At 41.1% G+C, this 72,089-nt stretch overlaps 2 protein-coding genes and 1 pseudogene across 3 annotated transcripts; 2 read left to right on the top strand and 1 right to left on the bottom strand.

Moving 5' to 3' along the window:
- Positions 1-23,137: 23,137 nt before the first annotated feature.
- LOC311287225 (putative C-type lectin domain family 20 member A) lies at positions 23,138-28,137 on the top strand. Its single transcript, XM_084403918.1, has 4 exons — positions 23,138-23,503; positions 24,945-25,286; positions 26,559-26,644; positions 27,652-28,137. Exons 1-4 carry the CDS (start codon positions 23,188-23,190, stop codon positions 27,772-27,774), a joined length of 867 nt encoding a protein of 288 aa, XP_084260044.1. The 5' UTR covers positions 23,138-23,187; the 3' UTR covers positions 27,775-28,137.
- Positions 28,138-33,147: 5,010 nt separating this feature from the next.
- LOC311288435 lies at positions 33,148-36,001 on the top strand (annotated as a pseudogene). The gene is made up of 3 exons: positions 33,148-33,161; positions 33,349-34,322; positions 35,402-36,001. The product of its transcript is annotated as an uncharacterized misc_RNA (transcript).
- A 20,527-nt stretch (positions 36,002-56,528) lies between these two features.
- On the bottom strand, positions 56,529-59,345 carry LOC311286917 (uncharacterized protein). Its single transcript, XM_084403363.1, has 3 exons — positions 59,236-59,345; positions 58,764-58,912; positions 56,529-58,440 (listed from the first exon to the last, which is right to left on the bottom strand). Exons 2-3 carry the CDS (start codon positions 58,820-58,822, stop codon positions 56,853-56,855), a joined length of 1,647 nt encoding a protein of 548 aa, XP_084259489.1. The 5' UTR covers positions 58,823-58,912; positions 59,236-59,345; the 3' UTR covers positions 56,529-56,852.
- Positions 59,346-72,089: the final 12,744 nt, after the last annotated feature.

Raw genomic sequence — 72,089 nt, 5'->3', positions numbered from 1 at the left:
GAGGCAGCTGCTGGAGAAGAGCTGAGAACACCACAAAGACCTTTACATAGCCTTCATGGATCTCAGCAAAGCTTTTGACACCATCAACCGTGCTCTGGAAACACCTCTCCAAAATTGGGGTACCACCCAAGTTTCTCAGCATCCTACAGCAGCTGCATGATGGGATGCAAGCCAGAGTGCTCACGGGAGAACTCCAGTCAGAGTCCTTCAAGGTAAATGTTGGGGTGAAGCAAGGCTGTGTCTTGGCTCCGATGCTCTTTAACATCTTCCTCTCTGCCATCACCTGCCTCTTCCATCGTGTCATGGGACATGAAGACGGTGTCCATGTGGAATACCGACTTGATGGAAGCCTTTTCAACATCTGTCGGCTCCAGGCCCGCACCAAGACAAAGACCCGCCAAATCTGTGAGCTTCAATATACAGCCCGGACTTTATGCAGCACGCCCTTAACACAATATCCAGTCTGTACCAATCTTTTGGCCTACAGGTTAACACTCAAAAAAACGAGGTCATGTCCTATCTCACTACCCCCCCCCCCCCCCCCCAGTTGTTATATAAATGGTGTTCGTCTTAAAACTGTGAACCACTTCAGCTACCTCGGCTCCACTTTGTCCTGTCATGGACACCATACCACCAGCACATCATCAACCTAGAGGCCTTCCATATCCGCTGCCTATAGAAGATCCTCAGCTTGTCCTAGAAAGATCGAACCCCCCATACAGTCATCCTCAGTAACACTGACTCAATCTGTATGGAAGCAGCTGTGGCCAAAAAACATCTGCGATGGATAGGGCACACCATACGCATGCCTGAACACCGCCTGCCACCGCCAAGTCCTCTACAGTCAACTAATGGGTGCAAAACGCTCCGCTGGAGGGCAAAAGCGGCGTTTTAAGGACTAAACCAGGGACCTCCTGAAGCGTGCGAACATCCCCCTCACTCAGCTCGAATCTCTGGCACTCGGCAGATCAGCCTGACAGGTCACCTGTGCCACTGCAGTCTCTCAAATACACCAAACCAACCAAGACCGACGATCCAAGAGGCGTATCAAGAGACACCAATGGACGGCTGGTACCCCCCTGGTCTCTGGTTTACCCTGCTCCATCTGCGGTTGAGTGTGCAGCTCCAGGATCGGACTTGACAGCCACGTGATGTGGCACCAGCGGCAAGGTTGCTGTGAGTGAGTGATTGAGTTAGTGAGTGACTTAGTGAGTGAGAGAGAGTGAGTTAGTGAGAGAGTGAGTGAGTGAGAGAGTGGGCCACAGCTGTTGGTCGATTGGTAGAGCGATGGCGGTTATGGTGGCCACGGAGAGAACTTGGTGAGCATCGGGGAGAAAGAGAATGCCTTTCTCCTCGATCCCCCAGTTTCACCTTCTGAACTTTTCGGGACCTCTGTTAAGGCCTTAAAAGTTCAGGGAGGTGAAGGCGTGCTCAGCCACCTACAAATCTTATATACCGCACCGGGTCGAGTCCACACACAGACCGCCCGAGTTGTGGTGTCCAGGCCTTTGAGCTGTCTCTGGGTCAAGTCCTTCGTGTGAATCACAAAGGTGTTTCCTCATTAAAGCATGAAGCTCGGGCAGTGGCCGTAGGGTGTAGTACCAGTAGGGGGATTTTACTCTGTGTTAAATATTGTTGTGCTTGTCACAGCCATTATTGGCAAACATCCCCTTAGCATGGCAGCGTGGGTATTTCGTTACTCAATGTGTCTCAGGGCGCACTGCGGTTTTAAATACAAGTAATCAAAGCAATACAAAAAATAAAAAATAATGACTTGTTTCAAGGTCCTGAAATAATCAGGCCTCTTAACATCACAGATCCCAATGGAAGAAAAGAGCAGGGAGATGCTGTTTTTACAAGCATGTAAAAATGATCCATTTCCATGAGGAAGATATCAGTTACTGGTTATTTTCATGCTCTGCGATGGCATTTAAATAAGGATCCTTATAATGCAGCAAAGTCAGAATGAAAATCAGTCTCGGCGTCTCCACACTGAAGTTCTGATCCGCAGGAGGTTTTCCATTAAAAGGTAATGAATAAATAAACATTTATATTAGGAATAAAGTGAGAATGCTGAAAATAAAAGCTTTGAAAGAAGACAGAGGCTTAAGAAATCTTCAGTCTGTTATTGCAGAAAAATACAAATCTGCTGTGATATTTATCATATTGTACTCGTTTGTCTCTTCTTTATTTGTCATTATTCAAGTCAAGATTTTTGATCGACCTTTAAGATTGAATTGGTTGCAGAATGTGGTTACAGATGCATTTTTTTTAGATAAATTGTCATGACATACTGCAAAGTTTGTTACATTATTACATTATGCTATATTAATCTTATAATTGCACAACTTTTTTAACATGGCACTGCATTCCTGATTTCTCTTTTATTATTAGGGCCCGAGCACTGATTGTGTGAGGTACATATTGAGGTACAGGTTACATATTATGAGTACAATATGTAAACTAATTAAAACGTTGCAGATGATACCAATATGTCACAGAGATTATTCTAATGCTGAAATGTGTAATTTATTTATAAACAAACTATATTATGCTCTGACACATTCGGTCTCTCTCGCGCACTGTTCAGCGCGCTCGCACCATTCACCTTGCTTTTTGTCCTGTCTGGCGCCACACAAACACACAGACACACACACACACACACACACCAGAGAAAAAACTTTGCAGGTCCTTTGGCTGAGAGAGACACACAGCCTCCCCATATAGGTGGTTTTGCTCAAGTTTTTTATTTATTTTTTCAACACATTTCAGTCCCGTCTTTTTTCGTCAACGATATTGCATGTGTTGATATAGTCACAGTTATCATTTAATGACGTAGGTGTCGTCTGTCATTGTCTTGTCTTAGTCAGGGAAATAAAGGTCATCAACGAACATTTTTCGTCATAGTTTTCGTTAACGAAATTAACACTGCCTGGCAGTAGGGTCCTGTTGATGTTTTCCAGACTGTTGGTGATGTCCTGCCTTACTTGCTGCACTTGGTCTTTGTCCCTGAGGCATGCGTTGTAACATCTGCCCAGGCTTTTGACAGGTTGCTCAGACACTGTTGGTATTGGGTTTTCACCAATGCAGAACAATGCAGTTCACGTTTTTTAGTTGTCCTTTGACAAGAACAAATTACATATGGCACGGTTTCTTCCGTCGTGTTTCATGGGACTTTCATTGTGACATTTCGGAGTTTACGCGCAATATACGGACATACATAATTACATTCTATGCCAAGGGTCCGAACTACCGCGACACTTAGGGAAATATTTGTGACGCAGATATTATAAAACCATTCAAATAAAACACTTAACACTGATATTTTATTGATATCAGTGAAATCAGTAGTTAAGGATTAAAGACTTGAGTCGTTTTAAAAATATTCACAAGTCCTTTGGTGGAGTCAGATTCAAGTCTGGAGTAATTTCAGGTCGAGTCCGAGTCAAGTCTGAAGTCTATTAAAATGCGACTCGAATGCGAGTCTCTAATTCGAGTGCCCATCTCTAAATGAACGATATATCCTGCATCCTTATTATTTTCCAGAGCATTATTTTTTTATTTTTTTAACCAGGAAAATCACTCTGAGATTAAAAATCTCTTTCACAGGAGAGTCCTGGCCAAGAATGGACAGCAGTTCTGCCGTGCAAAGGCAAAAGACCGTAACTTCGTTTTTGGTCGAAAATTAGTTATTTATATTTTTGGCACATTCAAGACCTCCTTTATCATATGGATAAGTATCTTGAATCAATTCCGTTGTTTTTTAGAGAAAATAATGAATTGTCTTAACAGTAACTTCCAAAAGCCCATGCATGAGAAACAAAGGCAGAACACCGTAACATCAGTTACCGCTCTTTGGCTTTGTTTTGGAACGGTCGAAATGGAGTTACGGTGCTCTGCCTTTGTTTAGCCGCGCGTCAATATGAAGTTACTGTGCCGGTGTTCTATCAAATAATGCTACCTACCAGATGGTACGCTTATCTGCCTTTGTTTTAATGTTAAAATTACGGTTTAGCCTGTGTACTGTGTACAGCTGCCATCAGTCCCTCTAACTTCTGATGTCCTCAGAGCTTTGTCCTGCACAGTTGCGGTCAGAACATTTAGTATGGTCTGAACCCGCCGTCGACAAACGTGCGATATCGATCGCGAAGGATTATGCAGAGTTGACAGAAAAACGTTACACATTGCCGTATCAGATGAATACAACCAAGAATTAAAGCCCCGCCTCATTCAGTTCGGGTACAGGACCTGGTTGAAACACTCATGCATCTGGCTGGCAGAGTGCCAAAACTTCGCTGACGCCTTCAGCCCCGCCCTAAACACAGTCGAGCCAATGCCGGACTAATATATCTATGGAGGTATTTTGTCATGTCAAATGTATTAATAATGCCATCAGAATGCAACCAAAGCCCAGGGTAGCAATAAGTAGATGGCTATAAATAATTGTAAATCATACAAAATAAATGCCATGATCACTAGATTTTATGTAGGTGTTACTATAATGATTTTGTTAATGGTGATCAGCAAACAAATATTAATAATGTGGAAGTTAGTGCCTTTTGCCTTTGCATGACTTCTCACTTTTTGCTGACAATACAAAGGCAGAGTACAGTAACTTTAAAATAGTGGTCAAAAGTCAAGTTTGAGCTCAAGATTTTTTTATGTATATAATTTCCATTACTAAAACATCTATTTGCCAGATTTCCAGTGTCCTACCTATAATTAATTTGACGGGACAACTAAAAATCTTTAAAGTCATTTTTCTCAGTTCCACACTCTAGCGACTTAAGGTCTTTTGCCTTTGTAGGGCAGAGTTACAGTCACAACTTACAGATTGAAACAACAAATATACAATTAAAACAATTGCAAATCAATGAGTCTTCTTCGAGTGACCGAATAATAGATTTAAAGGGCCCTATTTTAACGATCTAAAACGTTCAGCTAAGTGTCATAGTGCAAAGCGCAAGTAACTTTGTGAGCGGGTCTCGGCGCTGTTGCTATTTTCCCGGCGGGATAAATGACTCTTGCGCCCGGCGCAAATCTAAAAGGGGTTGGTCTGAAGTAGCTTCATTATTCATAGGTGTGGTTTGGGCTTAACGTGAAATAAACCAATCAGAGCGTCATCTCACATTCCCTTTAAGAGCAGGCGCGCTTGTTCTATAGCGGATTCCTATTATAACGGCGGATTTGCCAGACGCGCGCCAGGAGCGGTTTACACCCGAGGAGACCAACGTTCTCGCCAGGGATGTTGGGGATGGAGAAACACACCCAAATTAACTTCGGTTAAACAGGCGTATGATAATTAGGGTAAATGTGTAAGCTAGATGTATGCTTTTATAATAAACTATCTATCTATCTATCTATCTATCTATCTATCTATCTATCGTAATAATGTATGATTTGCAAAAAAGATAACTGCTGCGTCTGTGTGTAGATGAGAGAATCAAAGTGTATGCGCGTTGTGCACACGCTACATTGATTAAGGCCAAGCATGCGCCCTTAAAATAGCATATGAATAACATGAGCAACGCGCCACTGACTTTAAACTTTTTTTTCGGTCAGTGGCGCAATTGTTTTCTAAACCTGTAAAATAGCATGAGGGAACGTTTGTGCTGGAACGCGCCTCCTCTTTGCGCTGAACCGCCCCGGGGAGCGCAAGTGTATTTCTTAGTTAACCGACGTGCGTCTGTGGAGGGAAAAGTCCGCTTTGCGCGGGTGCAAAATAGGAATGATACATGCGTCGGTGTACAAATTCAAGTGCGCTGGGTGCAAGATAGGGCCCAAAATGTTCCATAGGCACCTGAGTTTGTAATTTCAATTTCATTTGGAGTAAATTCCATTCAAATGGAGCTGCGTACATAAAAGCCCTTTTTCCCAGTTCAGTTCTTACAAATGGAACAGAGAGAGTAAAACAATTATCAGACCGGAGGTAATATTTCCCAACACTTTTCTTTTGAATTAGACAACCTAGATACAAAGGCACCCAGAATAGTTTTATAAATAATTAGGTAATAATGAATTTTCCTTCTAATAGACAAAGATGGCCAGGCTACTCTATTATACAATATACAATGATGAGTTAAAGGTTTACAATCTGATATAAATCTTAAAGCACTGTGATAAACAGCATCCAAAGAAGAAAGAAGTTGAGGGGAAGCAAACTGATACACCACATCACCATAATCGAGTACAGGCAAGAAAGTAGCAGAAACTAACCTCTTTCTAACATTAAATGAAAATCAAAACTTGTTTCTAAAATAAAACCCTAGCTTTATTTTCAATTTTTTCTTAAGATTAGTTATGTGAGACCCAAAAGATAATTTATCATCAAGATATCTTGATATATCAAGATACCAAGATATTTATATTCTTTTACTAACTCAATCACATTACCTCATGAAGTCTGGAGAGGAATAAAATTGTCTACCACCTTTTTCGAGCTTGAGAATAACTTGAATTTAGTTTTATCTACATTCAGAACAAGTTTTAGTGTATGAAGCTGAGACTGAATAACATCAAAAGCCGCTTGAAGCTTGAGCAAGGCTTGCTGTTTCGAAGGTGCACCACAATACATGACAGTATCATCTGCGTAAAAGTGAAAATTAACATCTTGAATATCATAATCAATACTGTTTATGTAGATAGTGAATAAAAGAGGCCCCAACACAGATCCTTGAGGAACACCTTTAACAATCTCCAATAGTCCTGAATTTTTACCCTCAGTCTGAACACATTGAGTTCTACTTAAATAATTTTTAAACCAGAAAATAACATGATTTGATAAGCCAACACTCCTTAATCTATGCAGCAATATCTAATGATCCACTGTGTCGAAAGCCTTTGATAAATCGATAAAAAGGGAAGCGCAGTAATCACCTTTATCAACTGATCCCACAATGTCATCTAAAACTTTCAAAACGGCTGTTGTGGTACTATGTTTTTTTGTCTTAGTTTTTGCAATAAAATAATCAGCTTTAGCTTTCCTAATGGTGACTGTACATTTATTTCGAAGCTGTCTAAAACGAATCCAATCAGAATCTGAGTCAGATTGCCTAGCTTTTGCCCAAGCAGTATCCCGCTCACGTATAAGAACAGACAATGCTGTGGAAAACCAAGGGTTATCCCTGCCTTTAACTCAAAATTTCTTAAATGGTGCATGCCTATTAAGAACCGAAGTAAAACCATCATAAAAATATTGCCAGGCAAACTCAACATCGGGGATGAGGAAGATCCTTTCCCAATCATAAGAAGCAAGGTCTTGGAGAAAACATTGCTCATTAAAATATTTCAAACACCTTTTTGTAAATGATACGTGATTTCTATTTTTAATTTTGTAATTTTGTATCTCTAGCTGTGGCAACAACACAATGATCACTAAACATAATTTGCATATACAGAAGCCAATGAATATTTGTGTGGAACATTTGTAAAAATAATTTTGTTGTGTCTGTTACAAATGTCAAGGAGAAGCACCCAGCATGCACCTACTTGTATTTGCATAGGTAAATAACTGCAGAAGAGTCAAGAAAGACTTTTGCATGATCTGAAAATATACCCTGCTTCTAATCACAAACACATAATGCATTTACAAAAATACAGGTGACCTGAAAACTAACAAAGAGCAAATCTTTAATGCTTTGCATCTCCAAACTCAATGTCATACTAGTAAAAAACAACAATGCAATAACTGCAAGTTAATTTGAGAAGTAGAACTTTAAAGGAGAATGGATTTCAGAAACATCTGTAAATGATGAATAAAGCACTTTCTATCTTTCTGAGGCGACACTATTTGTTTTGCACTTTGTCCTTCATTTACAGACATAATAAGATTACACGCACCACAAAGCCACCCAAAACGATTAAAGTTTATCTGTTTATCTCTTCATATAAATTCTTTATGTCAAAATTATAGGAAATATTTACCCTGGTTGTTATTATAGTTATGGAATCATGGCTATTATTAACTGTTCAATGTTTAGATGCTAATTTATCTGCCACTGAAGATCGATCTAAAATCAATCTGAGATCAATCTGAGATTGATACTCTGCAGAGGTATCCCGCCCGCAGGGTGGAATATTTTAACCTCGAGATAGCAACAGAGGTCTTGCAGAGGGAAAGAGTGCTCGGAGGAGACTTACCATTTACTGTGAAAATACACACGTGGGGGTTGCCCAAGCGGGGAACCATGCCCATGGAGGCACCTAGCCAATCACGAGGGCTGACCAAACAGGCATGAACTCTGGTGACGGCATCGACTGTGCAGGAGGAACTCAGGGTCTATGGAGAACTCATTTGAGTAAAATAGCAAAACATATCCAGTCCGTGGAGTGGAATAGTGCAGCAAGCGATGACATCGAGCAGGTCCTACTCACTGGCCACTGGGAGCAAGTACATGAGAGGACACTGGCTCTACATAGAGATTGTAGAATCTCGCGAGGCACCATGCATTAGCACCCAGGAGGAAGCAACGCTCCGAGTGGAGTGTGCCTTCACCCCTAGGGGGCATGGCAGGCCCTGCGCTTGGTAAGACAAGACAATGGCGTCAACTATCCAGTGAGAAAACCTCTGCTTGGAGAGAGCCTTTCCCTTCAGCTTCCCACTGAAACAGACAAAGAGCTGGTCTGAGGTCCTGAAACACTGTGTTCTGTCTACGTAAGCACGGAGGGAGTTTATTGGACAGAGCAGTGCCAAGGCTGTGTCTGCCTCCTCCAAGGGCAGAGCTTGCAGGTTCACCACCTGATCCCTGAATGGAGTGATGGGAACCTTGGGCACGTATCCAGGCCGGGGTCTCAAGATCACGTGAGAGTTAGCTGGCCTGAATTCCAGACACGCTTCGTCAACTGAAAATGCCTGCAGGTCCCCTACTATGGACCGCCGCTATGGATGCCATATGCCCCAGGAGCCTCTGAAACAGTTTCAGTGGAACCGCATTCTTGCCCCTCGAATCGAATTGGCAATTCAGCAATGACTGTGCATGCTCGCTCGTAAGCTGTGCGTACATGGCAACCGAGTCGATTTCCATACCGAGAAAAGGGATCCTCTGCACGGAGGAGAGTTTGCTTTTCTCCCAGTTGACCCGAAGGCCTGGATGGGAGAGGTGGACTCAACTGAACTCGAGAGTGAGCTAGAATCAGCCAGTCATCAAGATAATACAGATTGTGAACCCCGTGTTGCCTGAGTAGCACAAGGGCTGCCTCGACAACCTTCCCTAAGACGCAAGGAGACAGGGCTAACCCGAATGAGAGTAATGTGTACTGATATGCCTGCCCCTCAAAAGCAAACTGTAGAAGCTATCTGTGTCGAGGAAGAATGGAGACATGAAAGTACGCGTCCTTCAGGTTGATCGCTGCAAACCAATCCGACAGACGAACGCATTCTAAAATGCGTTTAGCTGTCAACATCTTGAATAGAAGCTTGTGCAGGGTTCGGTTCAAGACACGCAGGTCCAGGATTGGTCGTAACCCACCGCTTTTCTTGGGCACAATGAAGAAAGGCCTGTAGAAGCCGGACTTCATCTCAGCTGGAGGGATGGGCTTGATCGCACCCTTCTCCAGTAGGGCGGCAACCTCCGCACGCATGACAGAGGCATTGCCAACCACCACGATAAAGCGGACTTCCCGAAATCAGGGAGAAGACCGTACAAACTGAATTGTATAGCCAAGGCTGATTGTTCGCACGAGCCAGGTTGGGAAGCTCTAGCCAGACTCCCAAGGCCTGAACCAGCGGGGTCATTGGAACTACAGGCGTACCCACGATGGGGCAGCGATGCGGAACGACCGGTCCAGACATGGTAGGGAATAGCGTCCCGGTGTGGGGGCATGGTCAAGTTAAGTGTCCTGACAGAGAAGGCCAGGGAGGGACGTTCCGCGGTGGCCTGCTCTGACAGGGGTCTGGTGACAGAGGGGGATGAGAGTGATGAGAGATAACATTGCACACTGTCATCCGCGGCCTCTTGGGGCTCAGAGGAAGGGGTGTCAGTTCTTTCTTTAACAGTTTTAGTGTGCCGTGGACCGTGAGGCCAGCAGGGGGAAAAGAGAGAACAAAAGATTCTCCCCCGGCCCTCCACCGGGGGAAGGAGTGGTCCTACCACCATCTCCTGAAAAGAACTGAGGCCTAACTCCGAGCTGCCCATCTAAGGAGTGCCGCTTAGCCTGGCGTTTGGCAGGCTTAGGGGTGGAGACGGGTTGTGTCGCCTCCTTCTTGCTTTGGCCCGGGTGAAGGCTGCTGCTTGGGCGGAGCAGGAGGGGCGGGAGCCGCAGGAGGCCGGCCTCGGCGGTAAGCAGATTGAGGGGGCTGCACCAATGACTGGATGGAGGCAGCAGCTGGCCGTCGGGGCAGGATATGTTTTATTGCCTCAGTCTGCTTCTGGGCTGCCAAGAACTGTTGGGCAAAGTCCTCAACAGCACCACCGAAGAGCCCAGCCTTGGATATGCGGGTATTGAAAAAACGTGTTCTCTCAGCCTCCTGCATATCGGCCAGGTTGAGCCACAGATGGCGTTTCTAGACCACACATGTGGAGATCACCTGGCCCAGGGATCGCGCAGTGACCTTCGTCGCCCATAGAGCGACGTCGGTGCATGTCCCTGAGCACTTTCGCCTGATGGACTTGAAAGGATGGCCATGGCATGCAGGGCAGAGGCGGCCTGCCCCGTAGCTCTGTAGGCCTTCGCCACGAAAGTGGCAGAGAACCTACAGGCCTTGGAGGGGTGCTTAGGGTCACCACGCCAGGTGGAGGCGCTCTGCGGGCAAAGCTGTGTCGCAACAGAGCACTCCACCGGAGGGACCGCAGTGTACCCTTTGGCCGCCACGCCATCAAGGGTAGAGAAGGCAGAGGAAGCTGCCGGGCTGCGAGAAGTCAACAGGGACTTCCACGACCTGGTGACTTCCTGATGGACTTCCGGGAAGAAAGGCACTGGGGGCGGGTGCTGTGGTGCTCTACCCCCACAGAGGTCATTGAGTCTTGAACTAAGCACCACGATACCCATATTTCCACAATGAGAACATGACTCATCCACGAGCGCTGCCTGAGAGTGATTAAAGCCCAAACACGCGAGGCAGCGCTCGTGACCGTCAGGCGAATGGACCATGCGCCCTCAACCAGAAACATGCATACGAGACATCTTTCAAAAGACATGCCCATAAAGCTCTTTTGGAAGAAAAGCTCTTTATTAGTGCTGAAGCGCCCAGGGGAGAAACACGAGCCGCGTGCAAGCCACTGCACAGACCAGTAGCAGGATCGTGAATCCGCTGAAATGCGCCATCACACCAAAACCGACTGAAGAACGCTCGTAGCTTGAAGAAGGCGAAGGAGAAGCACGTACACACTTCGGCTCCGAAACATCAAGCGTAGCGTTAGTTCTGGCAGGTCACGTTAGTCAAACTCGCATCAGCTGACTCTCAGCTGATCCACATCTACCTATAGAAATATGACGCCTATCACCGTATACATATATAAGCTCCTTCAGTATTATCAGCAGCTATTGCGTTTCTCAGGAGCTAATTACCCTCCTCCATCCCCAGCTCTTGCCCAGTCAGGATTTGGCATTCTGATTCCCCTTGAATCAGAATAAATTCTTGAATTATGTTGTACTTTAAAATCTTGAATTAAATATATTTGCAAACATTCATGTTGGTTCTGTTCTGTTTACCCCAAGGGGGGTTGTTGGTGCTCTCCCTGCTCTTATCCATTTCTCAGGAGCTAATTACCCTCCTCCATCCCCAGCTCTTGCCCAGTCAGGATTTGGCATTCTGATTCCCCTTGAATCAGAATAAATTCTTGAATTATGTTGTACTTTAAAATCTTGAATTAAATATATTTGCAAACATTCATGTTGGTTCTGTTCTGTTTACCCCAAGGGGGGTTGTTGGTGCTCTCCCTGCTCTTATCCATGCTAGGTTGCATGGATGCCCAGGGAGTTCTCGCCCAGAACGGAACCATACCGCCAATCCAAACTGTATGCTAATTGTCAATTGTATTTGACGGTAGTTGTCCTGACAGAAAAAAACATAATGTGAGATTGCACTCGTGGCTCCTTTTATACTCACGCAATGCAAACTCCGCAGACCCATGGTATTTTCATACCATTGTCTCGTTTGCTAATACTCAAAGGTGATAGGGCTCTCTAGCGAAACCCCCATTTTGTCAGTCACTGACGTTACTCATAGTGACTGAATGAAAGGGAACTTGCTATCACTATAGGACAGGTGGGCCAAAACTTCATCCGTTGAGACTTAATTCAGAAGAGAACTGGTAATTACACTGTACTTTTAAAAGATGCAAGTTTACACTTTCTCCTCTGATTAATAATGTTATGGATGTTTTGTTATTAATCTACTCTCTGAGCATCACCTCTTCTTGTTGTAGATAGACATGTCATTTTACTATTTATTTACTTATATTTTCATAATTTGGCTGCACAGCAAAGAACAAGTCGATAAAACATGAAATTATGCACTTTTCCTCATTCAAATACATTAAACCTGATATAAATCAAGTCAATTTGTCAACTTAAATGCAAGATATGTATATTAGTGAACTAATTAAATGTTTTGTATTTGTACTTTTTTCCAGTTACAAACCCTCTAGCAAGATGATGGACCAAATGTGTCTTCATCTGCTTTCTCTTTCAGGTAAAACATTATGTAAAACATTAAAATAACATTACAAAAACCAAATAAAAAACATATTTGTTCCATTTACATACAGTGATATTATGGCAAACTGTTCTGTGAAATATCCTACAAATCTTTGTAGAGGAGAGTGAGATTTGTCCACATGGAGAATTCATGTCTATGTAATCAATCAATCTACTATCAACGGACAGTTAAAGAAAGCATTTACGAAAGAGAGTCAAGGAAAAATTCCTTCTCAAAAATCAAAAAACCGTCCAGACAAGAACCATAACTAGAGGTTGATTATTCTGAAGGATAATCAAGTAATAAACATACTTAAATGAACAACAACAAAAAAGAAGCCTTAACTTAATATATATACAGTGAGGAAAATAAGTATTTGAACACCCTGCTATTTTGCAAGTTCTCCCACTTAGAAATCATGGAGGGGTCTGAAATTGTCATCGTAGGTGCATGTCCACTGTGAGAGACATAATCTAAAAAAAAAAAATCCAGAAATCACAATGTATGATTTTTTAACTATTTATTTGTATGATACAGCTGCAAATAAGTATTTGAACACCTGAGAAAATCAATGTTAATATTTGGTACAGTAGCCTTTGTTTGCAATTACAGAGGTCAAACGTTTCCTGTAGTTTTTCACAAGGTTTGCACACACTGCAGGAGGGATTTTGGCCCACTCCTCCACACAGATCTTCTCTAGATCAGTCAGGTTTCTGGGCTCTCGCTGAGAAACATGGAGTTTGAGCTCCCTCCAAAGATTCTCTATTGGGTTTAGGTCTGGAGACTGGCTTGGTCGAGCTCTGTGGATCTCGCCCCCTCTGCTCGCGAGTCTTCCGGAAAGAGAGCGAGCATCGAAGCAGAGCTGACGCGCCTGCTCACACAGGCCGTGGAGAGCCTCGGCCTCGAGTGGTCGACGCCCGCGGAGCCTGCGCACAACCGGTTGGATGGTTGTTTCCTGCAAGGAGACCGTGTTTCGCTGCCTTCAAGACCAGCGCCGTTTCTTCCTGAGCTTCATGAAGAACTCGCGAAGTCCTGGTGTGCCCCCTTCTCAGCCAGGGTGCGTACCTCTGCCTCAGCAGCATTCTCCGTGGTGGACGGTGCTAGAAGCAGAGGATACCATTCTCTTCCTCCGGTGGAAGAAGCTGTAGCTGCCCATCTTTGCCCGCCCTCTGCTGGACGGCGCGTTAAGACGGCGCTTCCATTAAAAGCCTGCCGCACTACTTGCACAGTCGCGCTTACACCGCCGCTGGACAGGCTGCATCTGCATTGCATACGATGGCCACCTTGCAGATCTTCCAGGCCAACCTTCTCCGAAAGCTGGATAATGAAGGACCGGAAGCTATCAGCGTGCCGGATTTAAATCCGCTGCACAGGCCATAGGGCGGAACATGGCCTCTCTCACCGTTGCTGAGAGACATCTATGGTTGACGCTCTCTGAGATGCCGGACTCGGCGCGCGCTGCGTTCCTCGACGCCCCCATCACTTCTGCCAGTCTCTTTGGATCGTCCGTCAAGGATTTCGCGGACAGATTCGCTGAGGTGCAGAAAACGTCACAGGCCATGAAGCATTTTCTGCCGAAGCGTGCTAGCTCTGCAACAGGCCGCTCTAAACAGCCGTCTGCTCGAAGCTCCCAGCCGCAGCCCACCGCCGCCACTTCTCAGCGTCGACAGGCCCGAGACTCGAGACCACGCTCTCGCTCTGCCGGCCGCCACCCCCCACGTGGGCCCCGGCAAAAGATGGAGATAAAGCCTGAGGCCTCAAAGTCTTCCTAGCCCGCCTAGGAAAACGACAGTGTTCAAGTCCCGCTGCACAGGGCTCACGCACATAAAATCGACTGATGTCGATTGTGCAATAAATGTAGTGAATGTGCCCACGATCCAGTGCCCACAAACACTACACACTGCATGTCTCTCGGTTTCTGTAAAAACGAAACCAACACACATACAGTCTGCTCAGGCTGACGGTGTTTTCAGTGTAGTAAATGTGCCCGCTGTTCTGCGCCCACATTCACTCACAGACATGACAAACCCCACGGGGTTCCCCCCGCTCGCTCTCTCTCAGCTATTCGCCCAAAGAGAGTCAAGCGGGGACAGGCTGCCCGCTGTGATCAGCGCGCCCCCCCCCGCCTCAAACGCTGCAAGCACGGCGTCTGTGTTACAGCATACCGAAGCTCTCCGGCCGCCACTATGTCACGGCCAGAGCCCAGATCTCATTCAACACCTAGCTATTCATGCGAATGCATGGGCAAAGCTTCCCTGGGTATCAGAATGGGTGCGGAACGTTATAGAGAGAGGCTATTCGCTACAGTTCGCTCGACGCCCCTGCAGTTGCGCGGCGCGAATCGAAACCACGGTGGAAAAGGAAGTAGCACATCTACTTCGAACCGAGATTGCGAAACTGTTGAGCAAAGGGGCCATAGAGCCTTTATCTCAAAGTCAGAGCGAAGGGGATCTGTACAGCAGATATTTTCTGGTACCGAAAAAAGACAGGGGTCTCAGACCCATTCTAGATCTAAGACAGCTGAACAAAGCGCTTGCAAATCGCCGGTTCAAAATGCTCACAACCAGGAAAATCCTCTCGCAAATTCGCCAAGGTGACTGGTTTGTGTCAATAGATCTGAAGGACGCTTATTTTCAAATACAAATAGCGCCACGTCACAGGCGATTTTTGAGATTCGCCTTCGAGGGCCAGGCATTTCAATACACAGTCCTACCGTTTGGCCTGTCCCTAGCACCCCGTACATTCACGATGTGCATGGACGCAGCCCTCGCTCTCCTGAAACTTCGGGGAATGCGAGTTTTGAACTACTTGGACGATTGGCTGGTTCTAGCTCAGTCTCACTCAGAGCTCATAGAACACAGGACCATGTTACTCGAACATCTCGAGAATCTGGGTCTCAAAGTCAATTGGGCGAAGAGTTCACTGTCTCCCAGTCAGAGAATATCTTTTCTGGGCACAGAACTGGACTCGCTGTCTATGACAGCTCAGCTATCGCCACAGCGCAGAATGGACATTCAGCGCATGACGGAAACCTTCCACTGCAGCGCTATAGTCCCGCTCAGAAAGTTTCAAAGGATGCTGGGTCTCATGGCCTCAGCATCATCTGTACTTCAGCTGGGTCTGCTTCGCATGCGCCCACTGCAGTTCTGGTTAAAAGCACGAGTGCCGCGCCGAGCGTGGACCTCCGGTCTTTTTCGCCTCAAGGTCGATCAGAAATGCGTCTCAGCTCTGAAACCTTGGAAAGCAATCGACTGGTACCAGTCAGGTGTAAGCCTGGGGACTTCCTCGAGTGTGAAGTTGGTGTCTATGGACGCCTCCACCTCGGGATGGGGAGCGCTGCTCGAGGGCAGACCGTTCTTTGGCCAGTGGTCAGAACGGGTAAAGCTTCTACACATAAACTGCTTGGAAATGATAGCAGTCGACAACGCGCTGAGGCGCTTTTGTCCCCAGATAGCAGGGCACCACATCTTGGTCCGTTTGGACAACATGTCAGTCGTGGCCTATATAAATCGCCAGGGAGGTATCAGGTCCCGAAACCTTTACAGGCTGATGGAACGCCTCCTGGTCTGGGCTCAGCACAATCTGTGCTCGCTGAAAGCAGCGCACGTGCCCGGCCACCTGAATGTGGGACCAGACAGACTGTCCAGGAACAATGTTCCAGCAGGAGAATGGTCTTTACACCCACAGACAGTCCAGCTGCTGGACAGCTGTTCACTGTCAGAAATTTTTCTCCAAGAGCAAGGATGCACTGGCCCACGTCTGGCCCCGCTGCCCGCTCTATGCTTTTCCCCCCGTCGTGCTCCTATCTCAGGTATTAGAGCGGATCAGGGAAAACGGATGCTCAGTGCTACTAGTAGCTCCGTTCTGGAAGAACCAGGCCTGGTTCCCAGTTCTGATGCAGCTGACAAGCACTGCCCCATTGCTGATACTAGTGAGGAGGGACCTCCTCTCTCAAGCCAGGGGCTCGATCTGGCATCCTCGCCCGGAGCTTTGGTCCCTACATGCGTGGGCCATCAACGGGTACCCGCTAACCTCCCGGAGGGAGTGTTAAACACGATCACGCAGGCTAGAGCCCCCTCTACAAGACGGCTCTATTCCTCAAAATGGTCTGTATTCTCTAGCTGGTGCACAGCCCGTGGCATATCACCCCCAGATTGTGGGGTGACGGAGGTTCTCTCCTTCATGCAAGAGCTACTGGATAAGGGCAGGACCCCATCCACGCTCAAGGTTTACGTGACGGCTATAGCAGCGTTTACTAAACCAACGCTTGGCCTGTCACTTGGAAGGAACAATCTGGTCATTCGCTTCCTTAGAGGAGCTAAGAGGTTAAATCCTCCCAGACCTCCCTCAGTTCCCATATGGGACCTCTCCACGGTCTTGGAGGCCATGAAAGGTGCCCCATTCGAGCCAATCCAATCAGTGGATATCAAACACTTGTCTTTCAAGACAGTGTTTCTTCTGGCTCTTGCTTCAGTGAAGCGTATTGGGGACTTACAAGCGCTCTCAGTGAGCGCGACATGTATGGAGTTTGGGCCAAATGACTCGAAAGCCATACTCAAACCATGGCACGGGTACGTTCCTAAATCCCTCAACACACCGTTCAGGTCTCAGGTGATTTCCCTGTCAGCCCTGCCGGTCTCTAACGAGGAGAAGGACGCCAGCTTCCTTTGCCCGATCAGGGCATTAAGGGCTTATGTGTCTCGCTCATCTGTCTTCAGACAGACTGAAAAGCTCTTTGTCTCGTTCAACGGACTAGAGATGCACCGATTACAATTTTCTAGGCGATTCCGATTTCCGATTTTTCATTGAGTTTGACCTGCCGATACCGATTTTAGCCGATTCCGATTAAATTTTTTTTCGAACCACTTTACAGCACACACAAATATTTATTTTCAATCTTTTCTTTAACCCTTTCATGCGTAAGTTTAAAATATTCTAACTGACACCCTCACCCCCAAAGTGAGTTTTTCCAAGGCGAACGTTCCCTTTATTGTTTCCATGGCGACACGTCACGCAATACACCGCATCCACAATAATTCTGTATGACAGATATGTCGCTTTTATTTCACTTTTCCTTTTTTATTTATTTTATTTTATTCAAAATATTCACAAACTTGCTTATCATGTCATCAACTAGCCTATCTGATATTCCGATTCTCAAATACGTGTAAGTGAGTGTGTTTGGTCGTTTAAAACCTTTATAAATAATCTTGATCTATGAGATGGGTGCCGCAATGTTGTCCTGTCAGTCGGATTTACAGCACGTGAATTCATCAGTTTCTCCCGAAATTAATGCAAGAAAGTGGCCGGTGAACTGAGAAGAATAGAGTAAACTTTATAGTTACTTCCGCTATGTTTGTCTGATATGAATAACACATGTCGGCAAATTATATTTGAATAGATTGCTGCTTCCACAGACATCAGTGTGTATTCTACAAACTCCAGATGTATTGTTTTACTCGTGCTTATGTGTATTTAAATATCTGAAACCTAAAATAAACATTATGAGGTTAAAAACACTGCTTAGTTGTGATATATGACAGCGCTGAACGCGTCCAACTCTGGCTCAGCGCCAGCCAACGCGCGAAAGCACAGTTTGAATCTGGTAGTGATGCGACGTCACTGAACATTCTAAATGTGGCACCGTACTCTCAGGGGCACAGAAACAAAGATCCCATATATGAGACCATACCGCTCAAAAGGTTAATCATGCGGCGCCCGAGTGCATTTGACCGGCATAAAATCGGCATATGTCAGACTGACTGGCCGGTCGCCGGTCATGGCCGATCACGTGAAAATCGTCCAATTCTGTTCACCAGTCGATCAATCGGTGCATCTCTACAACGGACATTCTAAGGGACTAGCCGTGTCGAAACAGAGCCTATCCAGATGGATAGTCGATGCTATAGCGCTGGTGCCCACAGTGCCCGTTAGGTGTTAGAGCGCACTCCACAAGAGGCATCGTCGTGGGCTTGGTCTAGTGGGATTGCCTTACAAGATATCTGTATGGCGGCAGGCTGGGCCTCCCCGTCTACATTTATAAGGTTTTATAACCTAGAGGTTCCCGCTTTGCAGGCTAAGCTGCTTTCGGTCTGATAAATCGGTATTGTCTGTCCCGATGTTTTCGGCCCAGAATACTGAAACTGCTTGAGCAACGCTCGCTGATCGATCATGCAGCTCTATGGGCAGTGTGTAAGACCCATAAAATTCACCAGACTAGGCTGAGTTTTTCACCCTGGCTGTGTGTGAAACACTATCTATATAATTGCTCCTTATAGGATGCTATTTATTACAGGAATGATGCTATTCTAGCCCCTCTTCCTGGACTCTCTGTGAGTCCCTGATGATCATGTACTATATGGGCCCCGGGAACCTGCCCTTGGGACTTTGGTACTGGATCTCAGCACGCACGGCGTTTTACACTGTGTTCCCCATAGTGTAAGATATTATGCAGTACGAGAGAACCTCTCGTAAGAGAACGTACTCGGTTACTAACGTAACCTGGGTTCTCTCTAGAAGAGGGAACGAGTACTGCGTATCTTGCCGTGCCTGCAACACGCTCTGGTTTACTCCGGCGATGAAAAACCAGCTAAACCAGCCTCTCGAAGCTATATTTATAGCCCAAGGCAACGCCCGTTTCGGCGGGGCCTTTCGATAGGCTGCTGCAGTTGCCGCAGGGCAGCCAATAGGCGCGCGAGCTGTTTCGCCTAGAATAATTTTTGGCTCCAGTATCTCGCGGAAAAGAGATTTCCCCATAGCGTAAGATATTACGCAGTACTCGTTCCCTCTTCTAGAGCAGTGGTTCCCAAACCTGTCCTGCCGGCACCCCAACACTGCACATTTTCTTTGTCTCCCTAATCAAACACACCTGATTCAACTCATCAGCTCATTAACCCATGTGATAATGAGCTGATGAGTTGAATCAGGTGTGTTTTATTAGGGAGACAAAGAAAATGTGCAGTGTTGGGGTGCCGGCAGGACAGGTTTGGGAACCACTGTTCTAGAGAGAACCAAGGTTACATTAGTAACCGAGTATGTGGGGGCTCGTCCGGGATAAGTGGAAATGCTTTGGCAGTGGCTCCCAGTTAATTTCAGGGTCCAGTTTAAAGTTTTACTGTTTGTTTTTAAGGCCTTGCCAGGCCTAGCTCTTGAATATATTTTAGATCTTCTCCAGGTCTATCAGATGACAAGGCTATTGAGGTCATCTCAAACATTACCTTTAAAGGGGTCATATAATGGTACATGCACTTTTTCAAGTTGATTGTACTGTAATGTGTGTTGGCAGTACCTGTACACAACCATCATAAAATGATAAAAATCCATCCAGTGTTTTTTTAATCTCCTTATGTTTTCCCCCATCTCAAATCAAGCCGTTTGACCGTGTGACGTCACACGGTCGGACGCCCCTCCCACGATTGTTTATTGACAGCAGCGTTACAACGCAGACCCGCCCTGAGCGAGCTGTCATCATAGTCCGCATTGTTGATACGCTGGAGCACTGTCTATGAGCAGAATGGCATCTAAGCGATTGTGGTGTTCTGTTCTTGGGTGTAATAAGGAACACAGCAGTCATTTTGATGTTCCTAAATCCGAACCGCTGAAGACGCAGTGGCTGAAGGGAATATTCCCCACGATCAACGTCAATACTTTCATGTTTGCGCGAATCATTTAACCAGACTGCTTTATAAACGAGAACATTGAAAAAGGTATTAGCTCCTGTCTGAGTATGTGTTGTTCATGTGCCTAATGACTGTCATAGTCTCACAGACTGGTTATTTTTTAAACAGATCAAGCCTACATTCACCAAAAAAAGTATTTCAGGACCATTAGCTGTAACATCAATCTGTCTGTCAATGAACTAACATATAACGTTACATCAGTAAACACATAGCGTTCTTATCTCACTACGCTACCCTGCCAGTACATTCAAAGATAGATCAAAGTGACATTACGTTAACCAACCATTCATAAACGTCCTGTTCGAGCCTTAATTGTCGAACTTCTTCTGGGCCGTCATCTTGTTCAAATTGATAAGGTTGCACAGATGTGTCCTCAGAGACTCCCGCTGCCATTCTTTCTCCAAAATATACCCTCAACTGTTGTCAAGGCAACACTTCATGTGTGTTGTGTCAAAACCAAGCGCGCCGCACAAGCCCTGAAAAGTGAAGCCAAAACGTCTCGATCGCCCCCCGGTGACTGGTCCTAGTATAGGTCATAAGCCCGCCTCCCTGTGTTACTCAATGGGACGTGAGACCAACTAAACAATTAAATACACTTCAAATATCTATTTTCCAAAGGTGGTTTCTTTCATTTGCTGTCGTTTTTATCACGCTGATGTAAGTTCAAGTGTCTGTTTCAAAAATAAGTTGGTTTTTAGTTAGTTACATGATGCGGTGGTGTAACGTCATGATTGACAGCTGTGATTGACAGGTTCTCTGAGCGAAGTAGTCACTGAAGCACCAACGGACATTTTTTTCGGGATCTTCGGAGGACTGAGGAGATTGTTTTTACTTTATTTTAACAAGCCTCTTGTCGTACTGCAATACATTTTTTAAAAAGTGTGCAAAATGCACTCTCCCTGCGAGAGTGAGGGCAGGGCGTTGATTTCGCGGCTTTACTTCCTGCTTACTACTGCGCAGGTCTGGTCCCGAGATCGCTACTGCGCAGACTCAAGTTCCAATATGTCAGCGCCATATCGGGACACTGGCGGCTTCAGTTCTCATCAATGGAAGAGAGCGAAGGGGCGTCGTCCATCTTTTTTTACAGTCTATGGTCAAAACGCCCCACAGAACAGAGGGGCGGGGTGAGCAAAGCTCATTATCATTTAAAGACACATGCACTTAAACGGCGCGCTGAAAACAGAGCTGTTTTTGATCAGGTAAAATGAGTGTTTTCTTACAATACTAATGATAATTTTTAATTAAAGTATATTACAAACTTTTCATTTAGACCCTAAAGAATCATATTAACTTCTAAAAAAATGGCATTATATGACCCCTTTAAAGATCCCTAAATCTCTTATATTAGATTTTGTACTACATTGGGTGTTTTTAAATCAAGGTTGAGGGCACATTTACTTGCCCAGGCTTATGGTTAAGCTAGCGGTTGAGTGTATCTTGTTTTACTGTTGTCTTGCATTTTAGTTGTATTTTGGTTTGATGTGGTGTTAAATTTTTTAATTTTTATTTTTATTTATAGCTATCTATGCTGTTGTAATATTGTTTTAAAGGAAAGCATTTTGGCCAACTCACATTGGTTTTAAATGTGCTATAAACTAAACTAAACTTGGCAGCAGAAAACAGTGTCTTCTCAACATGAACAACACAAACCAAACTCTTCCAGTCTCAGATAAACTACAGTGTTTGAGGGCGGGGCTAAGATACGCTGTTCAGCCAATCAAAACCACAGGCTGACATTATGCAAATTAGTTACAAACCTATGCAGGTTCAGCAAGAAGTGAGACTGGAATTACTGACGACTCGTTTCAGTTCAGAGTCGACTCTTTCGTTTAGTAGACAAAAACTCCATTTATCTTTGATCTTTGCAAAGCTTTTACATTCACAAACAGCTCTATTACACACAGTATGGAAGGGAATACCTGAAAAAGCTTAATAGGAGCACTTTAAAATCAAGATGTCCTATCAATCAATCTCCAATATTTTAGCACTGCTTTACAACAGAAATACTACATATACAACTAAAGGGCCCTACACACCGGGACGAATATCGGCGCGAGTTATTCGCCAGCGTTTTTCAATGCGTTTTTTGTGTTCACACCCAAGCGATTTTCGCTGACGATGAGCCGAGTGAACATGCAAATTCATTCCCTGACATTAGATGGTGCTTAATGTAAAACAGAAACCACTCCATAACAATTCTCTTTTATCAAGATTTTTGTAGTCGCTGTCACGTTTGTCATATAGTTCTTTATGTTCCGACACCAACGAGACCAGCAGCTCTACACTCATCTTGCCTTGCATCTTCCTCATCTCATTTCTTCCCGGCAGTGTAGACGCTACTTGGTGTACATCTTCTTCGCCGTTACGTACGTGTGCACGGCAAGTACGTTTGTGTTTGAGCACCCCCAAGTTGTGTTTTACTGTAACTTCAGAAGCTCCAGACACGTGAGCAAAAGCGGTAATCTCATTGGTCAGATAGTTTTTGATGCGGCGCGTCAAACCAAAAAAACGAACCCGAGGCGTTTTTTAAAAAATGACGCTTTTACGCGTGCCGTTTTTCGCGCCGGTGTGCACACTCACATTGGCGCCCTTTGTTTAGTCATGAGGCGTTAAACGTCGGTGTGAACAGGCCTTAATGCTGTAATTTTTTTAACGAAAATCAAAATCGAAGACAACAAGAACTTGTTCAACAATGATAATAAAATAAAATAAAAATCCAGCCAAATAGAAACAAATACATTGAGTGGAACCTTTAAGAAAGACACTGGGGAAAATAATATCTAAAAAGCTTGAAATGAGTGTATTCTGTCGACAGGATTCCTGTCACTGACTCTGTGTGATCCACACGAGTATGTTCTGATCCGAGAGTCGATGCCGTGGGGAAAAGCTCAAAATTACTGCAGGAAAAAACACATCGACCTGGCCACGGTTCAGAGCGATGAAGACTGGACCAATCTGCAAGAAGTCAAAGATGAAGAAAAGTTTGATTTTTTAGCCTGGACTGGACTCTACAATGACATCAACAGCTGGCGTTGGTCTTATCAAGATGAGAGTGTAGTGTTTCAGTCCTGGGAATCTGGCCAGCCGGATAACTACGGTGCGGGAGAGGAGTGTGTCGCAATGTATAACTCTGGATACTGGTATGATGACAGATGTGATCTCACTAAATATTTCGTGTGTGGTGATGGTGAGAAACACTCTTTATTGATGCTCATTATTTCAGTTTATGCATTTTTTACATATCCATCTATTTATTTATTTAGCAGACGCTTTTATCCAAAGCAACTTTCAAATGAGGAATATGGTATGCATGAAGACATTAATATAATGGCATTAGGGGTGGGGGATAGAAGTAAACATTTATATCACAATTGGGCAGGATCATGAATTTTGTGCAGATGAATAACGGTAAATAATTGTGATTAAAGTGCAACAACCCAATAGAAGGATGTGCACAATCATATTTAGACTGCAATTGTATTCACAAATCGAGTAAATATGATTTTTAATGTTGTGGCGCTGGAGATTCAGCATCGCAGTTTTACATATTTGAATGGTTTATTGTTTTATCCAGTATTTCAACCACCCCTAAATTACATTGTCTTAGGATTTAATTATAATAAATTTATATAATCAGTTAATAACACAATGACCTCAACTGGAACTCTAGTGGCTGCATTGGGATTTCACACCATTTAAGTCCATGTCACACAAAAAAATATTTTAATTTTATTAGGGATGCACGATATATCGGCCACCATATCGGTATCAGCTGATATATGTCCTTTTTTAATGTTATCGTTATCGGCCTGATTATAAAATTTTGCCGATATATTAAAGCAGATAAATAATGGATTACTTCCTTCAGCTGAGACACTTCAGATTCGCACTGTTTGAATTGCGTGAAATATGATTGGAATCACTTCAAAAAATGTAAATACAGTTAAGTGTCACGGTATAGTCTGTCATATCGGCGACATAAAATTATTATGAGAACATTATAATTGTGTGTTTGGGACATAGTGAGACTTCTGTTTTTGTAATCAGGCTCTCAAAAACTATATAAAAATTTGGATTTAGATTTATAAGCCAATATATCGGTTATCGGTTTTCAAATATAAAGAATTATCGGTTATCGTATCGGCCAAAATGTTCATATCGGTGCATCCCTACATGTTATACTTTAAATATTCTCAAATTATACATATAAACCTCAAAATGGGAGATTAAAGGGATAGTTCACCCAAAAATACAAGTGTTTGTCAATAACTGATCATCATGTCATTTCAATCTTGTATTAACGCTTTCATAGAACACAAAGGAAAACATTACACAGGTTTTAACACTGAAAATATTTGATTAACTTTCACTCAAAAATTGCTAATAAATTTCACAAATAATTACAAAGAAATGCCAAGTAAATTAAGCATGATATTTGGAAGTAGAATAACTGAAATGGAGTATAAAGAGTTTTTATCCATGCTGGGTCCATATAAACTATGGAAATATAATAAAAAATTGACTTCTGGAAACAAGTTTTGGCAGGTTTAAGAGGCTCACACTCGTTAAACTAGAGAAAATGATTTAGTCTTGTCATGCTTTTGATGTCTTGACTCTGTTTTTCACAGAAACGACCAATGCAATAAATAAAATGGTTTTAATCAAAACTGAAAAGACGTGGCTTGACGCTCAGAAGTATTGCAGAGAGCATTACACAGACCTGGCCACTGTTAGGAGTCTAGAGGACAACAAACAGATCGTCAGCTTGATAGATACTATGGATGAGCCCTGGATCGGACTGTACCGGGACTCGTGGAAGTGGTCAGATCAGGCCACCTTTACTTCCTCAACCCAACTCACTGTTCAGAGACTCAACAGGATGCACAAAAACTGTGCCGGTGTAAATGATTTTAGTAATTCTATTAGCGATTATGATTGCTCTGGACTTTATTACTTCTACTGCAGCAATGGTAAGTTCTTTACTTTCCTTCTTTTCATTGTTTGTTGACAAAAAACTGAATATGACTGTTCATTTAATAAGAGTTTCCCAAACTGGTGGTTTATGAGAGAACTGTGAAAAGATAATAATTTATTACATCATAAAAATGTCAAAATACAATATTAATATTATACATATATTTTTATAAAAATGCAAAAGCTAAAATGTATGAATATAGGGATGCACTCCAAAACCCAAACCCAAAAATATCTGTTTCGGCCGAAATGTTTCAGTAGTCGAAATTTCGGTGCAGCACTATTTATAAATATTATATAATTTATAATAATAAAACAACACATTCACATATTACAGTTCTCTGATGTTGGTTAATGGTCACGTGACATGCAGATAAACAACTAAAATATTGAATCTTTTTCTTAGTAAGTGTTTTATTTTAACACATATGATTTAATTATATACACTCATCTTAAAGTCAGTTCCACATTTTTTGGTTCGAGGAGCTCCGATTGGTCGCCCACTGATCGCTATCGGCTGATAATGGCTTTGGGAAGTTCGTCTTCACATCAGCACATCGTCTGCACAATAAGAGCTTGCTCAATAGAGGCAGCGTCGCTTCGTCACTAAACAGAATTACAGAATTAGAAAGTTGTGTAACAGTATATTGGATCTGTGCAGCTCTTAAAGTGACAGTAGCCTAATAATCCTGCTGCTGTCTCGGATTATTTCTCAGTCTTTTGTTGTTTGATTAACATTAATGACACTCACTGCTCTTGAATGACACATTTTTGTAACCTTAATTGTAATGATTAATCTATGTTTAATTTTAAAAGATCATCCAGTATTATTTTACATTTGATTCATTATTAAATTTATTTAGTATTCTTCCCTACTGTTACACCTACCTGAAAAAAAAAACTTACAACACTGTTTATTTTTACTAATCTTTATTCTGTTTTATTTATTTGTTCTATTTGTTCCATTAAAAAAAAATAAAAAAAAAAATAGTGCATTGCATAATCAAACATTTAGTTAAGATCATTTTAAATATAAAAAAATTGTAAATATATTTTTGAAAAATGTCAAAAAAAATGCACCCCTCCACCCTCAAATAAAAAAAATAGATATCAGTGATTTTATCGACTCCAAAAATCCTGATCGGAGCACCCTTGATTTTAGTCAAAGGGGTTCGGCTGACAAGAAGTTTGGGAATCCCTAATCCACATTTTCATAAAGTATGATATAGTAAAACACAAAGTAAGATATTACGTGTGTTGTCCTGCAGTGAAGAGAAAGCAGGTGATCCGAGTGGAGGTCAAAGCCAGTGAGAATGCGGACGACGCTACATTGAGTGCACTCGTCTTAAACAAGGTGGGTTTTATAACACTCAACAGACTCAAATTAACCCTCTGGTGCTCTTCAGTCAATTTTTTACAGACAAATTTTACACTTGTTGTTTTGTTTTGTTTTGTTTTCTTTGTCGGAATGTGGTACGAAACTTGGCAAAGGTTTTGGCACTTATAACAAATAGTCACATGTGTGCTCCTCGTGGTCAAAAATGAGCGCATTGGGAAATTAAATGGGAGACGAGTTTCCTCTAGTGGAAGCGTTTGGAACTGCAGCCGAACACAGTCTCACTGAAAGCTCATTTTTTGAGATGCCAAACTTGTTTAGATTTATAGCTTTGATTTTCTCACAGTTTTAGAATAAAACATGTACATACAAATTTAAAATAGTATTTTTGCAATTTTTTTATAACAATAAAGGTAAAATTTTAAACTTTTTTAAAAACTCTAAAAACTTTCAAAAGAGATCAAACAGAAGTCTGTGCTTTAAAGCATTCAAGATTTACCACAGTTTAAGTTGTAAATGTAATTTTCAGGTCTATACGCTCACAAACTGAATAAATGGATTATAAATACAGCGTAAATATAATTTAGTGCCATAAAATCCCCTAAAAATAAAAAATATTAAAAAAACATTATCGAACTAAAATATAGTACATTCTCATTTCATTGAAAATAAAACATACATTTCTGTCATTTTGACCGACACGCAAAGAGCTCCAGTAATGTATTAAAATTCTGTGGCTGTGCTGGCTTGATGATTTCCATTCATGTATGACAATAAAGCGTCTGATGAGAATCATCACACATGTATTATTTTTTAAGACCTTTTGCGACATTTGTTTTTGGTGACGAATGTGTTCAGATTTGTAAGCATTTGTTCATGAGTTGGTCAGTCCTTCGCGTAATGACAAAATATTGTGTATGTGTTTTGAGCTTCGCCAGTTTCTGCACTTTCGGCAAGATTTGTAAGATAATTTTGAGGAGAAATACATCACACTTGTTTAATGAAAGCCTGTTTTTGTGGTTTAGCTACAGCAGATGCTGAGCGATCAGCGATCAGCGATCAGGAAACTTACATGGAGGAAACAACCGAACGGAAAAATCTTCCAGAAGAAAAAGACTACCAGTAATGCCAGTGCTCCAGTTTGCTGAAGTCATGTTCTTTATGGAGTGAAACTTCTCAAACCAGTGCTTCATTTCATTCTTAGTTACAGATATCTGAATTAAACTAGATGAATTACAACTTACAAGTAATTAGTCAAAAATAAATGTAGATCTATTCGTTTAGCATTTCTTCATTTAGCAGGCAGATATGTACAGCTGAATATGAGCTAACAAATGTAAACACTGTAAAATCGTCATGAAGAATATCCTAAATAAAGGCCTTTGGGATGATATAAAAAACTGCATCAGATCTTCTCACAATAAAAAGCACTACTGAATTAAACACTAGTGAACTTCACTCAAATGCACTGTATACAACTGTACGCTAATAAACACGGTCCTTTGCATTTGTTCTCTGATTCAGATGCACGCGTGAATGCGCATTTCCATTTACAATAACAAGAGAGACTATTACGCCACAATGTTGATTCACAAATGTAAGTGGTTTGATGGTTCTGACACAGTGACTGTTACCACAATTACTCCATAACCTACACATTCGTTTATTAATTATCTAAGAATGAGAAAAAAATATATTTAGAAAACCCCTAGAACTCAAAAGTTTTGTGAGCCGACACAAAATTTCTCATGCAGGGTAACGCAAACATTTTGCAAGCGAACGCAAAATGAATGACATAATTTTTCTTTCCATCTATTTTTTTTTTTCACACACATCAACAACATATGAAGCAGCCTCTATGGAAGACACTAGCACACATTTCAGACGTGAATCATGGCAATCATTGGTTCTTTAATTTGGCACAACTTAAGTTATTTTTCCCTATAATTATTTGTATGTTCTTTTTCCTTCTGTGTGTTTTCATTTACATTGTACATATCTCACTCACTGTATCTAGTGGCTTTGGGTTTTTGTAACAAATGATCACGTTTCCAACACTTAGTGTTTTCTATTCATGGTTCTTTCTGCTGTACCCAGTCTACCAGCAGTAGTGTGATATCTGAATGTTGTGTTCCGTCTCCCAGACCTTTAAAGATCGTAACAGAAGTGTGTGTGTGTGTGTGTATGTGTGTGTGTGTACTTGTACAACTATCTTTGTGAGGACCAGTTTGATTTTTAGACCATTGGAGTGAGGAAAAAGAGAGTAAAGTGAGGACATTTTGGCCAGTCCTCAGTTTCTGAGAGCCTTTAAAACCTGTTAACCTTCGCCAGTGCGTCGGCGCATCAAGGGCATTTGATACAGTTTCAAATGTGAAGTGAGAACTTTGATAAAATAAATTAGGGATTGAAACCCTATGAATAGCCTGTGAATAGCCAGTCGTTAGTAACTATAATGCAGACAAAAGAAATGCATATTTAGAGCCATAACCAGGCTGGAGAGAGGTGTGAATGTGTGCAGGGGGAGACTGAGACTGAATGGGGCTCGTTTGCACCACAACACAATAGAGACAAAAGACTGAATGGATGACTTAGATGATGACTAAACATCAGTAGCATTTTAGAGTCTAATCAAAATAAAGTCATATGACATGATCTTGAAAAACATTTAACTAAATACAGAGTTTTGGACTTATTATCTTCAGATTTTAAACATAGAATGTTTAGACATATGGCTTTAGCTGTAGTGCATTTCTAGATTGCTACAGTGCCAACTTCAATTTTATTTTCATGAGGATGTTTCATAAACATCATACATTTCTAATAACTTTACAAAACTTTGAAGCTATTTATAATAATTCTACATTTACAAAAAACTGCCAGGTGTCAGCTTTCAAATGAGATCATACTTGTGCTTTTAGTGCAAAGGGTTCATGAACTGTATCTGTTTCAGTTTGGGTATGTCATTTCTGGGGATTTTTCAAAAGTGGGGTTGCAGCTTAACAGGTTAAAGGCCTGTTTGAGGGTCAAGACTTGGTTTTAGGGATAAGGTTATAATGAGATCAAGGGTCGGGTTAGGGTCAGGGGTTGGGTTAGGCCCTTAGTTGTGATGGGTAAGGTTAGGGTAAGTGGATAGAGATTGCATTGTGTCAATGAATGTCCTCATAAAGATGTGTGTGTGTGTGTGTGTGTGTGTGTGTGTGTGTGTGTGTGTGTGTGTGTGTGTTGTGGTGATAGAGTCACATATGCAGTATATCTCACAACACACAGAAACGCTGAAGTGCAAAAAAATCCAATATCTCGAATCACACAATCAGACTCGTCTGGACTCGGGTTCATTAGAGAGTCACAAATGACCGTCTGCTTTAGTTTTAGACCTGCAGACAGCAGATCTGCTGATCAGAAGAAGGGGAAACACACCTCAGCAAACACTGGAGTGGATCTGGATCCTCCAGGATGGGTGTCTGCCGGTTCCCGGCTCTGCTCGCTGGGCTCCTGTGTGTGACGGGCTTCAGGGTTCAGGGCCAGAATGGGAAAGTGTTTAGTGGTGTGTGACTCCACTCCCACCTCGGAGCCGGCCGGAAACACGTTGGGAATGTCAGTGCTGTAGGATTATCCGTGAACAGTCCATTTCATTAAATGAACCCAACACCACATTCCACAGTTCGGAACGATTCCCCATCAAACCATTAGTAAGTCATAAAACACAGTCATGGTGCCGAGATGACTAAAGGAGATGTCACACCCCTTTCCCTTTTTGTGCCTGTCTAATCTCATACCAGCGATGCCAGGACAGCAGGAAAAGATTTCTCTTTGTTCCCCAAACTTAAGACCAAATGGCCAAGAAACCCTGTGGTGACCCCAATGCATAAATCCACAGCCTTATCAGGAAACGAAGGATGCTAAGGCATTCCCATGGCACAAACCTTAAACCAGGGACCCCTCCTTTCTGCAGCTGTAAATTCCAGAGACTTTTGTCTCCAAAACCATTAGACTGAAATTAACCCACTTGTGGTTGAATACAAACAACGGTCTCAAAATTGCTTCCAATAAGCTGAATTGATCACCAGTATTTACCTCACATATATCTTAAGTATCATGTATGTTTTATATAACCTGTGGAGTTCTTTCTGTGTGTTTAACTTTTATTAATGTCTATTTGTAGGGTTTTCTACCTCAGTTATAGGAACTAATCGCCAGAAGTTGCCTCATACTTGTGTATCCTCAGTATTATGTATGCTTTATATTATCAAGTTAATTTTGTGTGTTAAACACTTATCACAGCTAAATCCTTAGTTACTTCCACCTCAACTATGGGAAATATATGAATTTTGGTACCTACTTGATAGGCTAATTACATGCAAGAACCGGAGAACGGGGCGTAGGTCCCGCCCAAGACAATATCTGATTGGCTGTCGCACTCGGAAGGACGGGTCGGATGGACACGCTTATAACCCAATGACAAGCAGCTATGCGTTGCTTTTTGCCTTGCTTTTGCATTGACTTTTGCTCTTGCTTATGTTTGTGTTGACCTTTCCATTGTCCAGCGTGTATGCTTACATACTCTTCAAACCACCAAGAGCAAACTCAAAACTCATCAACTCCGTTAATAACATCACTTTTCTCTGTCACTGTTTGAATGAATGTTTGTGTGTTTTCGTTAGTTTAGTTTGTGTGTATTAGAGTAGTTCAATAAAGTCTTGATTGATTTTACATACAAGCGTCTTGTGCTATGTGCTTACAAGTTACTGCCTTAAACTGTAGATTTTGTTACCTTGCTCATAATCAGTTATCATAATTTTATGATATTATTACCGTAGACCACAGGATAATATTCGGTCCAGAATTGATAAAATACCCTAATCTCAATTTATCGGTGGACGAATAGTTGATAAAGTGTTAAATATTAATTCGGTTCTTATTCACTGTAATTCAATACCCTTTGAGTTATATTGATCCAAATTTCTTTATTAATCTTACAGTGCGTTCGGGATAACGAACGGGTTGCATTCTTAGCCATCAGGAACAACCACCACGAGCCCTCGGAGATGAGCAACCACACAATGACCATTTACTTCGACCAGGTAGAGGGAATATGTGAGCCTGGACCACAAAACCAGTCACATGGGTCAATTTTTTGAAATTGAGATTTATGCATCATCTGAGAGCTGAATAAATAAGCTTTCCATTGATGTTATGGTTTGTTAGGATAGGACAATATTTGTCCGAGATACAACTATTGAGGAACTGTTCGAAAATCTGGAATCTGAGAGTGCAAAAAAATCAAAACATTGAAGAACTTGCTTTTAAAGGAACACGCCGACTTTTTGGGACTTTAGCTTATTCACCGTATCCCCCCAGAGTTAGAGAAGTCCACACATACCCTTCTCATCTCCGTGCGTGCCGTAACTCTGTCTGACGCACCCACTGCTAGCCTAGCTTAGCACAAAGACTGGAGGTAAACGGCTCCAGCTAGCATACTGCTCCCAATAAGAGACAAAATAACGCCAACATTTTCCTATTTACATGTTGTGATTTGTATAGTCACAGCATGTACGAATAACAAGGTCACATGAGACAGCCATCTTCTAACCGTATACATACTGGGAACTATATTCCCAGAAGGCGAAGCACTACTACTTGGGCAGAGTCCAAGCTAAGCTAAAGTCCCAAAAAGTCGGCGTGTTCCTTTAAAGTTGATCATTTATGTTCGCGATTTTGCTGCAATCACTCACAATTATTTTTTTGTATATATATTTACGGTAGGGAATGTATACAGTGTCTTCATGGAACATGATCTTTACTTAATATCCTATGATTTTTGGCAAAAGAAATTAATAATTTTGACCCATACAATGTGTTGTTGGCTACTGCCATATACCTGTGCGAATCGTGACTGGTTCTGTGGTCCAGGCTCACATATGAGATTGATGCTTAGCGTTTTATCAGCACTGCATGAAGCAACACGTGTGTTTTTGTGTCCCGTCGAAGGTTCTGGTGAACGTCGGGAGTCATCTCAATCCGGCACGGAGCGCTTTCCTATGGAAGCAGATTAGTCTCAAATATAATTCACGCAAAAAACATGATTCACAAATGCGTAGACAATTTCACATGCATGAAACCTAATTCACGTGCACACAAAAAAAATCCACGTGCGTGAAAAAAATATATATTCACAAAAAGCAATTCACATGCGCAAAATAAAATTATATACTAATAAAATACATTTCACAAATGCAAAACACAGTTCGTTGATATACAACTGTGCACAAAAACCTTTGAATGTTTAAAATGTACGAGTGTATTCTTGCATTTGAATGTGCAAATCGTCATTCACGTACGAATCGCCTTAGATATGTGTGTGTGTGTGTGTGTGTTTTTGAGACTTTGCTGGCAGCATAACACTCATAACACAGATGAGTCGTACTCTTTAGCCAATCAGATTTAAGCTTATCAATCGACCAATCAGTATCACTTGAGGGCGGGCCTACCTACATGTTACATCATCAGCTTTCGACCAGTTCATGGCTGAGCAGAGGTAAGTGCAGTTAATCGTTCATTTCTGTGTTAACTGAAGTTAAAGAAGTTTGAGATCAGTTGAAGCAATAGTTTATTAACACATAATGTCTGCATGTTGGTGGGTGTTTATACTCTTGAATCCTTTCTACACAAAAGTTATTTGCTTATATATTCTGATATTTGCGTTCATGTCTTCCACTAAACAGATCAACTCTTATTCATCAAGGTCCTCCAAAACAATATCGTCTACATACAGAGAGAAAAGTGCTTGATGATCATGGGAAAGTCCGAAAATGGACTTATGGGAAAAAAGACACCAGTAAACGAAATAAAATTGTTCTGCTGGTGGGAGAAACCGGCGCTGGCAAGACGACTCTCATCAACACCATGGTCAACTACTTAATGGGAGTGAAGTTTGAGGATGAAATGTGGTATGAAATCACAGAAGAAGAAGCCAGAGACCAATCAGAATCACAAACCTCTGAAATCACCATGTATGAGGTCTGTCCTGAAGAGTCCTATATCTCTCACCATCATTGATACTCCAGGATACGGAGACACTAGAGGACTGGAAAAAGATCTGGAAGTTGCTGAGAATTTATCCACACTGTTTCAGAATAATGATGGAGTTTGTGAAGTTGATGCTGTGTGTTTTGTGACTCAAGCGTCTAAGAATCGTCTCTCAGACAGACAGCATGACATCATCAGTTCAGTTCTGTCTTTGTTTGGAAAAGACATTGTGAACAACATTGTGTTTCTAATCACACACTCTGATGGTCTGCCACCCCAAAACGTCCTCAGCGCCATTGATAAAGGTAAAATCCCCTGCAGACGAGACCACAGCGGCCAACCTGTTTATTTCTTATTCAACAACCGGCAGGCAGACGCCCGTCATAGTGAGAGACGTTACCTTCGTGCTCAAAGAGACGCCTGGGAGGACAGCATCGACAACATGAACCTTTTTCTTCAGTCTCTCGAAAAAAAGAACAGAAGAAGTTTGGAGTTGACTTCAAATGTTCTGATAGAGCGCATTCAATTTGAAGCATTTATTTGCAACTTACAGCTGCGAGTCAAAGAGAAAGAGTCCAAGAAGTCTGAAAAACTTCAGATCCAGGAGGTAATAAGACAAAACAAGGAAAAGATTGAGGAGTGTAAAAACTTCAACATTAAATTGAAGCTGATGAAACTGATGACTGATGACACACAACTCTTCCTCTCATTTCGACCAGATGATCCCACAGTAGCTGCACGGGTCTCGAGCTGTCTGGCAGACATCTCCACATGGATGAAGGAACATCACCTGCAGCTCAACCTGGCAAAGACTGAGCTGCTCGTCCTCCCTGCTAATCCGTCTCTACAGCACGACTTCACCATCCAGCTTGATTCATCATCAATCACCCCATCAAGGTCGGTCAGAAATCTGGGAGTAACGTTTGATGACCAGCTGACCTTCACAGATCACATTTCAAAGACAGCTCGATCATGCAGGTTTGCGCTGCACAACATCAGGAAGATCAGGCCTTTCCTAACTGAGCACGCAACACAACTCCTCGTCCAGGCCCTGGTCATTTCTAGGCTTGACTACTGCAATGCTCTTCTGGCCGGACTTCCAGCATGTGCTACCAAACCTCTTCAGATGGTCCAGAATTCTGCAGCTCGTCTTGTCTTCAACGAGCCCAAGAGGGCCCACGTCACTCCTCTGTTAATCTCTCTGCACTGGCTACCTCTCGCTGCTCGCATCAAGTTCAAGGCATTGACGCTTGCTTACAGATCTATCACACGCTCAGCTCCCTCCTACCTTCACTCACTCCTACGAGTCTACATCCCCACCAGACGCCTACGATCAATCAACGAGCGACGTCTCGTGGTTCCATCACAGAAAGCCACAAAATCACTTTCCAGATCATTCTCATTCACAGTTCCATGCTGGTGGAACACTCTCCCCACCCTCATCCGGAATGCTGAATCCCTGACAACATTCAAAAAACAGCTGAAAACCCATCTCTTCCATGAGCACCTAAACTCATAAAAAAAAAAAAAAAAAAAAAAAAAAAAAAAACCTTTCCCTTAAAATCCCACTTATCATGCTTATGCTACTCTGAATAATGCCTGAACTTCGTATTCTGAACACTTCTTGCGTTGTTGTTGTCTTTTGCCTCTTCATGATGACTCGCTTAATTTAGTCCTGATTTGTAAGTCGCTTTGGATAAAAGCGTCTGCTAAATGACTAAATGTAAATGTAAATGTAAATTCAAAAAGTCTATCAAAATAAAGGTTCCCATTGAAAGCGCTTCATGGAAGCACAGGAAGGCGACGACCTGCACCGTCTGTGAGGAAAACTGCCATGAGTTTGACTGCTGGTGGGTTTCTGATCCCAGCAAATGTGAAGTCATGAAAAAAGGCTTCTGTACCGTGTGCACAGGGAAGTGCCACCACAGCAAACACGTCAAAGAAAACAAGAAATACATCGTCAAAAACACAAGCTTGACGATAGATTTTGATGATTTTAGAAAGCGTTCTAAAAAAGCTCAAGTACAATCCAAGAGATTTTCAGTTGTGATGGATGATCTTGACAAAGATTTACAGATGATTGAGGATCAAAAGTCAATTCTTCTGTTCAATGCTTACAAGAACATCAAGCATCTGTCTCAGATCGCATTAAAGCCAGACTCGGCCTTCACTCTTCAGCATCTGGACTTCTTCATCCCCAAACTGAGAGAGGCTGGGAAAAAAGACTGGGTCTGTGAGCTGGAGGAAATGAGGAGAACCGCTGAAGCTGAAGAAGCCAATAAGGATGCTCTGAGTTATCTGAGAGCTGGTCTGGCAAAAGTTTTCCTTGGTGAGCAATCACAGGCATAGTGATAGGGCAGGGGCCCTGTTTAATCATTTAAACAATCAGAAATGTTAATATAAACATGCAGCAACATCTCTGCATCGGGGGCCTCCTTCTCTCATTATGCTTTTTCCGCCTCGTCTCTTTAGCTAAAAATGAAGAGGAATTATCTGCCTGGTATGGCCGCTCGTCTTACTTTGTAAAATCACAATAACAAGAAAATGTTGTACTTTCATAAAATAAAGAAAACAAACAGAATGCGCTTTCTGCCGCTTCTGTCTCCGTGAACTGGAGCACGGCTCAAAAAAGTATGAAACTCCACGTATAGGCTTACATGGCATACAGACATGAGAAATATATCTTTAGAAAGCTTGAAAGTCTACTTTAAACAAATCGATTTGAATAGAAAACAAATAATCTCTCCAATCTGTTAGTTCATGTTCTGTAATAATAAATGAGTATCATTACATTTTGGGTACTGGATGATATCTTTATTTAACAGAAAAATGACAAACAGTGATTTGTGTTAATTCTGGTTGAGCCCTTATATATTTTATGTCCATCAAATTCCTGTTATCTCTTTTGCTTTTATGTTGATTATTGCCCTGTCTCTTTGTAAAAACGCTTGTAAAATAAAGCAAAAATAAATACAAACATATTTTTAAGACATTGAAACTGCATTTTGTCATTGGGATTGTATTTCAGCCAAGCTATGATCAAGTCAGCAGACCTCCTTATCTTCAGGTTAGTGACAAACAATTAGTGAAAGGATGCAAAAAGCACACATTGATTGTCTGTGACGTCACAGACGGAGCGCCCTGAAGTATAAGAGGGTGCACGTAGTACAACTCATCAGATTTTTTGTCTGCATGAGCCATTTGTTTGTTAGCACGTTGAAGGTTGGATTATGGAAATCCCAAGCAAGTGCCTCCATGTCCCAGGTTTTTACACCTGAGGACACACACAATCTGTGTGTTCTTTGCTTAGGAAAGGAGCAAGCATGTTCAGTGGTCGAGGGGATGTCTGAGTCCCCCAGCTAAGGCCCCGCTGTAGCCGAGGCAAAGCTGAGGCTTCAGTCGTGGGGATCGCAGGCCTAGCTCACCGAGGAGTTTGAGAGAGGGATGGCTGTTTCTATCACTCTTTTTTTGGGCTCGAGCGATTTGCTAGATCAGGATGTGCTGTCTCTTGAGTCATCTGATCCAGCAGTTAGTGTACTGCTGGCCCCCTTCAGGTTAGTGGATGTGGTTGATGAGGGTGAGGATAGTGTATATATTAAGTCTTATCATCCTGCCAGCCCTGCACACAGGGAACTGTTAGAATTCATGGCCCTCGCCACAGCCAGATTGGATCTGGTTTGAGGGTTTGAAAGATTGCGGCAAGCTAAACAGCGCTTACTTTTAGGCAGTGTTTGCCCCTTCCCTATGAATCTTCCATTCCTTCCCGACTTCCACGCTGGAGAAGTGGAGAAGTCATAAAAGAAGCCATATTCAGCCCGGATTCATCCATTTTAACATTTGAACTTTGCAAATGTGGAAGGATTAGCTCCAAAGGTGAGTCAGAGAAAGAAAAGAAATTGCTCCTCGAAACCCCAGTTTCACCCTCAGAACTTCTGTTGAGGCAGTGGTTGGGAAGTTTAAGAGAGTTGAGGTTGTTCAGGAAATACATTCCTCACTGATCCAGATCCCCACCTAAAGCCTCCGTGGGTTCTAGCCCGCCACAGTCCGAGGAACGGAGGTTTAGGTTAAGATCTGAATGCTGGTGAGAAATTACATCTCTGCCCTTCCCTCTTTCTTTTTCCCTTTCACGCTCATATTGTGTTAGGATAGAGCAGAGTGACGTTGCTTTATATGTCTACATAATCTGTTCGTCATCCCCTCTCCAGCAAAAAGATCTCAGTGCTCCCCTAGGTCCCCACTATTAATGTTAATGTAAGAGAATGTAAGAGATACACAAAAACTACAACTGACTTCCAGCCACAGCCTTAGATGAAATCAACTGAAGATAAAAGAAGACATTAAAGATCTCAGCAGAGGATGATTAAACGACTCCAAAAACAGCATTACCAGCCTCATTTATTACAAACTTTATTTCTGTCATATTGCTGTGAATTAACAGAGGTTTAGATGTTGATGTTTGGTGGAAAATGTTTTGTTTGGGCTCACCATTATGGTGATCAGTGCTTGTTTTAGTTGGCCTCTTGACCCTTGACTTTTATTAACTTATTTCTCTTTCACTAATTGCAGTTGTTTTCAGCAAATGATTCTGTGTTGATAAAGATCTGAAGCAGGTCGACAACAGGTCTGTTTTAATGGCAGTCAATCAACTGCATTAAAGTGATTTAAACAACTGCTTTTTCTGTAGTTTCATGATTGACTTAATAAATTATGGAGTTGAAGCATTAATGAAAAAGTAACAAAACAATCAAGAGCCCAACTACTGTACATGAAACACTGATCACTACAATGGTGACTTTACATTTTTCTCTTTCCTTCATTGATTTTTACTCATTAACGTCATCACTAATGGTCACACTGGGCAGTATTAATTAAACACGGGATTTTGTTGTGTAACATCAAACGTTAAGCCATTTTTAACCCTTTAAAACTGGATGTGTCGTCGACGACACAGCCAACTAAGCTGTATTCATGTAACTGTAACTCTTCAACCGTTTGCACTATCAAAATAATTTAAATAGTTCCTGAAAGTAGACATCATGCGCTTTTCGCCAATATACGGCTTATTACGGTAATGTCATGCTTTCCGTCTGCAAATGACAGCAGCGCGGGATGGAAGGATTTGAACAGAGAGATTCGACGCGCGGCAGGTTAGAGTGTTTTGGATTGCATAGAATAATAAAAGAAATGAACAAATACATGGCGAAAGAAGTGTTAGACAGCAGAAGAGGGGATTGGGATGATTTTTAATGAAATTTGGGAGGCGGATGGCCGTTACTCTTTCACGTATGTAAGCATGTAGTGCGTGCGTGTGCATGCCTATGAATGGGTGCATTTGTATGTGTGTGTATAAAAAAAAGTATCCTAAATGAAAACTGTGCAACTCAATGTCACAAACACTTGTATATATGTATTATAGTTCATTTTTCAACTTTAAAGTGTTAGTTTCTTTCGTAAGAAACTACATGTAAGCATGTAATGCGTGCGTGTGCATGCCTATGAATGCGTGCATTTGTATGCGTGCGTGTATGAAAAAAAGTGTCCTACATGAAAACTGTGCAACCCAATGTCACAAAAAAGACTTGTATATATGTATTATAGTTCATTTTTTAACTTTAAAATGTTAGTTTCTTTCGTTCATGATTTTTTCTGCTTTTTTTCTAAATAAAAATCAGTAAATTTTTTCTCGTTTTTTTATTTTTGTCTATTTAAATTCTATTTACAAACTCACCACACACAATAATGGTCAATAACTGTAATTTGTTGAAAGCTTATCTTTTTCTGAAAAAGATGACACCTTGCACATGAGGATAGCACATTGTTTTAGAATTTTAGAGTCAAAAAATCAAATTATGTGAAAAACACCTATTTTAGCTTCAGGTTCTAAAGGGTTAAGACAAAACGTTAGTGATCCTTAATATTTTAAGGATGTTGTAATGGTGTTTAAAGAATGTTTTCTGCTAGCATTAACATTGTTTTGAAAGTGTTTAACTCTAACACTTGCATATCCTTTACATAAATTTAAGAGACAAGTTAGGAACAATAACTATGGGTCAGGCTAGGATTTTTTTATATATTTTTTTTAACCCACTTCTGGGTTAAGTTTCTCTGACACTAGAAATGAAGCTAGCGCAAGTTCTGCCAGGAAGACTCAATCGTTCGCGTCATTAATTACCTCCTCATCTATCCAATCATATAATTTACTGTAGCTTAAAAGGGCAGCGCTTACACATGTCTGAGTTCGCAGATGCTGTCGCTCCAGTACCTCCATCCTCCCCGCCTCCACCAAGATGGGATCTTTCCTCCAACTCCTCTACTCCACCAAGCTGGGTCCTCCCTCTATCAACCTCTACACCATCAGTCAGGCTATCCCTTCCATCCTGAAGACTTCAGAATGTTCTTTTCCTCCATCCACCCCACCACCACCACCAGATGGCCCCTTTCCTTACTCCGCCGGGGGTGAGCGGCGCCCCCGCCTTCGTCTTCAGGCGGGACTCGCAGATTCCGTACCCTCCGAATGCGAGTTACGAACGGGGCCTACGCCAAAGAACCTGATTGCTTGCTGAGCTTCTAAATAAATGTTATTATTACAGTATTAATTCTCCTGAGTCTTTCTGGTAGAAATGATGCACCTCCTCACAAACTACCCATTATAGTAACCCACTGCTGGTTTGCCAAACTGGATTTAACCGGATCGGTTTATCAACTGTCATTTTGTCTCCTGTCCTGAGAGAAAACTTACTGAGTTGATCTTTGTGAATAACTTTAAGGTTTATAATCACTTGTATATCAAATAATTACTGTACAGACAACAAATATTTGAAGTTTCAACTTTTTAAATTACATTTAGCTACCATTGTTTGCTCCGCTAAAATTATTTCACATCTGCTAAGAGACAGAACTTTAGAATTTTGAATTGAGCTTAACTGAGGTCAGGGACCAAAGGAAATTATAGTGATATTTGTCTATATTATATATATGAGTAAAACTGTTCTAGCTAAACTCAGCTTCGTCAGTAGGGGGCACCCTAAGCTTTACACTAGATTGCATCAGTAGCGTATGCTAGTAGAGCAGAAAAAGCATCCAGTACATAATGAGTGAGTTCAAGTGTACGTGCTATGGAGAGCAATCCTAATCTGATCTGTGTTTTTCATACTTCTTACAGCAGGTAAGATGACAGTAATTCATATTTAAGTAATATATAAATATATTGTGTTTCTGTAGAACTTCAGTTTGTATCGCAGATTAAAAATCGCTGTACGTGGGCACCTAAAATGGTAATACGTTTCAGCGTGAGCAAAGTGAGTGATTAATAATTGCTTAGAAATACGTATTGTTGAGATAGAAATGTGAGATGAATGATGGACAATGAACATTAGCAACGTGTAAAGTTGAGCAGGCTAAGCTAAGAAGCACACGTGTGTGAACAGGCTTATGATCACCCCGATCATATTCAGATCTAACATGTTCATACCTCAGCCATTAGTCTAAAAGAACACATCATGGTGCATTATTAGCCAGAGTTTGTTTCAGACTTTTTTGGTGATAAAATGTTTTATTATCTCTTCGGTGATAATACTGTGATTACAACAGGGAACAAGGCAGTGTTGAAAAGAGTAATAAGATCATACAATTATCAATGCTGGAGCAGGGTTCTCAAGTTTTATCAAAAGCTTGGAGTGAGATCACATGCGGTTGGGGGAGGAGCCCTAATGGAGCCCTGCCCCCACCTGACCCCGCCCCCCAATTTTACCCGTTGTTCATAATTAACCAGGACAAATTGAAAATATAACAATTGGTAAATCTGATAAATGACAGAGAAATTCATCACATCAAATATAGCCTACTCTTTAATGTTATATTTATAATATCAAAATTACAAATAAGTTACGCAAATTACAAAAATATAACAAATTGCTGCATATAGTTTGAACAGTGTCTAGTTGAAATGGTATAATGATTTATTGTGTGGTGGGACATTGAGAACAAATAACATATTAGAGTATTATGGTGTGTGTGTGTGTGTGTGTGTGTGCGCACACTGGAGTACACACTCCAGCTTATGAAATGTGTTTTGTGTTGTAAGTGTCAGAAAAATACAAATGGCAATTAATATGTTTTGACAGGATATAAAATATTAGAGCACTCTGCTTTAATAGCCTTAATGTAACTAGAAAGACTATTAATACAGTATAATATATAATTTAAAATAAAATAAATAAATTTATTTAAAATAAAATAAAGAAATAAATCTTCATTCCTTCCCATACCCACTAACATTTCCCTTAGTTTCAGATAAAGTAAGCTAGCCAAACTGAGCCAAAGCTTCTGGCCTGGCTGCAGAGTAGTTGTAGAGTTTTTGACTGCATCAATAATAATGTATACGATGGGCTATATATTAAATGTTCTAGCCTAAAAATGTTAGACGAGCTTTCTTCTTACTTTCTCCATCATTCACGACGTGTGTTCGCGCGATGTTGTTGGTTACCTAGTAACGAACGTACAGTGGCCGAGAATGTTCCGTCAACTTCCGTGTGTTCGCGCGCCTATTAACGAACGCAATCTGGCCGAGATACGTGCTGGCGGCAGGAAACTTCACTTTGTGTGCCCGCGCCTCGTATACAACGTTATATATAAAGCTTGCAGGACAACTTGGTTGGCATTGCCTTTTCAGCGTGAGAAATACACGGTGTGGCGTGTGAACTGGTTGAATTGCGTGTGTCTCACGGCCAATGCGTGAGACTTGAGAACCCTGCTGGAGTAAGGTGGATACTGAATTGTTATTTTCATGGTTATGTGTTTACAGTTTATGTATTACTCGCTTGTAGTTATGTTAAAGGAGTGTAATGTGATACTGTAATAATGCTATATTTACCTCTATGCCGTGTGTAAGAGTGCATATCAAACAGGTTTAGGTTTATTTTGTTATAATGTTTATGGATTTAGAGATGATAACCTGTGTCAAGTGTAATGTGTCCAGTGTCATGGATATGCGTAGACGTTTGCACTATAAGACATATTATTGTTTTTGATACTTGGTTAAGAAAACTGACAATAGTACACTGTAAAAAATGATATCGTCAATAAGTTATGACCACATATATCTTGACATTATTACTTTAACTCATCAAAACAAGTTGAGCAATTCTTTTTTTCTGTAAACTTATGACTTTAACTTCACTACATTTGAAAGACTAATGTCTTTTCACTCCAGAACATTTCTATCAAGGTCCTCAAAGGCGAAAATTGTTTCTTTATAGCAGCTATGAAAGTCAGTGGATGTTTTGCTTTTCTTTAAAACTTGAGGTTTTTTTTTTTTTATTTAGCAGACAGCCTGTTAGTAAGCGCTCTTGTTGGGTCATGTGATGTTCAATGATTTCCCAGGATGTTTTTGAACACTAATCAGTTGATGGGCGAAATGGAAAAAGACGGTTCCTCTGTGCAGTGCGCACACCCATGGCCATACTTAGAAAGTGTGTTTCAGTTTTCTGAAAAGATTAAAGATTAGTTTCATTTTAAATGTTTGCCTAAAACTAACCATATCACAGCCTTCAAAAACTCGCCGTGCAACCTGCAGAAGCATATTGAGGTATGTAAACTTTTAATTTCTGGTGAAAGCTTGAAATGGAGATGATAATGGTATTGCTTTAAAAACTTGTTTTCAAAAACTTGCATTTTGAAACTTACGTCATACTTTGGGTTCTTAGGCCACCAAAACGCAGTTGTCGTGTAAATGAACGGCCAGAACGCATTGAAAGTTTTCTGTTTTCAGTTGAAAACGGTGTCGTGTAAGCGGACCCTAAGTTAATAACTAATTATTTTTATAACGGAAATTAATCAATTAAAAACTTACTTAAGCTGGATAATGCCTTTATTCTAGAGCTGCTGTGCAACCAAAACAATCTTTGTTGCATGATGTTCCTTTTATCACTGTAAAGAAGCTTTGAAACTATCTATATTGTAAAAAGCGCTTTATAAATGAAGGTGACTTGACTTTTAGAGCTAAAGTTTCGGTATGAAGCAGTGCTAATTTTGTTGAAGAATAATTTTCGTCAACGATATATTTTCACTGACAAAAATTAAAGAAACATTTTTTTAAATGACAAAAACAATGATAAAAATCTACTGACATTTTCGTCAAAGAATAAAAATGAGATAAACATGTTAGGGAGGGATGATTTGGAAAGAGAACCAGTCAGAACTGATGTCCTGCGTGAGATGCGCACATTTGAACATGCTGGACAAAGTTAGCATATACATATCTCATAAAACTTTCAAAAAATATAAAAGTGGGAGAAAGAGAATAGCAGACACATGGATAAATCTGAAAAAGTGTGATGACACAAAAGAGAGCTCAATTCAGTCCGGTCTTCTGAGCGCGCCCAGAAAGCTGCCCCTCAGACGCCAGCGCACGAGTACTGAATTGAGTTCTCTTTCGCATCTTTTCGCACTTGAACAGACAGATACACACAAAATGATGTCCAAATGTCAGTTTTGGAGCGTATTCACGGGTAAACAGTCTATGATATCTTAAGTGAATGTAAACAGTTGGGAGAATATCAGATGTGTATCAGTGTATTGGATCCATGCATTTGGCCTTAAAGTGACAGCAGCCTAATAACTGCTGCCGTCTGTCATTAATGTAATCAAACAACAAAAGAAAAAGAGAAAATTACTCAATGTTCTTGACTGAATAGCTTTAATAGCTTTCATAAGGATTAATCTATATAATACAAATATGTCTGCTTGAAAGAATGAAAAATGTTGTATGCAATTTGTTATTAAGAATGCATCATTAATTAAAAAGACCATGGTCTTGTTTCTTTATGAGAAGTGGTTTTATTTCATTTTTAAGATAAATAAAGACAAGTTTCGTCACAACAGTTAAATCTGTCTATATTCAGAAATGTTTTTTTTTACATAATCTTGTCAAATAAACACAATGTAGAAACCTTTCTCTTCTATTATGTTTTCGACTTGAAAAGAGCTTTATAACTTTTAAACAAGTATTGAAATAAGTTCAAGGTAGTCGTATGCTAGCATCACTTAAACCACCATGATGGCACAGCGTGCACTCATTCACAATGCAACAATAATAATAAAATAATGCGTTGACATTAAAAATGAAATGTACTTACTTTTTAAAGCAAGTACCTCTGTACTTAAGTAAAAATCTGTCTTTACAACTTTCACTTGTACTGGAGTAATGTTTTACCAATGGTACTTTAACTCCAGTAATGGAGTTGTATACTTTTTCTTCTTTTGAGAGAGAGAGAGAGAGAGAGAGAGAGAGAGAGAGAGAGAGAGAGAGAGAGAGAGAGAGCATACCTTGTTTGTTTAGATATTTTTAAAACCCTTGTCATATTTCATAATTTTAAATACTTTTGACAAAAGGCCACTGGCGGAAAAAATGGTGTCTAAAGAGAAAATGTCTTCAAGACCCAATGATATTATGTGTACAGTCTCCATCGCCAGATCATCTAGAAGTCTTGGAAAACTGAGCATAATGTGTGCAGCCAGAAAAAGTGGATGTTTTTCAGTCAGGCTCACATCTCCTCCCATGTTTTCAGCCCTCTTCAACTTCATTACAGCGTCTTGAATGTTCATCTTGAGTACGTCTACAATCATAGACTTCACTCGAAACTGTTTAAGGAGCATAGAATCACCTTCTGTTGTCTCCTCTTGTCTTGATAATTTCACACAAGCAATAATATGTGCCAGATGTGACTTGAATGAATCTATTGCCTTGTCAGCCTTTTCCAGGTCAGTCAATGCTTGAGCAATATAGCCAGTGTTTTTCTTAGTAATAGTGGCCAGTGCACGATTATAAAGAGGAATAATCTTCCCAGATGAACCGTCCTCCAATGCTTTGGTGTACATCTCAATGCTCTCCGCAAGGCGTCCCTTCTCACGAAGATTGTTTCCAGTCCATATGTAATAGTAGACCATGGAAGATGGGGACTGTTTGCTCAGGAGTTTCTGCTTTGCAATCAGCAAGTCCATCTTCAGCTGTTTCTTCAACATGTCAATGGGTTTTTCCTCACTGAAGTGCATCAAGAGCCACAAACCCCAGCACTCGTGGAGACAGGACACAATTACATCACGCTGGTCGGAGAAAACATTGTCTTCATAAACATCATCTAAAATGTCAAGGTAAACAGAAAAAAGCTCTTCTTCTTTTAAGATTTTTGGAATGTCTGTTTCAAGGAACCTTGAGAGTCTGATGTTCACCATAATGTTTCTAGCATCTTTTGCCTCGTCCAGATTGCTTTCCATAAATGTTTTTGATTTCATTGTTAAGAGGCCTTTGAGAGCAGAGACCATTGCCTCATGATTTTGAGAGCTGTGATTTTCCAGGTAGCGATTAACAGTTTCCTCAAACAGACTTTCTGTGCAACCATGTGACATCAATACAGTTTTAAGATGGTTCAGACGGCTGAGTAGGCTGGTTAGAGATGTGTTTAAGTCCATCACTAGTTTAACAGAGTCAGAGAAATGACTGGCGCACATGATGAGTCGAGCAGATCCTGGACTCCCTTGGCGAGCCGTTCGTCCAAACGCTTGCTGTTCAACGCGGATGTTCAGAGGTAAGAAGGTTTGCACCACAAACAGTCCTCCTGCCTCATTTACACTTTCACTGACCTTTAGGTCTGTCCCTCGACCTGCTAGATTAGTTGCAATGATGACGTTCCCAGCTTGGACTGTTGAATCTGTGATTGCAGAGTTATCCATGTTGTTGTTCACATAGCGTTTTAGCTTGTCTGATGAGATGGTGTTTGCAAGGGTCGTGTGAAATGTTATTGCACGATTGATTGTTTCACAGATGACGAGAGCTGCTCGTGGACCTCGATAGACTGTGGAGGTCACTTGATCCTGAACGACATCACAGACGGTCTTGATCCACTCGTCCTCTTCAGGTACTATCACACCTTCCAGCTCATAAAGTTTCCTTCGTTTAAATGAGGGAATCTTACATGTGTCAATGCCATTGTAGAGCTGCTTCACCATCTCAAGCTCTGATTGGTCCCCCAAAGTTCCTGTTATCCCATAGATTTGTCTTTTGTATTTCTTGAATAAACCCACATTAGACATGAAGTTTGTAATAAGACTCATGTTGGACAGTTTAGTTTGGTGTTTCATCTCCAGGAACTGCTGAAGTCCTTCCCCCCATTTCATGTTGTTCTGCACAATGCCAGTGGACCTGTAATCGACAGGAGCGACTCCATCTCCATGAAGGATGTATTCGTGGCCCAGAGTCATTTTGGTGGCTTGCAGAGCGCTTTCAATCCAGGTTTGTACCTTGCCATTGACGAGGTCTTGAAGGCCTGGGATACGAGATTCAGTTTGTTCCCCTGTCGATTCAGACCGATAAACCATTTTTATACTTTTCCCTAGTGACGTTACTAGTGAGTCTTCATCAGAGTGCACAACACGACATTCTCCATTTCCCAGAAGAAGAATTGATATTTCTAGTCTGTTATTTGCACCTGTAGGATTGATTTCATTGAGTTGCCTTAAAGTCCCATCAGGTGCTTGCTGGTAGAGTTTGATGAAATACTCAGGGAAGTTTCCCACAAACATGGTTAAAAATGCCACCATTTGCACAACACTTGCAGTATCAAGTCTTTTTAGAACATTTGTCATGTTTTCTTCTACTTGCATTGGTTTTAAAGGCGTTATTCCTGCATCCACCGCTGTCTGCACGATACTGAGTTGATCAATGTTTTTATTTCCATGCATGATTTCAGACAGAACCTGAGAGAAGAGCTGAATGTGCCCTAAAATCTCACCAGTGTCTAAACACTTCATCTGGTTGATGACGAACCAAATTTCAGCCAGTGTCCCATTTAACTGTTCCATGAGAGGCATCCTACTATTCAAATAGACCACTTCAGGACCTTTGTCCAACATCAGCGAGTCCACCTCATCCACTATAACACACTGAAACTCTCTCTCAGGTCTCACATCTCTTCTGTGGAATCGTTGTCTCAGAAAATCACCTGCAAAGCTGTCAGTCGTACCGTAGACCACCTGACATTCATAGCACTTCTTCAGATCGTTGTCATTTGATTTATTGGTGTTGGCATCAACAGTAATTTTCAGTTCGTTATAAAAGGCAGACCATTCTTTAGCATCTCTTTCAGCAAGTACAGGAGAACTGGAGATGATATCAGGGGTTTTTCCCATCATGACCTGATGTGCTGCAAACATTGCCACGATGCACGACTTTCCTTCTCCTGTTCCAACCTGAACCAGTCGACTTGATTCAGAAAGAACGAGAACGCACCAGCTCACCATCTGAGTCACTCGAGGTTTATATTTCATTGACTTTTCCACGGCTTTACAGAGCCTAAACAAACAATGTTTTTTTCCTTCTAGACGTGGAGCTGTAGAAGCTAATAGACAATCAGACACGGAGGACACAATATCTTTCACGTGTGCCATAGTTTGTTCATCAATATCTGCTTGTTCACAGATTTCCTTCACAATCTCATCCAGTGTTTTCTCATCAGTGTTTTTGGCTATTTTATTAATTTTGGCCTCAACGTGATCCACAATTGTATTGTCATTTAATGTCAGATCTGACACACTTATTTTGTGAATCTCCACTTGATGAAGGATTGTCGTCGTCCATGTGCGAAAATCTTCATTTCTGCCATTAAAATCTTTCACGAGGGCTTTAAACAACTTAACAACATCGTCTTTTTCCCATTTTCCATTCTTAAGCAGGGAAAGCAGTCGTGATGACAGCAGTTTTCCAGATGCTTCCATTGTCAAAATTCACTCTTGATATTTTTCACAGTGCAAAACTCTCTGTGGTTTAAAAAGAAGACTTGGAATTAAACTTTGGCTTAATTAACAAACAAACATAAGCAGACACAATCATTAATACACAAGATAATTAAGACTACAACCATAGACTTTATTTTACATGCGTAAAGGTGGTTTTCTTGTTTTAAAAGTTATTCTTCAGACTTTTTCTCTGAGAAAGCATTTATTTATAATACTTACACCTTCCGAGACCATATTGTTGTGGAGTTGTGACAGCAAACCTCTTCTAGAGTCATCTGGGAAAAAGTCTGATGGGAGTTTCATTATATCAGTGTGAGAAGACGACGGCGTGCTCTGGAATTTCCAGTTGGCGTAGTATCAATTGTATTCAATTTGTCACGTGATTTGAATGAATACAAAGTGTGCTATCATTTATTTACATAATGAGAACTGAAACTGTGAACAATTGATTTTAAAATATGGAGGAAAAAAAATCAATAATGCCCTAATTCAACATTAAGACAATGCGATGTAATTGCAGGGAAATCTGTTATCAGCAAACTACTCATTTATAGTTTCATCTTCTTAGTTTGCTATCTGCGTTTGTTGTTATTCTTTCACTTTCACTTGTGTTGGTAAGTACCGAAAATGGTGTGATACAGTTGGTTAGGTGTGTATACAGGTTTCTTTGCAGTTCAGGTGTGGTGTGATGGTGCGTTTCTTCACTGACGGGTTATTTATGGTGTGCAGTGTCTGGCATGACTGCTATGCTGATTTCTTTTTCCATGTTTTTCAGAATTTCAATCTGCAGTTTTTATAAAACAGTAGAGGAGTTATGTTAATCTACTGTTCACATACAGGAATACTAGTGACTGACTGGTGGACACTGTTGTGTGCTGTACACTTGCTGCACATCTTAATCACAAACATTGTTTATTAGCAACTTAAGGCAAAACCGAGTTTGACTATAATTACTTTCATTATACAACAGACTTTCAGGTTGTTGTTTTTTTTTTTTATTATTTCTTTAATAGGGGTTTTGCAGTTTTGTAAAGTCTATGTCTGCGCTGTCATCACTGTATATAAAGTATATACTGACCTGGAATTTAAACCTAAGAAACCCAAAACAGCTTTGAAGTTTTTTGAAGAACAATGTAAAAGGCCCTTTCCCTTTAAAGCAGAAATGCTGGGACAGGAAAATGTCTGAATTACAGAATAACCCGATATTTTGATCTCGTTGATACTTACGAGAACTGAGGTTCAATCTCAACATTTCACAACAATGATTTTGGAAAAAAACGAGGATAATGCTTAAGTGTTCTTTCTTATAAAGTTTAAGAATTTAACCTTTTTTTTTAACTAAACAAAACATTTACTTAGCAGAACAATGCAGAGTTCATACAGAAGTGGTATTTGGGTCTGTGCACATACACCTAAATGACACTTGGAAATGGAAATTATTTGAAAACCACTTGTAAGTTTCCAAACTTCCTCAATAATGTTCTCTTATCAGTTTCATATTTTGGGTGACAAATTTTATACCCAGCCACTGATCCAAGTTGAGACTTACTCCCCTGCTGATTTTAAACACTTTCTGGTTTTGTCCCATTAGTGATGCACCGATCTAGATTCTTCTAGAGAGAGAAAAAAAAAAAAAATGGAACTGGTTAAAACTGAACACAAAGCAGCCCTGTGCTTATAAGCACTACTTTAGATGGAGGTAAGAGGAAACGAAAATGCCATCTAAACTTTTCTGAAGACAGTTCCCTTAAGAGAGACACGTTAGTGGCTTTATTGCACACATGGCACTTTGCTCAAAGCTGATCTGTCCAGTTTTGGTTTGCGATATCTAACCAAGAATAAAACCTGCTCCGGAGCAGATTAGCCGTGTAGTGTAAGTTGCCGTGGAGCTAGAAACCAATTCACCTTCTTGAAACCGAAAAAACAAAGTTTGCTTAAGAAATGTACCAAAAATAAATAAATAGTAATAAAAAATATACATACACATACACTCCTTGTAGTGCAAATTAAAATTATAAAACTAACACACCTTTACAACTGGTAGAGGTACTGTATAGTATTTTCTTCCTCACAATAGTAAACAGTTATACAAAAAGTGCTCTCAATATAATACTGAACAATGTACCAACATAAATAATAATAATAAAATATAATATTTTGGGGTTTTATTTTTTATAACCTACAGAGGACATCATAATCAGAGGCTATTTAAGCCAATATCTAGTCGTGTTTGCCACACGTGTTCACAACCGGTCAAACAAAGATGTTTTCTGGGAATGTTAAAGTTAACAAAGTTAACAGTCAAATGATACAATGAAGGAGCTTTATTCGCCAAGTGTGCGCAAACACACAAGTTTAAAAAAGACTTTTAGTTTAAAAAAAACTAAAAAACAAAACATAAATTAATAAAATAAACAACAATAATAATAATGTGGTATACATCTGAAACAGAAGACTTATGTACAAATTTGCAACTTATGTACAGAATGCAACATAATACGTTTTAACAGCATTAGGAGAATGATAGTCATGGATATAAGTGAAGTCAGAATTATAACCCTGACCCAATGAATCTGATATTACACGTAATGTCATAAAAATCATATCCACATTGAAACATAGTTATTACCATAATCTTTGAAAATGCTTTAATATCAAATACAGATGATGGGAATTGACCAGAGTGTAACAGGCACAGCATGCAGATTAAGTTTCGTTTGGTGTGAAAACATGGCGGAAAGAAGTGAGAGGTTTTACAACCTTTACAACTGAGTGCTGAGGGAAATTTCAATGTCATTTTCTTTTCATTCTCCCTCTGTGCAATGCCTAATAAAGTAGGGCTTATAAGGACAGCACCATCTACTGTCAGAGAGCGGGTTTACAGTTTCATTCAGCCTGTCTGCCATTTTTGTTCAGACCAATGTGAAAATCACCTAAATTGTAAACAGTAGATGGAAAATAAGCTGAAGTGCATTCGAAAAATCTCAACACTTCGGAAAATAAGGCAGCCTACTGTATGTAGAATTGATTATGGAGCAGATAACATATCTGTAATGCATCATTTTGACTCCTTTTCATAAAAATGATTTAAAGGATGAAATGTGAGGATTAAATTTTTTATAAAACTTTTTATTTTTGAACATGTAGTGCGTTAGTAGATAACAAGTGTGCATTATTTTAGCATTAAATTGTCTTTTCGGGGATAATTTTGTCAGCATGACATTGGTATGCGTCACACTGGAGGACAAACACGGATACATTTCTCACGTGGAGCTTTATTAGGGAATCCACAGGAGGAAATAAACAACAGTAACGAAAGGTAAGCAACTTAACAAAACTGGAACTTAACTCCAACTCAAAGTCTCTGTTTCTTCCAGGATACAATACAAAACAAATGAAGAAGAAGATTCAGATGAATGGATGAATACAGAGTCTGCAAAGTCCAATGGATAGGCCCAGCAGAGCAAAAACCTAGGCCATTTGAGGAGGCCATAGGGCAACTCGTTTTATTAGCTGTAGAGACCATGGTAGAGACCTAGAAAAAAATGTTTTGGGTTTTCTAAATGTATACCTGTCATTTATCTTCTTTATAAATAAGATAATTTAATTATTTGTATTTGGGCCTGAAATTGTATTCTTACGCAAACAAAGTGTTGATGGACTTTATTTTATTTTTTCTCTCTCATGTTCATATGAGACATGTTTATAAAAGTTTTTTTCGAAAATGTGTTTGTGTAAATGAAAACAAATCATAAATGGTGGCATTTAATTGTGTTTTCTGAGAGCGTCAGTCTGTCAATGAGAACTGTGTACTTTGACCTCTGGAAAAGTTCGGTGCGCAGGGGATGAGAGAGGAAATGCAGTTTTTTTTTCTCTCGCTCTCTCGCGGATGAGTTGCAGTTCGGCTGACAGCTGAGAGAAATCAATGTTCACGGACATTTTTGAGTGCCGTTTGGTGATGAAAGTTTGCGCGAACGATTGGTGTGAACTGTGAAAGTGTCACAAATCAGTTTGCAGCACGAAAAAACGACATTTCGAGAGAGTTCGGTGAGAGACTGCATTTCCGTTTCGCGTGAGGAGGAGATCTAGCACGAGGTTCACACGTGAGAGATTCCGTGTTGTTTTCTATCTTTACGTTGATATGTTTTATTAGTTTTAGATTGTGAAATCACCCGGAAGAATATTCCCGAGTTTAATTTCTTGAGTGCAGTGTTGCAGTTTAAATTATAATAAGTTGTGTAAGTCGTTTGAAATCCGGAAGAAAATACCCGTGTTTTATTTGGTTAATTTTTTGGGGGAATAAGCTTTGCAGTGGTCTATCTAGTTGAGAGTGAACGTTAAGTGTGTGTTTATTTTTCTTAAATACTGAGAGATCGTCGAAATCGGGAGATCTATGTTGATTTTCGCGGTTGCATCCAACCACTTCGAGGAGGGAGGAGTTCATTGAGATCCACTCAAGCGTCGTCGTGGGACGTGTCATCATGGATGCTGTTTATCATCTCGGCGAGGAGTAAGGATTCGAGGTTACTATTCTAAAACTGGAATTCTTGTTGTCCTGATTCGTGAGTACTCTGGTTTTGCATCAAAGAGCTCCAACTAGCGCGCCGTCTGTGTACTGAAAATCCCAGCTGGGTAAATTTTGAGTAGTGCATTCATTGACATTTTTTTTTATTTGATTCTTTTTGGGGTTAAATTGATTCATTGTTGTGACTCTGTAAATTGAATTATTTGGTAATTCAAAGAGAAACAAAAGAGAAAAGAGTTCCGGAGAAGAATAAATACATGTTTATTGATCTGCAATAATTTTGTGTGATTTCCTGTGGAAAGAACTGATTTGTTAATAGGTTTTTTTTTATCTAACGGTAAACACAGTAGGGGTTTATTTATTTATTATTTTCAGAAAAGAAGAAACATAAATCTGACAATATTAAGTGAAAATCTGACAATCTGGGTTATAGTTGTACTGTGACTGAAGAGAATGTGCCTTTACTGGGGTAGTGGGTAAATTCAAGATCCCCTAGACATATTTCTAACTTGTGAGCCATAAGATTCTACCCGGTGGGAGGGCTACATAGCCTAATGCAGAAGGCCTCCTCTAGTGCGCCCCCACGACAGTTTGAGTCTGTCTGGAGCGCTCCATAACACCTAGCAGCTCTTCATACGCGGGGCAGGGCTGCCGAGAGGGTTCAGATTAGAGGTCTGCACGGGCTTTAAACTGAAGCCCGAACCCGAAATCATTTAACCTGACCCGACCATTACTCCATCTGAGACCTCCATGACCTGAATCTCCTCTCCGAGAGGGACCCGAGCCACCGGGCTCAGATGCCTGTCTCTCTCTTCCCTCGAGAAGATGGACAAATGAGAGCGGAGCATCCTTACAGGGAAACGCTCACAGTGCCTGCAAACAGTTCCCTCGAGAACTGCGAGAGCTTGCTCTTGTCCCAGACAATAAACACAAGTCGTTTAATCTGTTTAATCTAAAAGTCGCCCTGTAGTCAATAATTGTATCCCTTAAAACTCATCTTTGATCACCAAAATGACACATTTAAACGTTGTTTCCTTGAATTTTTTTTAAATATCTTGAATGTAACTCGACACAAATGAGCCCCGCCTCCACTCACTCACTCAGCTCAGAGATCCACTGGTTGACGATCACACGTTGATCTGATTGGTTACAAGGTAGTTTGTGAAGTCAGAAACACCAGCGATTTCAAAGCGTGTCTTTGAGACTGTCTTTGGTTCACTGCAGTTTTAAGGAGGAAATACTCAGCAATGGTGTTGACTTATGAATTTACACATGCTTTGTCTTAAAGCAAAACACCACATAAACATATAAACACCATTAAAAACCACAGGGGGACTTAACACTTCATAACAATGATTTTGTAAAACTCAAATAAAGTTGTATAGGTGCTTGGAACAGGATAATGCTAAAGTGTTCTTTCTTATAAAGTTTAAGAATTTACTTTTTTTAAACTAAACAAAACATTTACCTACCAGAACAATGCAGAGTTCCTGTGCACATACACCTAAATGACACTTGGAAATGGAAATTATTTCAAAACAACTTGTAAGTTTTTATTTTGGGCGACAAATTCTATTGAGACAGGTGAACTTCCTCCCCTGCTGTTTTTACACACACTTTCTGTCTTTGTCTTGGTCTGGGTATTTAAATTAATGTTGCAAAAGGCTCTGGGGCGGTTCTGTTGTCATATCAGCCTGTATTCATCTTTATTTCTGAGCATTTTTAACTCTAGTAGATTATATTCAATTTCATTTTACCGCAGAATCTACAAAATGATCTATGAAAATCTAACCATTACTAAGAACTGCTAATGGTACTAAAATACAGCTTGAGAATGGTGGAGAATTGGGGCATGCCAACTGAGCTTTTAGAACTATATACATATATAGTATTTAGGCCTAGACATAATTCTGAACATAAAGGCCTAATACTACTTAAGAAAGACTGTCTTTTATAAGCATATGTCATGGATCTGGTCTTTCTTCTTCACTCTTTGTTGTGGTTTGCTCTATTAACACAAAGTTGAGATGTTGTTGCCCAGAGAGAGAAAAACAGTATGTGGTGTCGGAGGAAAAGATGCATGAGAGACGAGAGATGGCGTATTTTCCCCGGGTTTAATAAAATGACTTAAACGTCACACTCGTCTGCATACACGGGGGTTGAGTGAGGAAAAGTATACAAATAAACATTCAACTCTGGTAACAGATATAAAGGGAAATAAAAGAAAGAGTACAAAAGTCGGTAGAGCGGTTATCTCTTCTCCTCACCTGTCACATCTATTACTGACTCTCTATGCACATGCGCAGTTCTCTATTGTACCTCAAATGACCATTAGGGCTGGGTACCGAGTTCGATACTTTTTAGGTACCGACCGAATTGCCTCGATACTATCGAGTATCGAAAAATGACTTGTTTTTCGGTACCAGATTTCGATACCTAAGGGGTTAACTCGTCAACGTCAGTGCTCAAACAAATACATATGAAATGCACAACGACACGCCTAAATTCGCTCACGCACATACACGCAAACTCTACACACACGAGACGCGCGGAACTCTCCGCACATACTCTTATGAGACGCGCGCGCGCACACAAACTGTCCACGCACATTCTCATGAGACGCGAGCTTATGGACGCGAGCACACACACACAAACTCGCGCACATACTCAATGACACGCAAGCACACACACTCACAATACCCTAAAGATGTGGAAAAGTCGATCAAAAGTGTGGCTACATTTCTCCAGGCTCGATGCCAACAGCGCGCGATGCAGTATTTGTGGTAAAATAATGGCTGCAAAGACGGTACCGCGACAGATATGATGAAGCCCTTGACAGTGCACGGAGTAAACATAAGAGCAGAAAGTTGCTGCGTCTTCGACTGGTAAATGAAGAGATACCTTGTTGATCACTCTGACTGTGTTTATATTGCAATAATGACCTACTGAATGTACACTGCCGTTCAAAAACGTGTTGGTCAGAATTTTTTTTCAGTAAGCATGCATTAAAGTGATCAAAAATGACCTTCCAAAAACTGTTTTCATATTTCAGCTTTGACAACACAGGAATAAATTACATTTTGAAATATATTCAAACAAGATTTTAAATTGTAATACTATTCCACAATATTACAAGTTTTACTGTATTTTTGATGAAATAAATTCAGCTTTGGTGAGCATGAGCTCTTTATAAAAAAAAATATTTTCTACCTTATGTATATGTATAAGGAATATTTTGTTCCTTTGTGCTTTTTTGTTCCTTTGTGCACTGACTAAGGAGCATGAGTCAAACTGAAAAAATAAAACCAAAGTTTTTCTGAGGTAATGTGTTATGTAATCTTGTTAAAATGGATTTCATAAAATTGGTATCGGAAAAAGTATCGATCAGGAACCGGTATCGAAATCAAGGTATCGGTATCGGTATTGGTATCGACATTTTTTGAACGATACCCAGCCCTAATGACCATAAAAGCACACCCGAGATGTGATGAACACCGACTGACTGGCGAGCTTAATCTCTGGCCAAACTCTTAAACCCCCAATGAATGCACAAACACAAATGCTGGTTGATGTAATTCTGTTTACTGTTAAATGAAATAAAACGTCCTCTTAGTGGCTGTTTCACTGCAGGCAGAACTCAGCCACAGTGTGCACTACTCAATGCAACTGCTGTGTTGCGTCATCTTCCACCTAACTAATCATTTCTACAGTCCCCACACAAACCACACGAGGGCAGCACTACAACATGGAATTAACAACTGCTGCTGAATTCAGAAGAATTCACAATAAAACTGATTCAAATCATAACTCTGTTAAACATATAGGCTACAGTATTTCCAAATTCTTCATTGTCATTGATTCATCTCTTGTGCTCTCTGCATTTGTTCATTGCTCAAGAAACAGTTTAGCTAGACCAGCTCTCAGATAACTCAGAGCATCTTTATTGGCTTCTTCAGCCACAGCGGTTCTCCTCATTTCCTCCAGCTCTCGGACCCAGTCTTTTTTCCCAGCCTCTCTCACTCTGGGGATGAAGAAGTCCAGATGCTGATGAGTGAAGGCCGAGTCTGGCTTTAATGCGATCTGAGACAGATTCTTGATGGTCTGGTAAGCTTCGGACAGAAGATTTGACTTTTGGGTTTCAATATCCTTCAGATCTTTGTCAAGATCATCCATTAAAACAAAATATGTCTTTGTTTGTTCCTGAGCTTTTTGATATTGCTTTTTTATAGAGTCAAATTCCATCATAAAGCTCGAGGTGCTGACGATGTATTTCTTGTTTTCTTTGACATGTTTGCTGTGGTGACACTTCCCTGTGCACACGGTACAGAAGCCGTTTTTCATGACTTCACATTTACTGGGATCAGAAACCCACCAGCAGTCAATCTCATGGCAGTTTTCCTCACAGACGGTGCAGATCGTCGCTTTCCTGCTCTTCCATGAAGCGCTTTCAATGGGAACCTTCATTTTGACAGTTTTTTTTACTCTAATGGTAAAGTTTTTACGTTCCTCAATCTTTTCCTTGTTTTCCATCACTGCCCGCTGGATCTGAAGTTTTTCAGACTTCTTTGACTCTTTCTCATGAATTCGCAGCTGTAAGTTGCACATGGACGCTTCTAATATAATGCGCTCTATCAGGACATCTGAAGTCAACTCCAAACTTCTTCTGTTCTTTAGAGTCAGAGACTGAAGGAAGTCCTTCATGCCGTCCATGCTGTCCTCCCAGGCGTCTCTTTGAGCACGAACTCGACGCTCTCCAGTGTGACGGGCGTCAGCCTGCCGGTTGTTGAATAAGAAATGAACAGGTTGGTTATTGCGGTCTCGTCTGCAGGGGATTCTAGCTTTATTAATGGCACCGATGACGTTTTTGGCTGGCAGACCATCAGAGTGTGTGATTAGAAACACAATGTTGTTCACAATGTCTTTTCCAAACAAAGAAAGAACTGAACTGATGATGTAATGCTGTCTGTCCGAGAGGCGATTCTTAGACGCTTGAGCCACAAAACACACAGCGTCAATTTGATGAACTCCATCATTGCTCTGAAACAAAGCAGATAAATTCTCTGCAACGTCCAGATCTTTTTCCAGTCCTCTAGTGTCTCCGTATCCTGGAGTATCAATGATGGTGAGAGATATGGGACTCTCTTCAGGATAGACCTCATACATGGTGATTTCAGAGGTTTGTGATTCTGATTGGTCTCTGGCTTCTTCTTCTGTGATTTCATACCACATTTCATCCTCAAACTTCACTTCCAGTAAGTAGTTGACCATGGTGTTGATGAGAGCCGTCTTGCCAGCGCCGGTTTCTCCCACCAGTAGAACAATTTTGTTTGCTTTTTTGGTGTCTTTTTCCCCAAAAGTCCATTTTCGGACTTTTCCATGATCATCAAGCACTTTTCTCTCTGTATGTAGAAGGAATCGTTTTGGAGGACCTTGATGAATCAGACTTGGTCTTCGTGGTGGAAGTCTTGGCTTTCTGCAGATGGAGGAAACTATTTCTCAGAATATTTGTGTAGCAAGAATTTAAGACTAAATACCCATTAAATTGATTTTGGGTTATGTAAAAAATTCTGTTTAATGTAACCATTTAATTTATACTTTTTAAACATGGACTTAATAATGCAATTTGTAGAAACTGTTTTAAACAAGGAAGTCCCACTGAATAAAGTTAACATGTAAAAAGATCAACATTTACCACCAGTCAGACATGCCTAAACACAACAGTCATATTTTTGTTTGTTTAAACACCCAATTATTACTATCTACTGAATTCAGTAATTCATAAAGACATTCTCTTACTTCATATCGAAAGGGTTGTCCATACTGTTGTGCCGACTGTGGTTATTGTGTAATTCCATGGTTGCTGGGGTTTAAAGGATAATGTTGTCATCGTTTATTTAGCCTCATATTGTTCCAAACCTGTATGACTTTATTTTCTCTGTGAAACACTGGAAACAAAACAACATTGGATTCTATGATTGGAAACATTGGAAACAAAATTCAGTCTGTGTTACAAGTGGATTAAGGAAGTAAATAATATAAACATTGACAAAGTCAGCAACAGTGTAAATCTCATTCAATGTAAAGAATATATCATGTAGTAGCCTGTTTAGTGGATTTGAACCAATTGCTTAAGTTTCCAAAACTCAAAATTCAGTCTTGATATTTTTCACAATTTTAAAATAATATAGTTTGCTTGTTTTAAAAATGTGTTCTTAAAGTATTTTTTCAAACTATTTTTCTGAAAGAGCATTTTATTTATAATACTTACACCATTCGAGAAGATATTGTTGTGGAGTTTTCACAGCAAAGCCCTTCGTAAATCCGTCTCAAGGGAGATTTTTTTAAATCTGTATAAGAAAGGGACGTCTCTCCTGCTCTGGCATGTTTTTACCAAACGTATTGAGAGCCCAAGTTTATTTTGGTCTTTCCAGTAATACCAGTTTGTCACGTGAATGAAAGGAACATGAGCTGAGTGGTTTTGTTTATCTGACATTTGTTAAATGTGTGAAAGCATGCAAAGTTAGTTTAAAATGTAGTGAACTGAATTGTGAACTAATTTAACAATTAGACTTTTCTTTTCACATGCCAAACCTATTGTACATGAATGTTTTGCATGCACATGCCTCTCTGTAGTCAGTGATCTACTTGTATATTGTGCAGTTTCACTTCAGAGTTTGCACTTCTGTTTTAGAATATTTTCATTGAGATATGGTAAAGAATGAAGTTCCAATCAGTGTTTATGGGTTTACCTTTTTCATATTTTGCTGTTGGTGTGTGCACAAAGTGATCTCCCCTCTCTCTCTGATTGTGTGTGTGATACCTCTCTAAATACTTCTCACATCATGCGTCATGCAGTTTCTACTGCATGTTGTTTGTATGATAGTCAATATAGGTAAGGGTTTAAAACTGTGTGGCTGAACTTGAAATAACATTCCATAAACCTTAGTCAGGTTAGACGCCATATTGAAGTTAACATGGATGAAAACAAGGCTTTGAGAGACAGACATTTAGTCTTTACCATGGCACATACTATAAAAGTCAGAGATCGCATTATTTAAAGCCAATTTTAAGCTGAACAATTGGTATGTTGTTAATCAACAGTACAGGCTGTTGAATGCACTGTTACTATCCCTCACAGCATCTTTAACATTAATGACAAAAATTAAATATGGCACCGGCCCAGGTCCACCATTGCTCCATGGCCAAAGTCACCTTTATATATATAGCGCTTTTTATATTACAGATTGTTTATATTACAGATTTATTTATTTTTTTTTACTATAACATTCTAAAACAATGTGCTATCTTCAAGCGCAAGGTGCCATTTTTGCAGAATGAAAATGGCTTTCAATAAATTACAGTTATTGGCCATTACTGTGTGTGGTGAGTTTCCAAATAGAATTTAAATAGACAAAAATAAAAAAAGGGATTCAGTTTACAGATTTTTATTTAGAAAAATTAAGAAAAATCATGAACGAAATAATTTACCACTTCAAAGTTGAAAAATTAACCATAATACTTTTATACAAGTCTTTTTTATGACACTGGGTTGCACAGTTTTCACTCAGGAGACTCTTTTTCATACACACACACATATACACATGCATGCATACATACGCATGACATTGATTGGAAAAGATGGCGCCAGTGTTTAGGGCTTGCCGTCTGTTTCTGGTAACGCTGTGTGGATTTGTGCTGTTGTTGCTGTCACTTGCCTCCAGGGTGCTACATTTCCCAGCATCCCTCCTGGTCCTCACCTGCACTCAGTTAGCCATCACCACACCTGCTGCTGATCATCACAAGTATACTGATTCCCTGCACTTGCAAACTCTCTCAACACACACTATGTCAACTAGGGCTGAACGATTTTGGAAAATAATCTAATTGCGATTTAGTTTTACCAATATTGTGACTGCGATTTAATATGCGATAATTTTTTTAAGCTCTTTAGCTTTTCTATTATTCAACAAAAACAAGCAATAAATCATTGTAAAATAGGGAAGGGAATCTTTAGGCACCTCATGAGCCAATCATATTTTTTTCTTATTAATTAATTGATCTTATTAATAAAACTTAAAATATTTAATTACATATGTAAATATAAGTAGGCCTACTTAGAATAATTACACATTAAAAAACCTAAATTAATTACATGTTAATAATTTTAACTAATATAGCTTCAAAACAAATAACAAAGAGGGGAAAATAATATTACAAGCAATAAACAAAGAGTGCTTTCAGTATTTAAGAGTAGGCTGTCTGAACGTTTTCATCTCTTTTGAAATTATAAGATGTGGTTTGTCCTGTCTGTTTAATAACTTAAGATATAACTGACTGTGTCACATTAATTTCGCGTCATAAAAGCATTTTGAGATGCAAGTACATTTAACCACGTAGATGGAGTCGCTCACAGCCGCATGCTCAAGTGCTCTTCACAAAGCGTGTGGGTATTTGACATTGAGAAAGCAGCTTCTGTCTGTGATTTTCATATTTTTAATATATAAGCCAACTGCATTCCAAAAGACATATGATGCCTTCGTAGAGCATTTGTAAGTAAAATACCGGCGGGCGAAACTGCACAGGCGTGCACTACAAAAGTAACATCAAGCAAACCATGCGTATCTCATATCTTGTGCAATGAAGCACGCAAATGTTCTTGTAATCTTGCGTGTCACGTGACCAGACTGTAATCGCAGCTTTTGCGGTTAAAAAACGCATTTCATCATATCGCGATATTATCGCAAATGCAATTAATCGTTCAGCCCTAATGTCAACCTGCATCACTCTCAACTCAGGGTCTTGTCTCGTCAGTTCTGCATAGATCTACAGATTCCCTACCTTGAGCACCCTCACCTGAGCACCTACCTTGAGCACCCTCACCTGAGCACCTACCTTGAGCACCCTCACCTGAGCACCTACCTTGAGCACCCTCACCTGAGCACCCTCATCTGGGCACCTACCTTGAGCACCCTCACCTGAGCACCTACCTTGAGCACCCTCACCTGAGCACCTACCTTGAGCACCCTCACCTGAGCACCCTCATCTGGGCACCTACCTTGAGCACCATCACCTGAGCACCTACCTTGAGCACCCTCACCTGAGCACCTACCTTGAGCACCCTCACCTGAGCACCTACCTTGAGCACCCTCATCTGAGCACCTACCTTGAGCACCCTCACCTGAGCACCTACCTTGAGCACCCTCATCTGAGCACCTACCTTGAGCACCCTCACCTGAGCACCTACCTTGAGCACCCTCATCTGGGCACCTACCTTGAGCACCCTCACCTGAGCACCTACCTTGAGCACCCTCACCTGAGCACCTACCTTGAGCACCCTCACCTGAGCACCTACATTGAGCACCCTCACCTGAGCACCTACCTTGAGCACCCTCACCTGAGCACCCTCATCTGGGCACCTACCTTGAGCACCCTCACCTGAGCACCTACCTTGAGCACCCTCACCTGTGCACCTACCTTGAGCACCCTCACCTGAGCACCCTCACCTGAGCACCTACCTTGAGCACCCTCACCTGAGCACCTACCTTGAGCACCTTCATCTGAGCACCTACCTTGAGCACCCTCACCTGAGCACCTACCTTGAGCACCCTCATCTGAGCACCTACCTTGAGCACCCTCACCTGAGCACCTACCTTGAGCACCCTCATCTGAGCACCTACCTTGAGCACCCTCACCTGAGCACCCTCACCTGAGCACCTACCCTGAGCACCCTCACCTGAGCACCTACCTTGAGCACCCTCACCTGAACAGCCTCACCTGAGCACCTACCCTGAGCACCCTCACCTGAGCCCGCTATTTCCGTATCCTGTCTTCTGTCTGCCTTCATCAGTCTCTCAGATCCAGTTCACCAGCCGTCTCATCTCTTCACCATCTGCACTAAAACCAAACATCAGTTAACAGCCAGCTAAGTCACCATCTACATTCTCCTGTTGTCATCTACTCACCATTGCCTGGTTCCCGCTGTCAACTCTACGCTCTGGATTCAGTAAAGATCAAATTGCTTTCTGTCATCTGTCTGTTCCCTTCTGTGGTGTGACAACTGGTCCCTTTAGACAAAATATTTGTGTCCAGTCCTTAACATTGTTGCAAACTAGGAGGGCCCCCTAGTTTCTGACTAATGACAATAAAAATTTATCTAGACAGATCTAAAATGCAGGCATTTCTATTGGTCAACTATACAATTCCCAGTCAGACCTGCATTATTGAGTTTGACTTAGCCTGTACATCAAATGCACAGAGGATGATTGCACAAGTTAAACTAGAGATTTTAAACATCTGTTTCTGTAACTCTCATTCTTTAATTGAGCTGATTGAAACCTTAGGTTTGCATTAACAATTTGCAATTAAAACAATTAATTGTAATTATGAAATTGTGTATTGCAATGTTTAATTATGTGATATATTTTAATTATGCATACCTCTGGTAAATATACTAGTTATGTTGACTTTTTGCTACCTTTCCTTAACTCTCTGGGGTCTGAGGTGTTTTCTGGGCCCTGGGGGTGTTCTGACATGCCCTGACATTTGTGCTTATTTCTGTTACTTGTAACATTTTCATGGCTAAAGTCTAATTACACTGTATTCAGCACAAACTCTGCTACAATAATATGTGAGCAACATGTATGTAAAAGTTTGTAGTTTTGAGAAAATTACGTTTATGTGTGGTTTGTGAAATTTTTTTTTTAAGCATTTAAAGGTTGCTTACCTGTCTATATTTTATATTTCAACATGTTTCCGTCAATTTCGTACATTTTAGCCAAGCAACAGTTCAACTAGTACAATGTGAAGTTTATGCAACAATAACACGCTAACTAATATAAGTGAGGATACATTTCTTGGATCACCTTGGGTAATCCAAGATGGCGGCGCGAGTACATCGCGAGGCTCGCGGTCTCTCCAGATTCTGTAATTTAGCAGTATTTTTCTTGCTCATTTCGGGTCTGTTCGTCCAGAACAGTTGTGCCTTAACATCGTACACCCAAGGTGAGCTTTTGGATATTGGTTTGCGAATTTCCGACAGTTTTATGGACAACCTTCGACTCCTTCCTGAGATCGCCAGATCACCCGAGGCTATGCACTCTGCCCGGCCGGGCGGAAGTGCTCGCAGGCGCCGGCGAGATCGTAAACAAAGGCGGGGGAAGCGCGGAGGACTAAGAGCTAAGCTAAAGCTAACACCACACCGGCTCTCTTTACCCAGCATTTTCCTTGCCAATGTACGGTCGCTGTTGAACAAAATGGAGGAGATTCGACTCAACATCACATACAGCAAGAGACTTTTGAACTGTAATGTTCTAATTTTCACGGAAACATGGTTAAACAGCGGAATACCGGACAACGCTATTGAGCTAGCGGGACGCCATACATTCCGGGCGGATAGAACATTACATGGCTCCGGTAAGACCAGAGGTGGTGGATTGTGCATTTACATTAACAAAGCTTGGTGCACAAACTCTGCTATTGTTGGGAGACATTGTTCAGCTAACCTTGAGTTTCTCATGGTTAAATGTAGACCGTTTTATCTACCGCGGGAGTTCACTTCCACTATTATAACTGCAGCCTATATTCCCCCGGATGCTGATGCCAAGTTTGCTATGAAAGAACTTCACGCAGCCATCAGTAAACAACAGACCGTTCACCCGGAAGCTGCGTTTATTGTTGCGGGTGATTTTAATCATTCAAACTTAAAGTCAGTGCTACCGAAATTTCACCAGCATGTTTCCTGTCACACCAGAGGAAACAAAACCTTAGACCATGTTTACACAAACATGGCTGAAGCTTACGTCGCGACACCCCTCCCCCACTTGGGACAGTCAGATCACCTTTCTTTGTTCCTCACCCCCAAATATGCACCTCTGATCAATCGCGTGAAGCCATCAGTGAAGACCATCAAGGTGTGGCCTGCGGGGGCAGATTTCTCACTCCAGGAAAGGTTTCTACACACAGACTGGAGTATGTTTGCTTCTCAAGCCACCAGTGGCTCTCACACGGACATTGACTGCTACACCTCCTCTGTACTGGATTATATTAATACCACCATTGACAGTGTTACAACCCAGAAGCAGATCACCACATACCCAAATCAGAAGCCATGGATGAACAGGGAAGTGCGACTCCTATTGAAGACACGCAATACTGCCTTCAGATCAGGAGATGCACAAGCCTATAGCACATCCAGAGCAAATCTGAAAAGGGGCATCAAAGAGGCCAAGCACTGCTACAAGCTTAAGATAGAGGGACACTTTTCCAACGCTGACCCTCGGCGCATGTGGCAGGGCATTCAGGCCATCAGTGACTACAAACCCTCTCACTCCACCCCCGCAGCCACTGATGTCAACTTCCTGAACGAGCTAAATGACTTTTATGCTCGCTTTGAAAGAGACAACAGAGAAACTGCCACCAAGCTCAAATCCTCAGCTGACCACCCACCGATCACACTCTCCTCCACAGATGTCTGCAATGCACTGAGCAGGATCAGCGCGCACAAGGCTGCTGGACCAGACAACATCCCTGGACGCGTACTCAGGGCATGTGCGGAGCAGCTCGCTGGGGTTTTTACAGACATTTTCAACCTGTCTCTTGCCCAAGCAACTGTACCAACATGCTTTAAATGCACTTCCATTGTGCCAGTGCCAAAACACTCCAGCCCGAAGTGCCTTAATGACTACCGCCCTGTAGCACTCACACCCATCGTAATGAAGTGCTTTGAGCGGCTGGTCCTGGCACACCTAAAAGACTCTCTACCATCCACATTGGACTCACACCAGTTTGCCTACCGTAGCAATAGGAGCACAGAGGATGCAGTCTCCATGGCACTGCACTCTGTGCTCACACATCTGGACAATAAGAACACTTATGCACGCATGCTGTTTGTTGACTTCAGCTCAGCATTCAACACTGTCATCCCAACTAAGTTAATAGCCAAACTTGGAGACCTGGGCTTCAACACCTCCATGTGCAACTGGATTTTGGACTTCTTGACCAACAGACCCCAGAATGTTCGATCAGGCTCCAACTGCTCCACATCCATCACACTCAACACTGGTGTACCACAGGGCTGTGTGCTAAGCCCGTTCCTCTACTCCCTCTTCACCTCCGACTGCAAGCCTGTGTACGGATCTAATTCCATCGTCAAGTTTGCGGACGACACTACGGTGATTGGTCTCATCAGCAACAACGATGAGACTGCCTATAGGGAGGAGATCAAGCACCTGGCCACATGGTGCACCGAAAATAACCAGCTCCTCAACACCACCAAAACGAAGGAGCTCATCGTGGACTTCAGGAAAGTGTCAAGAGGCACACACGACACCATCCACATCAATGGAATGGCTGTTGAGCGTGTCTCCAGTTTCAAGTTCCTGGGGACCCACATCTCGGCGGACATGACCTGGACAACCAACACCTCCAGCCTGGTCAAGAAGGCTCACCAGCGCCTCTTCTTCCTGAGGACACTGAGGAAGAATCAGCTTTCCTCCACTATCCTGGTGAACTTCTATCGCTGTGCAATAGAAAGCATCCTGACCAACTGTGCTACAGTGTGGTATGGGAGCTGTTCTGTTGCAGAGCGCAAGGCACTGCAGCGGGTGGTGAAAACCGCCCAGCGCATCACTGGGACTCCACTACCTGCCATCGAGCACATCCAGAGGAAACGCTGTCTGCATCGAGCTCGCAGCATCCTTAAGGACTCCTCTCACCCAGCCCACAGACTGTTTTCTCTCCTGCCTTCCGGCAGGCGTTTCAGGTGCCTCCGGACCAGGACCAGCAGACTAAAGAACAGTTTTTTCCCCAGAGCTGTCTCTTTATTAAACTCTAACCCTCATTGATCCCACTCCCCTTATATACTGATTGACTCTCCTCTCCCTCCTCACACCTGCCTCCATTTTGTTATTTGCAATACTATAATGTTCATTTGCACTGCTGACTGTTATTACAGTAACAACTGTTTACATATGCATCTTGCACTACTACCTTGACTGGAATATGCTCATTTGCACTGCCGACTGTTTATTTACAGTACCGACTGTTATATATACATTGCAATATCGTACCTTAACTGTAATATGCAATTACTTTCCACTGCACTCACTCGGATAGCTTCTGTCCAAACTTTATTTGCACTACTTTAAATCCATTGTTATACTGCTCATTAGCCTAACTTATACATATATCTATTTGTAAAATTCTGTTTATAGTAATATCCATCTGTATATTATGCTCACATTCTGTTTATAGTAACAGCCATCTGTATATATATTCATAGTACATATCTATCTGTAAAATTATGTTTATAGTAACAGCCATCTGTATATTATATTCAGTACATATCTATCTGTAAACATTCTGTTTATAGTAATAGCCATCTGTATATTATTATATTCAGTACATATCTAGCTGTAAATTCTGTTCACAGTAATAGTTATCTGTATATTATATTCATAGGACAATCTATCTGTAAATTTTTGTTTATAATAGTATTCAACTCTATATTTATTCAGTACATATCCATGTTCTGCACTTATGAACCACTGTATATCCTGCACTTGCTGCTATTGCACTTCTGGTTAGACCTAAACTGCATTTCGTTGCCTTGTACCTGTACTTGTGTAATGACAATAAAGTTGAATCTAATCTAATCTTCTTTACTTCTATCTTTCTTATTTTCAAATCACGTTCTTCTTCTTGGAGGTAAATCCAAGGTAAACTCACTGTGTCTCTTCCAAACTCGATGAAAAGCAGAGGAATGATGAAGTTTGATGCTTTAATTGTTGTGAGGTAATGAGGGCATTTAAAGGTTTGCATTCCTTCACGTGGACGATTTGCATGTGAATCACTTGTGCGTGCGTGGGTGTGGTCCATTAGAGGTAATGAGCAATCGCTTGAGAAACTGTACCTCTCGTTGGTTTCATACAGATTACTTAAACAGAGAATATCTGTTTTCGTTTTGAATTAGATCATTTAAAAGTAGACACTTAAATGTTTATAAAGATATATTGCTTATGCCTGTGTGAGTAGTATTCTCTGAGTTTTGTTTCAGTTTAGAGGCATGCTCCAGAAAAAAAAGTTCACGGAGACAGAGAGGCAGAAAGCACACCCTATTTATTTTCTTTTTGTTTTGATTGTAAGTGGGCACATACAAAAGTAGACATTTCACAGTTTATTTATAAATATTTCTTTTGTCTGTATGACCATAAACAGAGTATTTTAAGCCTATTTTGCTACCATATAAAGAAAATGTGTGTTTGTCGCCCCCTAAGGGTTAAGTATTCTAGGTTATGCAGATCTAAGATTTCTAAGAAGTGACTTGGAACATGCTTAATCAACCAAGAATGAGATTGTGCATTCCTTTCAACAGTTTGGTTAGAGAGAGAGTGTGTGTGTGTGTGTGTGTGTGTGTGTGTGTGTGTGTGTGTGTGTGTGTGTGTGTGTGTGTGTGTTTATGGGTTATGCTGGCTATGATGACATGACATGGTTAAATTGTATATTTTGTAATTGATTGAAGTGCCTACACTTCAGATCTTCTCCGTTTTTGATAATGTTTCTGTTATTAGTGGTAAGTTGAGAAATCAGGGGCCCTAATAACCACCCTAATAACAATCAGAACGTTTAAACACTTTGAATTGTAATAGCAGGTCTACCTATGCTTTAGAATTTGAACCATCGATTTGTGACTGTAGCCATTCATATGTATATTAGTGTTTTCCCATGAGTTGGCAGAGTGTTGTAAATAGCGGTCCGGGTGTGTCTTTGATAGACTGTCATCATGGGATTAGTTTTACTGTCCTATGTGTGTGAAGTTATGTGGATCTGTTAGTGTGAAGATGGACAATAGATCTTTAGTGAAGTTTAATTTGGACTCTATGTCATCTTTATCTTCTTACGATGTGTAGGTGATGATGCTGTGAGGGTGTATTGATGGAGGTGTGTGTTCAGTGTTCATGTCTAGGAGATGGGTGGAATCTAATCTATAATACTTGTGTTGCAAATTTAGTTCCAGTTCTATACTGGGAGGCCATATGTATGCAGTGATGTGCAACTATGAGATGTGAACGGCCTCTTGAAGTGTCTTTTCACTCATCTCCCGAGTCTCAGGTTACGTTCTAACAATTCCGCTGTCCTCTTTGATGCAGGTAGGGTCCGGCCCGTTCCTTGGCGAATATTTCAATATTAAGGATGTTTCAGGTCATACTTTCGGCTTAGCCGAAGATTCAAATGTTCATTTATATCTTACCTTGATGCGATTTTGTAGGCTAGTGTATGCTTTTTATTATGCACATAAATGGACCATGGTAAATATATTTACACAGGTTTTTAACCCCATTTGAATATAAAACCCAGTTGAATATAAAAAGTCCAGTGTGAATGTCAGTCACTGTTGCTAGGCGACAAGAACAATCCTCCGTAGGCTAGACCGGTCCGAGCGCTTCAGATGCGCCCTTTGAAATGGGACGGAGCTGTAGTTAGCAACAATTTGTTAATATTGTGACAATAGGCCTACATTTTGTTACTTTAATTTTCAAAATAACCAGTGGTGGTATGTAAGGAACTACATACTTTGTTAATACTCTAAGTAATTTGCCCACACAGGACAGCAACACTACAAAATTGGAAGGTATAGAAGAATTTGTTTCATGTAGAAATTATGACTGTCATTACAAAAATAAACAATGTCCAGAGCAATGAATTCTCTTTTATTTACACATTTAAAGTTGCATAAAAATAAATAAATGTACAGATTTTTTTTTTCCTTTTAAAAAATATAGGTGAAAAAAAGTTAAACAAGAATATATATATATATATATATATATATATATTTCTAAATAATTCTTTCAAGAAGAGAAAACAGCCTGTCCATCCTCTCCCTACTCTCCAGTGCTCTCCTCGCCTCTGCAGTCCCATGTCTTCTCTAATCAAGTCCAAAAACTCGTCCTCTCTGTCTCGCCTTCTTCGTGGTGCTGATGCTGGTGCTGATGCTGGTGTTGCCCCTGGCTCCTCCTCTTCTTGGTCACACACTGCTGAACTCGGCCCTGGTGTGTCCTCAGGGATTGAGGCAATGAGGACAGGGGGTTGGTGCAATGCCTCTGTCCCAACACCTCATCCATGAGGACAAACCAGGGCCAAGTTTCAGCAGTGTGTTTCCCACTCACACCCTCACATGTCCCAGGACACGTGCAATTCTAAGGCAGAGCAAATTAACCATGGCTTGTTAACAACAACAGCACAATACATTTCAGCAAAGATGTGTGTATTAATTTTCTTATATATCTATATATATATATATATATAGATATATATATAAAATATATAAAAATGGGTCTGGGGAATGTATATTATTGTGTGCCTGTATGGGAGTTACGTTCCCCAGACCCATTTTTCCCTGAAATGTTCTAAAAAAGCAGAAAAGGGTACTTAACACGGGGTGCAATCTTAAGTGCATTGTTAACACTGCAAAATATGACACTGTAGCGACAATGACATCCGGCCAGCTGCTTTTCAAATTAAGTTGAATCATGAGGGTGTCGAACACATCTTCTTTGTCCTTAGGAAGACGAGCTCTGGTTATTATTACTCCCTACGGGGCAATTCACCAGCGCCGGTGTGACTGGGATCCCCCCAGTTCAGCGTGAACTCCCCGTGACTTTATAGACTCGAGACATTCCAGATACTCCACACACACACACAAAGAGACCAACCTTTGGGTGTAACTCAGGATAAGCAATTTCGCTTTTAAACATATGTACAATTCCATTATGCATGTGTGGTTAGTTTGCCATTATAATAGAGGTGTGGTTTGCTAGAGTATAGTTTTGAATTCTAAAGGTTCACTGAAAGAAGGTTCCTCAATAGTGTCTTGTAACCCGACCTCGACCTGGTCATAAACTTTATGACTCCAAAGCTGCAGCTCATCCAGTTCCCCTGCAAGCCAACATTCCATGACATTCCAACGCACACACACAAACACACTCTGGACTTTGAAACAGACATTTCCACACATGTGATCCAATAGCAATGTTTTTGATATGTATTTTTATGTGTGTATAATTGGCCAGATAATGTCTGAGGTATCTATGCAACGTTATTATGTTAATCCAAAATCACTATGCTAGTGATTATGAGGAAATTATGTAACCCTGTATTTCTTTCATGCAAAAACGTCATTCGAGGTGTCAATGTAATGGGAAAAACATGTCGGAGTCGAATCTTGACTGCAAAGTACAATAATATGCATTTATTCCAGAAAATACCATATTTCTAAATATGAATGTTATTTTCGATCTCTCACATGACAGTCAAAGTAGGCGTTTCTTCACAAACAAAGAAACCTCTTCCCGCTTCAGATCAGAAGATCCGATTCGCTGTTGTCCCAAAAAGGGACGTGGGACACTGCTCACGGGACACTGATAAAAGTCCAAACTTTTGCTCTCTCTCTCATCTCTCATCTTCCTTGCTCGCTCTCACCCCTTCCTCCTCCACGTGCAGCGCTTCTCTTCCCAACGCAACCAGCTGGACAGGCCTTTCCTTGGCCTCTGGGACGCATGCCCCGCGTCATGTGGAAGCTGCCGTTCTTTTGCAACTAAGTTCCTACTCGCCTTTCCCCTCCACAAGGGAAATGATCTGAACTTTCTCGGTAACGTTAAAATTCAAGTGAGCCTTTACATCGTCTTGCGAAACGACCCAGAAGACGAAGCTAGACGCAAACCAGCTGGACACGCGCACGCGCGCGTCCCTCTTCCAGCATCACACTGAAAGAGTACAACATCTCGCAAGTATCTCTCTCTCTAACAGCTGATTCCTGGTGTCTAGCTTGTAGGTCTGTGAATTAAGTTACCCTCTATCTCTTATCTCTTTATTTCTTTCTTGCTTTCTTTCTTTCATGTCATTCATTCCGATCACGTCATGTTTGGTTAAATGTTTGTTTTATTGTTTGCATTTTACGTACGTTTATATTTGTAGCTTATATAATCTCTAGTGTGTGCCATTTTATTAATAAACCCATTTATACTTTTAATTGTCTCTGTGTTTGAAAACCCACTTTTATAAAGTCAATGAAAAAAAAGATCAAGCTACACGCTCTATATTATAGACTACTTTGAGTAGGCCTAGTTT

This window comes from Rutilus rutilus, assembly GCF_951802725.1.
Source record: "Rutilus rutilus genome assembly, chromosome: 3".
NCBI lineage: Eukaryota > Metazoa > Chordata > Actinopteri > Cypriniformes > Leuciscidae > Rutilus > Rutilus rutilus.
Note: the sequence above shows the minus strand (reverse complement) of the source record. Positions and strands in the feature narration are given on the sequence as shown.

Excerpts from the sequence above, each read along its gene's own strand:
- LOC311287225 (XM_084403918.1), top strand. The coding sequence starts at position 23,188 with ATGCCGTGGGGAAAAGCTCAAAATTACTGCAGGAAAAAACACATCGAC. Across the intron at positions 23,504-24,944 it reads ATATTTCGTGTGTGGTGATG|AAACGACCAATGCAATAAAT; the intron begins GTGAGAAACACT and ends TGTTTTTCACAG. Across the intron at positions 26,645-27,651 it reads GTGCACTCGTCTTAAACAAG|CTACAGCAGATGCTGAGCGA; the intron begins GTGGGTTTTATA and ends TTTGTGGTTTAG.
- LOC311286917 (XM_084403363.1), bottom strand. The coding sequence starts at position 58,822 with ATGGAATTACACAATAACCACAGTCGGCACAACAGTATGGACAACCCT. Across the intron at positions 58,441-58,763 it reads GACAACCCTTTCGATATGAA|AAAGCCAAGACTTCCACCAC; the intron begins GTAAGAGAATGT and ends CTCCATCTGCAG.